General features: G+C 44.6%; 2 protein-coding genes and 1 long non-coding RNA gene across 4 annotated transcripts; 1 reads left to right on the top strand and 2 right to left on the bottom strand.

The window, feature by feature from the left end:
- Positions 1–2,154: 2,154 nt before the first annotated feature.
- On the top strand, positions 2,155–49,059 carry Lcp2 (lymphocyte cytosolic protein 2). The gene is made up of 21 exons (NM_130421.2): positions 2,155–2,392; positions 6,495–6,557; positions 9,842–9,888; positions 22,937–23,002; positions 23,453–23,484; positions 24,467–24,504; positions 25,627–25,825; positions 28,099–28,196; positions 29,647–29,695; positions 29,798–29,881; positions 32,788–32,807; positions 32,930–32,949; positions 33,049–33,156; positions 34,566–34,596; positions 36,578–36,590; positions 37,246–37,375; positions 39,442–39,491; positions 43,007–43,101; positions 43,797–43,874; positions 45,311–45,466; positions 47,290–49,059. The coding sequence occupies exons 1-21, from the start codon at positions 2,315–2,317 to the stop codon at positions 47,410–47,412; spliced, it is 1,578 nt and encodes a 525-aa protein (NP_569105.1). The 5' UTR covers positions 2,155–2,314; the 3' UTR covers positions 47,413–49,059.
- LOC134480773 (uncharacterized) lies at positions 25,673–29,360 on the bottom strand. The gene is made up of 2 exons (XR_010055569.1): positions 28,039–29,360; positions 25,673–26,273 (listed from the first exon to the last, which is right to left on the bottom strand). It is a non-coding gene; the product is annotated as an uncharacterized LOC134480773 (long non-coding RNA).
- A 1,555-nt stretch (positions 49,060–50,614) lies between the features above and the next one.
- On the bottom strand, positions 50,615–58,322 carry C10h5orf58 (similar to human chromosome 5 open reading frame 58). 2 transcript variants are annotated; one of them, XM_017597836.3, is made up of 4 exons: positions 56,612–58,322; positions 55,891–55,970; positions 53,512–53,605; positions 50,615–50,903 (listed from the first exon to the last, which is right to left on the bottom strand). In XM_017597836.3, the coding sequence occupies exons 2-4, from the start codon at positions 55,930–55,932 to the stop codon at positions 50,755–50,757; spliced, it is 285 nt and encodes a 94-aa protein (XP_017453325.1). In that variant the 5' UTR covers positions 55,933–55,970; positions 56,612–58,322; the 3' UTR covers positions 50,615–50,754. The 2 variants fall into 2 exon arrangements, with proteins under 2 accessions (XP_017453325.1, XP_017453324.1); XM_017597835.3 differs by having other exon boundaries at positions 53,512–53,608.
- Positions 58,323–71,401: the final 13,079 nt, after the last annotated feature.

Genomic DNA, 71,401 nt, shown 5'->3' on the forward strand with positions numbered 1-71,401 from the left:
TGCTCTCTTCCATGGTGTAAAGGTCTCAGCACACTGGAGGGGCTTCATGTGCCCTTGCACCTCTACTACATTGATTGTCATTGTCCTGGTCCCTGGCTACCATGGCTACATTGTTACTTATTACTATGGATTGCTCATCTTGGTCTCTTCTTTATTGAATGCTTTCCCCCCCAAAGGGGTATAATTTCAACAATACCTTTACTTTATCTTCTACCTTTCTGTTGTTTTTCAACCCTAAAGTTTTTAACCCTAAGTTTGGTGAATAATATTAAAAACAGGACATCCCCCAACACACACACACACACACACACACACACACACACACACACACACACAATTGCTTTTGCTTTAAAGGATGATCTGCAATGTTTCTCTTCACAGAATTTATTTTGACTTTGATTGATTGGTTAATTGGTTGATTGACGATTGATTGATTGGGGTCCAGAATTTTCACCTCTCCACTCCACTCTCCAAGGTCAGACATAAAGCCCAGTTCATTCTATTATGTCTTTTTTACTCTACTTGAAAGTGACTTCTCTCTCTTTTCTAATGGCTGCCATGCTGTCAAGTCGAAAGATGAAGGAATGTCTCTCCCTCAGAAGGGAGCTTTGGAGCAGCAGGACATTGGTCCACTGAGCATCATGTGACCTACCCAGGCACCTCCTGCGGATCACCATTGTGGAGGACATTCAGGGACTGGGACTGTCACTACATCTGCATCTCATTTAAGCTCACAATCAGTAGCTGAGACAGCTACTAGAGGCAGCAGGGCTTCCTGTAGTACATAGAAGAAGAGCATATATGACTAAAGCTACCCTGGACAACCCTTCAGGACAGCACCTCAGCTACCAATGGTGTATTATTCAAACATTGGAACAGAGAGCTATGCACACATGTACATTCCCATATGTGCAGTCATGTATGTACACATACATAAATGGAACACCGGCTAACCTGCATTTACGGGTCGCCTTATTGCACCAAAGTATGCTTTTAACCTCAGGTTGCACTCACTGCCAAGGATTGTTTCAGTCTGTGAGAAGTGTATAGAGTCTGAGGCTGGAGGAGGAAGCAACTGATCTCCATCTCCTATCTCCAGACAATATACTCTTTGTCTAGACATATGGTAGAATCAGTAGCAAATGCCATATATGGAAAAAACAATGGAAGACAGACTATAAGGCAAGGAAGCAGTGTATAGAAGGTGCGTCATCAATAGCAATGATTGTTTAAACTTTTAATGCTTACACTTGCCTAGCAAATGCACCAAAGTTTTATGTGTATAACCCTTCTGTTTCCTTTCCTTGCAGATATGGAAACCATCTACTTAGACTGTCATTCCATGCTCAAGACTACAGTGCACAATCATTCACATCAGAAATGGAGCTGGTCCCTGCCCTGTAGCAGCCTTCACCGTGACTCCTTGCTGCTAAGAACCCAGGCATCATAACACAAAGAAGCAACTGGAGGCCACTCAGCTTTCAATAAGAACAAACTGGTGGGGAAGGAGGTCAGAAAACATTGAAAGAACCATCTTCCTTCTCTTATAGTTCACTAATAGATGAAATTATAGATAGTTTTAGGAAACTGTCAAAAAGAGATTCTTATCTGCAAAGACTCAGCCAAGCATAAATATGGTGTCCAGCTTTGGGTGTCTGTAATTCTAATGGGAAAAAAACATACTTGAGTTTAAGTCCCCTTTGCTGTTCATCCTGCTTGGCTAGGGTGTCTGGGCCAGTGGAGAGTTACCATCTCAATCTCTCTCTCTCTCTCTCTCTCTCTCTCTCTCTCTCTCTCTCTCTCTCTCTCTCTGTGTGTGTGTGTGTGTGTGTGTGTGTATGTATCTATTTCTGTCTCGCTGTGTCTCTGTGTGTGTGTCTATCTCTGTTTCTGTCTCTGTCTCTCTGTGTCTCTGTCTCTATCTCTGTGTGTGTCTATCTCTGTCTGTTTCTGTCTCTCTGTCTCTGTCTCTGTCTCTCTGTCTCTCTCTCCTCTCTGTTTCTCTGTCTCTCTGCATTGTGAGTCCCCAGAACTGTCCTTCCTTGTTTACTTATTTAGAAGGCAGCAGAGGAAGTGGTAAAGGAAACTAGCTGAGTCGTTTTCTGAGAAGAGACCATATTTGTTCACAGGGGAAGCCGCTGCTTTTGGGGATCTGGCTACAGCAGAAAAGACTCCTGCTCAACAACGGTGTTCCTGACGGTAGCTGGAAATCAGAAGAACCAAGGACACCACTGAACTCTGGATCTGGGCTTTTTCTCTGTTCATGGCTGCAGCACCTCTCCCCAGTTTGTGAGCCTCTCCCTGAATAGCAGCCATGGCCTTGAAGAATGTCCCCTTTCGCTCAGAGGTCTTAGCCTGGAACCCAGACAACCTTGCTGATTATTTCAGGAAGGTGAGTCTTTCCCTCTTGTGCTTCTGGTTGGGCTGGTATGCCTTCAGTTGGGTGGGCAGAGACTGGAGGTGGAATCTGGATAGAATGTGGAAGGCGTACGGGATAGTTGTGGATACTAGGAGACAGACAGACATTGCTTTCTTGGTAATGTGTCCTGAAGAGAAAGATGAAGGAGGGGGCCCTCAGCTGCACAAGTCCCTTGTACATACCACCTGTGCATCCAGTGCTTTACAGACTGTGTCTTGCCAGACACAACCCACTGTCATGGGAGTTCAGTGTTATCTTATTAACAATCTACATTGACAATGTTGTGTCATAACGACATTATTATTTTGCTCAGCTGAAAAGTCAACTCAGGGAGTTTAAGTGGTTCAAAGCTCTTAGGTCCTCTGCAATCAGGTCGGATTGGAGTCATGCCTATCCAGCTTTAAAGCACATGCTCTGGATTGCAGAAGCATACTGTGGTAAAGACTACTCACTAGAAAGGGAGATGGGGAGTCCTGGGGTAGGAAAATGAACAGGCAAGTCAGGAGGGAAGGACAGAGAGCTGGATGAACACTAGTGTTTTTGACATCTAAGGTTCATGACCCTGGAAGAGGGCTAGAGTCTCTTTATTGGCCAGAGTCTCACTAGAGCTTTATGAGAATCCTGGAAAGCCGTTCAGAAAGCAGACATGAGCCCTAAGATAGTTAGGGACACAGAAGACAAGTTCAGCAGACTTAGAAGTCAGGCTGGACCAGAGTTCTATTGTCCTGATTTCCAGGATAGAAGGAGTCCTTGTTAACTGTTAATGGGGACCACATATCTGCATAGGCATATCCCAAGCCATTAAACTCCTCTTGGGCACCCATGCCAAAGAGGTAAGAGATCTTATGAAAGACATGAGCTTCTATTGTTCATATCCCTGTATGCTGTCTTCATATTCCACTAATATTCCAGGCAGTGATGAAGATGATGTTCTAAAGCTAAGATCACAGACGTCATCTACTTTGACTCCTATTTTTCTAAAGAATAGAGACCCAAGAGGATAGAATAGGCCCCTTGGGGCATATAGTCAAATCTGTAATCTTTACAGCGGTTCCTTCCCAACCTACAGTAGAAAATGTGAGCATTTTGTACTGGGTGTGGCATGGCAAGAACACTGTGCACAGATCCTGCTATTTGCCACCTTTTGTGAATCTCATTTTGGTTACTTTTCCCTCCAATAAGCTCATCACAAACTTTCCACACTGTGGGTGGAGATGTGATTAGGCAATTGACTTTTGAGGTATGTTTTTGAAATACTTTTCTCAACTAGGAACCAAGTAAGGTAGGGCAGAAAGGCACAGTTTGCTGTGGCTCAGTGGAGACCTGAATTAGCTCAGTAGAGCAGAGAGAATGGGGATTGAAAATTAAGGCAGGGAAGTCTGTGGAAGAATCAGGAAACACAAAGGGCCCCATATTCAAGTGTAACTAGGGGATTATGTAATTCCACAGTGCCACAGATACTGTGTGGGTCAAGTTCCCTTCTTCACAGGGCGGGCCTGTGGTAGAAAGCCACATCCTAGGGATAGGCTTTGTCTTCTGGAGGGAAAGAAACAAGGAAGCCAGGGGTAGGGCAATTGGCAATTCTAGAAGGACCATTTGCCTACCAGAGACACAGAGACCCTTCAGACATCCAGCTCATCAGTCCCTAGAGAAAGCACTCTGTGCAATGACCACAGAGTCACTTAAAGATGCTCTTTGGAGATGAGTTGTACATGTAAATGGTTGACCAGCAAGTGTGATTTCTACAGAAGGAGTAGGGTTGGGTCATTGTGACTTCTAGCCAGCTTTGGAGTCAGACATGTTTTGGATTAAATGTACTCTTTCCAGCTAGCTTAGGGACTTCTTTTTGTTGCCTCTCCTTTGTGTACCTGAACTTTCTAATCAGTGAAAGAGAGGCATGAACAGTAACTAACCAGATGAGATGGAGGTGGAAAGGAAATGTGTGGGAGGCATTGAGTTCTATGTTCTATTGTCCTGCTTTTATAACCACCCCCTGCTGGGGAAGCTCAGACAGCCTAGGGAGACTTTGTGTCACATTGCCTCCGATATGTGTGTCTTGCCCTGCATTTGGGATAGAAACCATGAGGATTAAGGCCATAGTCTACTCATTCTTAACTCCTCCAATTGGTTTGGTCCTGGTAGGAGAGCATTCCTGGGCCATTTAGATAGTCACTGGCTTATAAAGTCGTGTGTTCCAACCCTGTTGGGTTTCTACCTCACCATGTGACCTTAAGCCAGACCATTCTCTCTGAGCCTCAGTCACCATCACCTACAAAGCTGAGTAACCACTTGATCAGTGCCTATCAATCCTGAGTGCTAATCAAAATTATTGAGGTACTTGTTAAAAATACAAATTTTAGATCCCAAAACTCAGTTCTTATTGGACTACATCAAATTTCCAGGTTCAAGGCTAGAACTCTAGCTTTGGTTTAGAGTCAAAACCAGCACTCTACAGAACCAGCAATTCATCTGAGAGTGATCACAGCAAAATGAACTAAAGGAAGCTGGTAGTTCCAAGAGCCTGCTATACACCTGGCATGTGGGTCAAGGAGATGGCAGGGTATTGCAGATGCTATCTGCTCTGGACATTGACCTAGAAATCAGCTTCCTTAGTGCAATGCTCAGTCTGCCCTTCCAAACTAGGAGGTGACAACAATCGTATTTTAAAATTATTATTATTGAGACAGGTCCTTGGAGTATAGCCCAGCTGGTCGGTCTTGGACTGACAATGGTTTCATCCTTCAGTCTCAATCTCCTGGGTGCTAAGATTATAGGCGGGTGCCACCACACCCATCTGTTTACTTTTTGTTTTTTTTTTTTGTCATAAGATACTGATTTTAAAATTTCCTCCAAAGAAGGTCGAAATGTTTTTGAGAAGAATCTAAGGTCCCCAGAAAAAAAAAAATATTTCACCTTAAATATCCCAGATCTCAATCTTGGAGGTATTTTAGATGTGAATTTTTGTCAATGTGAGGTCAGTGCGTGCCACAGTCATAGGTTAGCTTTGAAAACTAACTGAGACCTAAAAACACTTACTTCTGTTAATTTCATCACTGTGTTCTGAGAGTCTGACTTCAACAATTTACCCTACATTAAAAAAATAAGTAAATGGGGGTTGGGGATTTAGCTCAGCGGTAGAGTTCAGTCCCCAGCTCTGAAAAAAAATAAAGAAAAAAAAAATAAGTAAATGAATGACCACTGTGAGGTGCACAGTATCTGGATGGTGTATTCTGCTGGCTCCTGATTACACACTGTGTGCACTTGAGTAAGTGACATTGTTACTTGAAGACTACTCTTCATTGAAACATTAAAGCCATGCTCTGAAGCTGGGTTGTCACCTATGTCACCTTCCACTCATGCAACACTCTCTCTTTCTCATCCTTCACCCACAAAGCTTGGGGATGAAGTGCTATACAGCTGGTTTTGGGCCTGCCACACCCAGGGCTAACTAGTAGCTGCACACACAGAGCACCCAGGGTAGGGTAGCTACTGACCTCATTGCTGAGCTGGCAGCCTGGGAAATAACCTGAACATTCAGTGGTTAAAAATTATGGGAGTGATTCAGTACACAGATATTGAAAACAAGTTTGTCATGGTACCAGACAGTGCTTATGTTGTTGTTTTGGGTCATTTAAGAGAAAAAAATCACCATAACAAGACTGAATGTGAGTTAATTCCTTCATCATGCTCAGAAATAGTCTAGGTTATTTAAATGGCTGAAAGAGTTACCAAGATTATCTTTGGGGGCAGAAGACAGGAGCTGGCATTTCGTTTCTTTTGTCAGTTCCTTTCTGCTCTCTTGACTATTATGTGGCCATCCTTCTTGAGCTTTAAAGACAATGTCTTTTCAGAGGTACTGGTCCCAAGGACTAGAAAGCACAATTTCTCTATTTTAGAGAGTCCAAGGGGGTCGTAAAAGCATGGCTAATGTGGGAACCAGGTCCCTCTGTTAGACAAAGGATAGGAAGGGGCTGGCTATCCACAAGTACCACAAATCATTAGGTTCAGGGGAAGCAAGTTGTGGGGAGGCATGAGAGCCTGTGGCACTGATGGCACCTTGCTCTTCTCTGTGCAGCTGAACTACAGAGACTGTGAGAAGGCTGTGAAGAAATACCACATTGATGGCGCTCGGTTTTTGGTAAGTTCTCTCCAGTCTTACACATTGAAACCAAGAATATGCTGTGCTTTGTCTAACGGCTGCAGGGTCAACTGGTCTACCTAGTCCCTATTGTTCACGTCTGTGGCCAATGCCCCACAAAGCCCTTTGTTTTGATTAAAGAGTTGGTAAGTCTTTCACCAACTCTCAGTGTCCTGTTTAGGAACCTTGTCAGCTCTCACATAGACAGCAAGATATACCCCAAAGACATACTGAGTTTAACCACTCACCCCAATACATACAGAGTTGCACTTTGAAATTCCATTTAACTGCCATGCACATTCTGAGAAGCCCAAAGTAGGTTCCAGGAGATACCATGAAGAACTGAAGATTTTTAGTCCTTGTTGCTAATTCTGCATATACTTCCATTGAATGGACTAAAGGCTGACCAACCCTCTTCATCTCCATTTTCCCCTAACTACAGAATGTGCACACTGACTGTGAAACATGCATATGATGGCGCTATCCCAACTCTAATCCCACAAACTTTAACTATAGGCCTATGGTTCAGGTCCATATTGAGTCCCTGCCACTAAAGGGAAAGTGGTCCAGTTCTGATGAAGGCAGAGAAACTTGGCTACCAGGGAGGTGGCTTTCAAATTGTATGTCAATATGTCATAGCAAAAATCTTGCTATGAGACTTAAAGCTAGTTGAAAGGGACCAAGAAGTCACATGCTACCGCTTGCTACACAGCACAACCATTCATGTCTTACATACATCGCTGCTTTATACCTGCTTTGGTTGCTTTAGTGATGGTAAGCTCCTCCTACCACCTGCAATCTTCCTCCCTTTTCTGTCAACTTCTGAAGTCAGAGACGAGTTCTTTTTCCATCCAAATCATGTCAGAAGCTTGGGACAGAGACAACATTAATATAAGACTTTTGCCTTCATGAAATGTTTTTAGCAGAATGATAACTTCATAAAGGCTTTTAACCATCTCATTTACAATCGAGGAAATATATGCAGAGGTGTGAGAATTTTTTGGCCTACATCACAAATCTAACTTGTTTAACTCAAGGCATGCCTTTAGCTTAGTCTTATGGTGTGTAGGGTTCTAGCAATGGTATTTGTTCTTACTGACCTCTGAATGAACGGAATCTCTTGAGTTTTATTGTTGCTATTCTTGTAACAACACTTACCCTGTATATTTCATTCTGATGCTTTAGCACTGAGAAGAGGAGAGACATACTTTGAGTAAAGAGGAAGGGCAATATCTTTGAAGAGGGTTGTTTTGTGGTTGCCCTGCTGCCTTGGCTAATCTTGATTAAGCATTTGTCCCCTGTCCATAATTCCTCTTTGCTTTCACCTCTGATGACTGAACAAGTGTGAAGGGTCACAGTTAGGGGGAATAATAATGGCACTTCTCACCTCTGTGACTTCCCCCGCAATACCCTATGTGAGTGTCAGGCCTGAACTGACTGATAAGATAATTGTTTCCTTCCTTGAGAGATAGTATCTGTCTCCTCTGTTCCAATCTCTGGGACCTGTAAGCCCTTCAGAGAAACCAGCACAACCCAACTTACCCTGTGAACAGCATGGAGTGAAAAGGGGGCAGGAGGAGCCAAAGAACAGGGAGGAGAGCCCAGTGCTTGCCCCAGATGCTGGGGTATTCTGAAATGCACAGTTCAGCATGGATGCTGTGACTAAACTTTGGAAGTCTTGATTCAAGCTCTTGTTATTCATCTCATACCTGAGCTAGCTCTGAAATATCCAGGACCATTCTATTATTGAAGCAACAGTGCTTGCAACCCACATACTCTTCCTCTTCCCTCTCCCTCTCCTCTTTCCTTCCTTTCTTCCTTCTTCAGTGTGAGCTAGTAGAGTCACCTAATCTGTTGTGATGCCACTTCTGTTTAACACTGAGAAAAGAGTATTTTTTTCTGGTGATAAATGCAAAGATGGACTTTGGGAAGGTATAAGGAAAGAAGGGGTGTAATAAAATGAACAAGTCTCATGGATGAGAGACTTCTGGATGAAGTCCTGAACTTAGGTTCCATTCAACCTATGGAGAGCCTGGAGGTCCTGAGTTAATCATTCCGAGTTGACCTCTCCGCTTCTACATACTGCATGTATGTGAGAGGGTGAGGGTAGAGAGTAAAAAGGTAGAGAAAAAAAGGACAGTTCTGTCATATACTGTGTTTACATTCTATTTGGAAAAGCATATAATAGTCCAATAGCAGCCGGACATAGTAGTAGATGCCTGTAATCCCAGCAATTGGAGGCATCTGCAAGGAAACGATGAAAAATAACCACTCTTCTGGAGGCCTCACCCAGTAAACTGTAGGTTACATCTTACTGGCCACAGTGAGTCATATGACTTCACCATCAACAAGGAAACCTCGGGAGTTAAATGTTTTGCACAAACACATTTTCTGCCCTGAACCAAATTGAGGTTCTGATGGTAAAGACAACAGAAAAGAACAGACACTGTGAGGCAAGCAGCCCTGTCTGGGGACGGGGACCTCGTCAAACCCCAGTAAAGATGAACCCAGGATTTCTGGAGGGTTTTGCAAGGAGAGGAGGAAGTGACATCACACAGCAAAGCTCTCAATGCCCATTTCAGTATCTCTCATCTTCCTTCTCAGTTGCTTTCCATGTTCTAGAAGCTTTTCTTTCCCAATATCCTCCTCTTCTGTCCAGCCATGACCATGTACACCTCCTCTGTCTCTTTCTCAACTCTCCCAAATTGTATCCTCCTCTCATTTGCTTCCAGAGTGTCCCTCTGGAAAACCTTCAACTCATTGTGCCACACTCTGAAAACAGTCTTGACCTCCCACCTTCTAGGTTTATGTTTGCTCCCTTCATCTTTCCTCTATAACTCAGGCATCCTGACAGGAGTCTTGTCAGAAAATGTACCACAGGTTAATAAGGGATGGGCCTGATGCTCCCACAAGAGCCTTGCCAAGACACCTCAGCTTGATCTCCTTTATTGACACTAGACCCTAACTGTTCCCTTCTCATACATGACTGAGTGGGGATCTGAACCACAGGGGAAAGTAAAGGGAGTATGTTTCCTAATTTTGCCCATGAAAAAAAATCTGTTTAGTTTTACAGATTTTCCTCATGTTTGTTTGTTAAAATCCTCCCTGTTTATAATTCAGGAAATTTCAGGTAAAATTTCAATTATTTCAAGTTCCTTTTGAAGAAGCAAACCCATGGGTGTTGCCCTGACCATGGCTCTCTGTCGCTCGGTCCCTTCTAATCCACCTGATCAGGGACCTGCCTGTGTATTTTAACCTGCCTGCTTTGTGTGTCTTCTTTTCAGAACCTGACAGAAAACGACATTCAGAAGTTTCCTAAACTGAGGATGCCGTGAGTATACCCTACTGGTGGGCAGCAGGATGGGGGCAGATTGAGATAAGGACCTGTTCAGTGGAAAGTGAGTCAGGCGTGTATCAGTGTGATTTTTAACAGTAAAACCATTAGGGAGTTTGAGGACAATGGTGGAGTCTGAGAAAGAGGAGTCACATAGAAGAAGGAAGTAACAGATCCAGGGCTGCTAGCGGTTGGATGCTTTCTTTACCCAATACAAACTTCAACACTAGATTGTGTGTTTCACTTCCTGTCTTTTTGATGGGGTAGCTTGGGCCTATGAACACAGTACCAAAGTCAAGAAAGCCTACAGTTTCATTGTGGCATCTTTTAGAAGATTTGTTTTATTTTAAAATTATGTGTTTGCCAGTGTATTTACGTGTGGGTATGTGCATGAGAGTAAAGGTGTGTGGGTAGACCAGAAGGATGGCTCAGATCTCCTGGAGCTGGAGTTACAGACAGTTGCAAGACAGCTGATGTGGGCCCTGGGAATAGAACTAAGGCTCTCTGTAAAAGCAGTCATCTCTCTAGCTCCTCTCAGAATCTTTATTGACTCGTTTAAGATTTCAGGACCTCTGGATCCTGGTTAGTAAATGAATGTGGACCCATAAGTAATGGGAATGGAGATCATTTTATCTGTCAATATTGACTTCTTACACTAGCTGCTGGTGGTGTGGTGTTAAGAAGAATGTTAAGGAAAAGGAGCCATAATCGATTAGTAATGTCTACCCTGGGTACTGAAATGAGATGTAGTAATATGCATATCATGACATGTAATTTTCATTGTCCTCACGAAGACCTCAGGTGCTCAAGTATTGAGGCCAGGCAGTGATGAAAGTGTATAGGGTAGGACAGGTTGCCAACATAAATCCCTTTTGAGTTCTTTGTTTTTTGTTATCCTTGAATACAGTGTCTCATGAGAATTTCTTTTTTTGCATAAGGACAGGAAATTCTTGTTTTAAAGATAACCAACACAGAGGTTGATTGCTGGTAAAATGGTGGGAATTAGTGTTGGATACAGCAAATCACGTATCATATGATCCATCCTGAGAATGCAACAGCCAATCAGTTTTGGCCATTGTGGACCCAATGACGGTTAATAGTCAGATTGATCAAAAATAGCTGGACACCTCTTGATTTTTAAATATTGACTCAAATGTTTCTAAACATTATGAAAATCAATATAAAGCTGGCCATGAATTGGACCTACCCTTGGTGCTATGGGTTTGAAACATCTACTTTGGGCATTCTCTAGAGTCCCTTCTCTTGTTCTAAGGGCCTCAGAGTACATAATGATAAAAATAAAGCACTCCCAAGAAAATAGGAAGATTTCTTGACTAGGTAGGAAGTCCAGTGGAGTTCTAACAAGAACCGATATAGTTAGCCTGGCTACTGGGTCTCCTTTGTCCAGAAGAGGGAAGGAATGAAAGCCTTAAGAATTCACCCTTGAAGCTGCCAATCTTTGTTAGATCCTCTAAAATTTTTTGTAAGTGCATGTGGTTGATTCAATTTAGGTTAAATCTAAGACCCAGTTCTACCAGGCCACAAGGTATATTTCCGTAACTATGGGTACATGGTGCTAGTCCCTCTTTATTTGTGGTTTTGCTTCCCATGGTTACCATTACCCATGATCCATTGCCTCTGAAAATACAGTAGAATAAAATATGGAGAGGGGGAGAGGGGGAGGGAGGGGGGAGAGGGAGAGAGTGAGGGGAGAGAGAGAGAGAGAGAGAGAGAGAGAGAGAGAGAGATCATTCACATAGCTTTTATTTTACAGTATGTAACATTTGCTCTATTTTGTTAATGGTTGTTATTAATCTCCTACTGTGTCCAGTTTGGAAACTGGCTTTTATCATAAGTGTTCCTGTATAGGCAGAATCATCATTTTATATCAGGCTTATACAATCTACATCTTCAGGCATATCTGCGGGGGACTTCCTGTGCTCAAAGGGTGGTGACTTTATATAAGGAATACATACGCATTTCCATGACTCCATAGAGTGACACTTTAAACACAACCAGGTTTTCGTTAAAAGTCGGGCACACGGGAATCAGAATTGTTGGCCACTGACTTAGTCCCCAGAAACTTTAGGCTTCGATCATCCTATGTTTTGAAGTCATCAAAGGTTTCGCAGATTTTTTTTTTCTCTCAAAACAAATGGGAAGTATAATGCATGGTCCATATTCTATTCTGACAGGGCTCAGGCAAATCTGATGCCTATACCTCAAGTGGGATTCGTCCTTATCCTTAGCAACTTAACAGACCATTTTCACCACAGAAACCCAGCAGCAACTCCTTTGCTTACCCCCAGTCTCCAGTCTTCAGCCTGGGGCAAAGAGAGCACTCACCTGGGTCTGTTGGATCCTCAAGTTGAGGAGGCAGAGCTCACTCCAGGAGATGAGAGTCCATGAGAGTCCATTAACCATGTACCTGAGAGGAGAAAGCAAAATAGAAAAATTGGGAAAATTCCGGGATCCTTATCTAGTAGGATGCCAGTCAGTCTATGCATAGTAGGAAATCTGGATCTGACCTAAAAACCTATCCAATCAGAAAGGTAATAGGAACCAGAGGGTTGAAAATGGTGCCCGTTTCTACCAGCCACGTACCAGGATGCCCAGATTCAGTCACCAAGGAGAGTGTACAGAAAGACCTTGCTTCCAAAATGAAGAACTGTCAGGCCTAATCTAAATCCTGTTCTGGTTCAGTTAAGTGAATCTTAAAAACAAGGCAGAGGGGATGCAAACTGTTTCCAAGCAACTTAACTACATCCTCAAATAAAAAGTATCCACGGGGTTGGGGATTTGGCTCAGCGGTAGAGCGCTTGCCTAGCAAGCACAAGGCCCTGGGTTCAGTCCCTAGCTCCGAAAAAAAGAAAAGAAAAAAAAAAGTATCCACAATTAAACAAAAGCAGTGTGTACCATCTAATCAGTATCACACAAGGAAATACAGGTAAATATGACGGTGGAGGGAAATAAACATAGCTGTCCCAGATAGTTGGAACTATTGGAAAGAGTACTGTGGTTGGGCTCCATGGGTTCAAAGTCAAGCTGGGGTACAGGAAACACAAACTGATCTGCACAGAACTTCAAGAGATGAACGTATTTGAGATGATGGGTAAACTGCTGTAGTTTCACCCGAAACTAGGTTTTGCAGAATCACATGTCAGTGTCCTAGTTACTTCTATGTTGCTGTCATCAGCATTATACAACCAACAGCAACTTGGGGAAACTGGCAGATCACAGTGCATCATCTAGGAAGCCAAGGAAGGAACTCAAAGCAGGAACCTGGATGAAGGAACTCAAAATAGAGACCTCTGAGGAACAAAAATAACTGCTTGCCAGCCAGCTCCTAGGCTCACATTCTGATATTTTTTCTATACATTCCTGTCCTCACACTGTCCTCACCCACAATGTCCTCCACACTGTCCTCAGTGTGGTGAATCTCTTTCACCAGCTAGCAATCAAGAAAATGTCCCACATTCTTGCCTACAGGCAATTTCCTGGAGACAGTTTCTCAAGTGAAGTTCCCTCTTCTCTGATATCTCTAGTTTGTGTAAAGTTGATAACGACTAACAAGATGAGTCACGGAACATGAACCCAGAGCAAGAGAAATTATCCAAAATCAAAGGGAGGAGAAAGACCATTACAAAGCCAAAGACCGTCAGGGAACTGGGGGATGACTTAGGGCTGGGGGAGGGCTCAGAGAGCTGTGGGAATGGCTGGGGAGCTAGGGGATGGCTCAGGGAGCTGGGGGATGGCTCCGAGCTGGAGTGCTTGCCTAGCAATGACAAAAACATTGCTCTCCAGTGCTGGAAGTGGGCAGAGCATCTGGCAACTGTGGGGCCACTTCAACCAGCTGAGTGTGCAGACCTAAGGTTCTTCAAAGACGTGCCTGCTGAGTAGAGGAGAAATATAAGTAAAATACACGAGGAAATAGTAGCCAAGAAATCCCAGAGTTGGATAAAAGTCCACAGATTCAAGAGGCATCACAAACCCTAGTCCCAAGAAACAGATGGACCACTGCTCTGTGGTGCATTACCATTGAATTTCCCCAAAACAACTGACTAGCTAGAGATAACCAGTGAGGAAAAAAATCACCAGAGTAGTCAGAGAAAACACATGGAACTCTGAGGCAGGACTATGAAGATGGGGGGTGGGAGGGATGGGGCTTCTGTCAGAAATAATGTCACCTAGACGATCGCCTTAAACACTGAAAGGAGGACGCCTCAAGACCAATGCCTGCCCAGTGACTAGTTCTTTCAGAGAGGAAGGCAGAAACCTTAACCAGCTGGCTTTGATTTCATGTTTACTATACTTACTGCTACTTGCGCAAATAACTGAAATGATATGTCTTAATAATTACTTGTCTGTGAGATTCCTGAGAAGGTTAGAGCCCTCAGAACATTTCTGCCTTTGCTCAAAGGACAAGAGGGATAGAAAGAGAGCTATGGGAGTGGAGATAGCTGTTGTGCTCGTGTCTGCTTGCAGTTACTCATCATTAGAACTGTGCCTGGTGTGCAGTAGGTGATCAGTAAATGGGTATTGGCCAACGGCTGCCAAGAGCAAGTAAAATAGAACTTTTCCAGACACATAAAATCTGAAAGAGCTCATCCCAAATGCTAACCCAGTCTATCGCCATTGTTGGAGAATGTCTCCCAGGAGAAATGAAATGGCACCTGTTGCTAATGTGGATCTTTGTGGAAGGATGCAAAGTGTCAGAAATGGTGTTTCTGTGCCTGTCAATATATATTTGGTCCTTTGAGGACATCTGAATTCCTATACAAATTACTACGCTGTGAATTCTTCATTTGTTTAGCAAGATGCCTACAATGTCTCAAGACTTGTCATGGTGGGACTATAAAGAAAAAGGGACAGTTCTATCGTATATTGTGTTTACATTCTATTTGGAAAAGCATATAATAGTCCAATAGCAGCCAGACATAGTAGTATATGCCTGTAATCCCAGCAATTGGAGGCAAGAGCAGAAGGGTTAGGAGTTCAAGGCCAGCCTCAACAACAAAATGAGTTAGAAATTAGCCTGGGCTATATGAAACCCTGTTGTCAAAAAGGGGAAAAAAGTGAAAACAGGGAAGGAAGATAAGGAGAAGTAATAGAAAGAGGGGATGTAGATCATTCTAGAAGGAAGCATATTGTAAAAGCACAGGGGATAGGATATTCATTAGTACTTCTGTGTCAGAGTCTAGGGCATGTGCAGCAGGTCAGAGGAAAACAAAGGCTGATATGACTAGTTGGTATGTTCAGTTCACAGGTAATAAAGGCCCTGGGAGTCTCTGTAAGTAAAAGGTAATGAAGGGAGTGTATCAGGAAGCACAGTGAGGAAGACTTACAGCTCAGATCTGTCCAGGGAAGTATGAAAGAGGACTTAGAGGAGAATCAGATGAGCGCATGGGACCAAGTTAGATGCGTACAACCTCATACTAGCAAGAGGCTGTAAGGACTCTGGGCACTCAGTCTCAGCTCCCTAAGCCTCTGTTTCTCTTCTGTAAACTAGGGATAATAATGCGATTAACCTTGAAGGGTCAGTGGGAAAATTAGAGGAAACACTGGGGAAATAAAACAAACTAAAAGCAAACAAATTCACTGACTAAGTATAAGCTTGTCTTTTATGTAAAACCTTTGTAGGGACACTTTCCTGTCTTTACTAGGTTGTTTTTTTTTCTACTAGAAAGAGAGGATTAAAGAAAAGCAAAGGCTTGAATCTATGGGGTGAGAGGGGTTGGTTCTAAAGCTGAATTTGCCTCCTCCCTCCTAAGGTGAAGTCACTTAGTCTGAGCCTCAGTTTTCCCATCTCTACAAGGAGAAAGTAGTTGTCAGGGAAGGAGGAAGATTAAAGTACCATAAATTCTTTGGCTCTGTCCTTATAATATAGATATTTAACAATTACTATTCCACCATCTTCTACAGAGATTGACTTGTCTTGAACATTGTCCTTAGGGCAAAGAGAGATTGCAAACAAGTACAAAAACAAAATAAGATCGCATGCCTCTGGGTAGTTCTGTGTCCTTCCCAATTACCTAAAGTACCAGAGTTAAATGGAGAGCCACAACTGGTCAGTGCATGGAGAGTGAGAGACTTTGGTGTGTTCAGTCCAAAATGGGATGTCTTCATCCAACCACTTCCCTGAGGGCTCGGGGAGCTTTTTGGAAGTAGTCATAGGTTCCCACCCCACTCCACCCTTAAAGCTATCTGCAGTTGACAGAAATGCAGAGAGCAGTTTTCTTCAATGGAATCTCTAGCATTGGCTTAAAGTCAAAACCAGTACGCTACAGAACCAGCAGTTCCTCTGAGAGTGACCACTGACTGTATAAACCACAGTTCAGGGCAGGGCCCATGCCTGGCGGTAGTAGGCCAACACAAAATGAACTCTGTAGTCTTTCGTAAAGAAAACAAACAAAGTTAAGTAGATTTTATGACAATGGTTGATTTTGTAATGAAATTTTCTTTCTGTAAATGCAGTCACTCTCTCAGGACATAGTTAAAACCAAGACACCCTTAGTATTTTAAGGATGAGGGCATCTTAGAGAAAATGGTGACAGTTCCCTTTACAGAGCCTAGGCTGAGCCTCACACTGAAGCCGAGAATGGTGAGGCAGGGCATCGGTATGGGTGGTGCAGGCAGTAGATAGGCGTGAGCTGACACCCGGTCATTAACAGTCACGTATCCAGCACGTACCGTGATTGTGATTAGATCCAGCAGGGGAGCAGCACAGAGCCAACCGTTCATGTGTCACTCCTGATAAGGGGCAGGCTTCCTATTAGTGAAGGCTGATTTCTGTCTCATCTGCAGAGTGCTTATCTTATCTCTATACCCAAGGGAGAGAAGGCATCGGGGAAGGAGCAGAGGGGGATCCTCGGAAGAGAACAACGTCCTTTACCTACAAGTAAATAATCAGTCCCCAGCAACACAGAAGGAATTGGTAATTTGAAACCCATCTCCAGCATGCATTTTCCCTCTACCATCCACTGGCTAATTCCAGTCCAAGTGCCCAGCCTCTCACCATCCTTCCCAATCAGGGGCACTCCCAATCAGCTGCCACATATTGTCATCTAACGGAAGTTTAGGAAACTCTACTTAAGGGCTCAGCCGCATGTGGACACTGACTCTCAGCTGCCAAGAGTTTCGAAAACACAGCTAATTACAAGTGCTTGCCACTCAAATGGCTGGGAGGCCCAAGTAAAACATAGGCAGGAAGCCCATCTAGAGAACCGAGCGGTCATGTTGCTCCCTGAGATTTTTCCATCTCCATGTGGTATTCTCCTGAGATCTAAGAGGCCATGAGAGGCCCTTCCTGAGTCATCAGACAGACATGTGACTCTTCTCTGGCTAAGGAAGGATTTGGAAAATCTGTCTCTTGGTTCAAAAAGGAAGCTATTTTAAGGTAGAGAACACTTGGTTTCCTTAGAGAAGGCTGAAATTGGAAGCAGAGGCCATGATGGTGCTGGAGTTTTGGGAGGAGGACTGAGACCAGGGTTGGAGAAGACACCCTGACAGTGACACTCCAGGCAGGTGCACAACTTTATCCTGCCCTGGGTCTTGAGGTATGGCATACTGGAGAGACCTCCAGGCAAGATATCAGCTTTCCCGGGGAGCATGTCATCCAAAATAGGGGTAGGAAGCATATTTACTGATCAAGCTATGACAGGAAATAGCCTTCCCTTCACACTCATTGGCTACTAGACAGATTCATTTGGGGCATCTGAGGCAGCAAAACTTGAATTTGTGTTAGACAAATTTTGTGTGTCTCTGTGTCTCTGTGTCTCTGTCTCTATGTCTCTGTCTCTGTCTCTGTTCCGCCCGCCTTTGCATTTCTTTCTTCTTGAATGATAACCACATTTAGCTCAAGGCCCACAAGTGAAATACAGTTGGTATTGATGCCAGAATGGACTATCAAGAAGAGAGCTGTAGGAGCAGATTCAGGTCAATGAGGTCCTGTAGTCTCTTTCACTCCACTCTCCAACCTTCGTACTTACAAACATCCTTCTCTTCTTTCCTTCTTTTCCTCTTCCTTTTTATGAATAGTACTCTCCATTGGAATCAAGAGTGACAGGTGTTGGTTGCGTTGCAAGATTTTCTGATCATTAGAACTGCCTCGGGCTTGGAGTTCCTCCCCACCCACTGTGGGATTCTGTGGGGAGGCCTGGGGACCTATGTGACAGGTGTGTAGTGATCCTGATGCATAGGAAGTCAAGTTGTCGGATTAAAACAAAGAAACAAACATCTTCAACATTTGCATGGAAAATGCTTTCCTGAAGACACATAGAGGTGCTGGCCTTGGGGTAGGACTTTATAGTAAGAATCTCAGGCCTGAAGTTTCTGTTGCTTGTGCATCAATGGGAGAGACAGACTATGACAATGAAGTCTGGTCACGAAGCAAGTTAGAGATGCTAGGCTGAGACCTAGGCCATTATGTGATGCCACCCTCCTGCAATGGCTTGACTTCCTTTGAGAGGCTCAGTCCCTTCCCCTGGCAATATCACCCCCAGATGAGAAAAAAAGAGAAGGAACTCCTGTGTGGATCCCCAGTCTACTCTTCCTCCTTTGGAGGTTGGGGAGAGAGGGCTAGGGCTTTGTGGGGAGAGTGAGGCTGTGTCACCTCTGCCATTCACTGTCATTTGATCCACTGGGGGTGGGGTACAACTTGATAGGTTTGCACAAAGCTAACAGACACTTTCCTGCCCTCTGGCTAGCAAAGCAATTCAACAATCTACCCACAGCGGGGGCTGGAGCTGAAGGTGGAGGTCCCAGCCCGTTTAGGAAGATCTTAGAAGCCCTTCTCAGCCATGGGAGGCCCAAGCTTTGCTACCTTTTGCAGACTGCACCTTCCTGCCCTTTCTCAGCTCTTTGCTGCTCTGCATGGGGCCTGTGGTTTAGCATTTCCTTCCTTTCCTGTTACAGCCCCAGCAGCCCCAGCCTGGCTGTTAGAGATACTGGTGAGAAGTGCCACAGCATAGAGTAGGAGACGTTCTAATGAGTCAACACATGTTGGAGCCAGTTAAAGTCAGTTAAGCTCTGTGGGGTGGGAACATTCAGTGCTGGCTCAGTTCCCCATTTCTTAGACCCATGCTCAAATGGTACCTACTTGTTGAGTGCTGGTAGTTTTAAACTGTTACCCCACTATCCTCCTCTGTGATCTCCTCTCACCATCACATGAACAGACATGGTACCCTCTTGCTTTGAACATTATTTGTGTAAGTATTCATTGTTAGCCGTGTGGTAGCAGGCACCTTTAATCTCACCCCTTGGGAGGCTGAAACAGGAAGATTTCAAATTTCAGGCCAGTCCAAACTATGCAGTGAGACCCAGTCTCAAATAAAAATTCATTATTCTCTCTCTCTCTCTCTCTCTCTCTCTCTCTCTCTCTCCCACTCTCTCTTCCCCATTCTCCCCCTCTCTCAAACACACACACACACTTGTTCTGGCTTTTTCTTGTGTGTGTGTGTGTGTGTGTGTGTGTGTGTGTGTGTGTGTGTGTGTGTTGTATGTATTGTGTAGAGACAAGAGGTCAACTTCGGGTTTCATTCTTCAAGAGGAATTCACCTTATTTTGTTAGAACAGGGTCTTTCATGATGATCGGGGGCCCCAGTTGGCTGTTATGTGCTCCTATGGATCTGTATGTCTCTACCTTCCCTGTGTTAGGGTTCCAAGTGCACAGTACCACACTGAGTTTTTATATGGTTGTGGGGAACAATCGTATGTAGGTCCCCATGCCTTATGCAGCAAGCACTTTACTGACTGAGCCGTTTCCTCAGCCCCCTCATCTGCTTCTCTCTACGGTCCAAGAGCAGAGCTTCCTCTGCTGTTCTGGGATGGACTTTTGAGTGCCTAGCAGAGTTCTTGGCACTTAGAAGAACTTCGGGGCGTGTATTTAAAGTAAGCAGGTGATAAGACAGGAATGGCTTCTATAGCTGCTGCCACCAATTTTGACAGGACAGACCTCCCTCTAACCATCATATAGGAGACCTGTAGCCTGCCTGCTATCTGCTCTAAAGAACCACTGCTAGGTCACGTGTGGCCCCAAGTATGTCACAAACATCCTCATGCTGTGTTTAGAAGGAACTAGAAAGCACCTCCTACACTTCCCACCCTCCCATCGTCCTACCTCACCCTACCCCCACCCCACCCCAGCTTTCAAGCACTTCTCCCTCTAAAGCAGTAGTTCTCAACCTTCCTAATGTTGGGACCCTTTAATACAGTTCCTCATGTTGTGGCAACCCCCCCCCCCAACCATAAATTATTTTTGTTGCTACTTCATAACTGTAATTTTGCTACTGTTATAAATTGTGATGTAAAAGTCTGGGTTTTCTAATGCTCTTAGGCAGCCTCTGTGAAGGGGTCATTCCACCTCTCAAAGGGAACTCAATCCTTGGGTTGAGAACCAATGCTCTAGATGGTGATTAAAATCTAAAATTCCAATAATGGCATTGCTATGGAGGGTTTACTATTGCCTTGCTTGTCTGTGCTCTTGAGTCTCTCAGCTACTTAAGTTCATCTGCTTTGGGACTTATATGATGTCAGAGGGTCCTGAGCGGTGAGTTAGGAGCAGAGGAAGGAATAGAAATGTTAGGGCTGTTATGGACTGCCCTTGCTAATCTAGCAAGTTTGCATTAGACTAACGTGCTTCCGTGAGCTGCCAACCAGCAGAAGGGACGCGGGTTGAATGTAACTCTCTCACAGCTCAGAAGAGGCTTTTCCCAGGAAGAGGGTAATGTAGAGAGAATTGTGCAGGGTCTGGTACCTTGAAAGGATACGGAGTTGAAAACTAGAGAGGATGGGCTGCTGTGTGTGCTGTGGAAACAGGTGACCCTCATCACTAATCTACAATATTAGATTTGGGCCTAATCGTCGATTGAGCCTCTCGTCTTCTACAAAACTAATTGGGATGAGCTCTGAAGCTCCTTTTACTCCTGGAGTCTGGAGTGGGGAGCTTCCTGTTCTAAAGTTTTGAGAGTTGCTAGAGGCTGCTTGAGGTACAGCCCAGGAGCTAAGGCTGTCCCTGTGCTGGGTTTTGGGGAACTTGTTGGCTCTGTATGGATACACCTGAGCAAATGGTATATAGTTAGTTATTTTGACTGGACTTGGAGCTCAGGGGTGGGGCGAGTCAAGCAGACTCTTCCTCTGCAAAATGTACCTTTATAGGGAATGCTTTTCTATAAAAAAAATTCACATGGTTATTAGTTATTCAACACAGTTACGAAATGCCATAGCAAGACAATGTAAAGGAAAGATTTGTTTTGGCTCACGGCTACAGGTTTCCTGTAGGCTTTTTGGCTTTAGCTGACTTCTGGCCTGTGGTGAGGCAAAGAATCAGTATGAAAGGATATGGAGAAGCATAGCCACTCACTCAATGCATGGTAGCTGGAGTGCAGAAAGAGACTGGAGAGATCGGGCACAAAAGCCTCCTCAGGTGCACCCCTCTAGGAACTAATGTTTTCCAATTCGGCCCTCACTCCTATAGTTCTACTTCCTCCCAATGGCCTATTCGGAATCTGAGCACATAAATGTGTCTGTGGCTATGCGGCATGAGACACAAACTACAACAGCCCCCAAGTGGCCTGAAGCATCCCCTTATCCTTCAGGGACCTCCACTCATGTGAAGCCATCTTTGACTTCGCTACCGAAAAGAATTTCAAGATGAGCCAGTGCGAAGCAGAGCTGGGTTTGTTAAAAAGGGAAAGAACATTTAGCATATATTTAAATACATGGTGTTACTAGAAAAAGATGCCCAGAGAGGGAGAAGAAGATACCCAGAGAACATGACATGGGCTTCTTCAAGGACAGTAGCTCTTAAATATCTTAGCCATCCCCATAAGTCCTGCTTGGTTGTTCTCAAGTTACAGCTTGAATGATTACTAAGAGCAGACAACCCTCTCCATCTGTCTCTTTTTGATAAGTGAAATTACAGGATGACTCCATATGATTATGACATTATAAAAATAAACCATGAGCCACAAGACTGTGCAAGGCCAAAGGCATGTAGAGTTTCTAGTGAGATTCGTAGACAACAGTAGGCTTTCGTCTGGGACAGAAGAAAGGCGGTGCATACATAGGTCTTAAGCATGATTTGCTGCTAATAGTCTTAATAGTCTCATTTAAATATTTCTTTATAAAATGTCTCTGAATGCCTTTGTAGCAAATGTTGTCAGTTGTTCTTGACTTCTTGACTTTAAGATGGTGAGAGTCTTTGAGCAGATCCTGGGTGAGACACTCCTTTACAATGCTTTGTTTAAAGCTCTCATGATCTGATAATCTCTGGAAATGCTTTCACAGACACATAGGAATTGTGATGTCCTAATTTCCCAGGTGTCTCTCAATCACATTAAATTGATTAGCAAAATTTACCTTTACATCATGTTACTAAGTAGATACAAAGAGGGACAGTGGTGTGTGTGTGTGTGTGTGTGTGTGTGTGTGTGTGTGTGTGTGTGTAACAGACTGAATATTGGAGGTTTCAATAAAAAATATACATGGGGGCTGGCCATTAAAGGCTAGGCTCACAACCAAAAATATAAGAAATACACATGGGCAGCTGAGCCTCTAGGTCTAGCAGATGGTTTGATCATGACTGTAAGCAAGATATCCACACAAGAATGATCAACCAAGGCTCAGGGGACCACCGTGGTTGTGACATGTGAGCTATAACTTGAGAACAATCACAGGACAGTGTGATACAGTTCCAGTGTGCAGATCCTAGGAGTCCAGACCTTCAGAGAAGTGAGGAGGCAGGTGTGAGCTGACCATGCTTTCAGGAGAACTCAGAGTCAGGCTTTGAAGGCTCAGTAAACATAAGTTAACACGTGACAGAAGGTTTCATGGGAGCAAGAGAGGTGACTGGTATTGGGTCAGGTCCTGAAAAAAAGAGATGGCAAGTTTTAGCTAGGTGGGAGCAAGGCGTGAGACTGGCTTGGGCAGGATGGACCTAAAAGAAGACTGGTCAAGTTGAGCCTATGAACATAGAGATGGTGTGGACTGGGGGGGTGAGGCCAGGAGGAGACTGCTTTTTCTCTTCACATGTGTCTTTATCTTGTAGGATTCTCAGTAAGTTGAGTCAAGATATCAACAAGAACGAAGAGAGAAGGAGCATTTTCACACGCAAGTGAGTGGGCAGCTCTGCCCTAGGCACCTCTATAGGGAAACTCAAGAATTCAAATCCCAATTCTTTAAAAGAATCTGCAACACTTGTTTTGCCTTGACTGTCTCCTTTCTGCTGTTCTCCTCTGTCCCAGGGGACATGAAGAGAATGCCCAAGGAGGGGAGGAAGTTTCCTCTCCCTGGTGAACATTTTGCCCCCAGGTCAAGGAAATCAAGGAGTACATTCCTTAGATCTTTAAACAGTCACAAGCTTCCTTCTGTGACACCATGGTGGCTTTAGTGGTCTCCAGAAGCTGGGGGGTGGGGGTGAGTGCAGCCAAACTCTGGCTGCGAAGCATCAAGAACACAGATCTTGGGTAATGAAACATAATTCCTATTGGTGCAGAGGGCTATGTTGGAGAAAGAAGATGCCCTTAGATTGACAGGCTACTGAGATGTTATTTGTTTTTTGCAGACCCCCGGTTCCACGATATCCTGAGGAAATAGGTAAGGGTACCCTGACTGAAAAACAAATGCTTTAGGAGGTGATTCGTGCTTTGGTTCTGGCCTCCTTGAGTGCTGTGCATGGGATGTGACTCATTAGCTCATAATCCAGGTCTTTGGCGTGGAAGGGTTTGGGTTCCCGCCGAGAGGAGGAAGGATGACATTCTAGAGGTACACTGCAGAGACTCAGCTTTGAGCACCTCATCCGAGCCAGTGTCTGAGTGTTTTAGGCAGTCTCTCATTGTTCACTTGCACAAAACATCTAGATTTGGGTTCCTGGTCCCCTCTTAATCCTGTTGAATAAGACACCCCATGAATAAGGCCCCATGTCTTATTCTGGGAAGACAATCCTTGTTGACTTTTATATAAAGAGAAGAAAGATTAGGTGCCACTGCTGCTCTCTGGTAGAATGAACTCTTCAGACAGAAATGCTATGGTCAATAGTAAGTTGATGTTTTGGTATGTTTTCTGTTGCTTTAACACAGCTCCTAAAGCTGGGTACTTTATAAAGGAAAGAGGTTTATTAATTTCAGACGTCTAGAGGTCTAAGAACATGGTGCTCCCATCAGTTCAACGTCTGGCTAAGACTGCATAACAAATAACATTATGTAGGAAAATGTGAGAATAGGGAGGGGCATGTGTCCAAGTGACCAAAATACCAGGAGTGTGCCTATAACAGATTATCTACTTTCACAAGGCCCTTATGTGACACCTATTCCAGCATGGAAAGACCCAAGTCTCTTAAGAAAGATGGTAATCAATTCATGAGTTTCCTTTGATCTTATTTTCTCTTAACGATCCCATCACTCCTCAATACCATTACATTAGGATTTAACATGAGTTCTGGTGGGATAAATTGTACTCAACACAGCTGTTGATGGCTCCCATTCACGGAGAAGGAAGAATGAAGGCCTGTAATGATCACTGGGAGGGAGAACTGCTCTAACTTTGTTTGGTTCTGATGGTGGTGTTATCTCCTTCATAGAAATCCATGAAGAAGACGATGGTGGCTGGTCATCCTTTGTGAGTATGGCTTGGGCTAAATCACCCTTGTATATATGGCCAGAATGGCTGTACATTGGTCTTAATACTAGAAAAGGAGCAGTCTCCTTCCACCAACAAGGCATTGAAACATCCCATTTCAGGTCCCAGGAAAGGGCCAAAGTAAAATATGTCCAGCATTGGAAGCCCAAAGGTTTCTCTCTCTACTACTCAGCTCTGCTTCTGTGGCCTAGAAGCAGCCATGGGCAGCGAGCAAATGAGTGGGCTCCCTGATGAATACAGAAGTGGGCTGTAACTCACTGCCACACCATTTATCTTCACAACCATACCCAATCACAACAGCTATCCATTCCTTTCTACTATCCTTACTAGAAATCTATGCTACTGTAACTCTTCTCATGGAGTTAAGTCACCGCTGATAACGCATAGGGGAAAGCATTGCAGAATGGAGTGTTAACACCAGAGAGGTGCCCATGCCGATTTTACATGGGAAGGGTCATGGTGACAACACCTTTCAGAGTCCAATGGACTATGCATCTTCTTTCCTCAAACTACACATGGTCACCATGCACAAAGATAGACAGGGGCTAAAAAATTCTGTGATGGAAGAGAGAGCTGGAGGGATGTGCCTTGTGCAAAGTTCTTTGTCAGGTAAAGGCAGATCTGGGACCCAGGCTGTCCAACCCTCGGTCTAAGTGGTCTTTCTGGCAAGTGGCCACCTTTAGGTCTTTTAAAAACCATGCACTGAGTGTCCTGTGTCCTATTGGCATTCCAGTAAATGAAAGTACTTCATCTGAAAGAAAATGGTTTGCAAGTCTGTTTTTTATTTTAAATATGGGAAAGCAAAGGAATGCAACAGATTTATTTTGTAAAAAAGGAACAAGAGAACTAGTTTCTCCAGATGTGTTTGTGCTTCAGCAGCTGGATCCCTGCCAAAGCTCCTCTTAAGTCTTCCCATGCTCAGCCAGAGACTAGTCTTCAGTTCTGTCCCCAAAGCACGAGTTTCTAGTCTCTGGAGGCCATCACAGACAGATCTGCCGGGAGGATGCTGGGGTCCCGGGCAGAGATCTCATAGGTTCATGCTGTAAAATGTTGCCTTGTGACACCCGTATTAGCTGTGACGTCCCTCGACTGTGTTGACAGGAAGATGACTATGAAAGTCCCAATGACGACGATCCAGATGGGGAGGATGATGGTGACTATGAGTCCCCTAACGAGGAGGAAGAGACGCTAGTGGACGATGCTGCTGACTATGAGCCGCCACCCTCCAACGATGAGGAGGCTCTGCAGAACTCCATCCTGCCTGCCAAGCCTTTCCCCAACACCAACTCCATGTACATTGGTAAGGGTCTCGTCGCAGCCCGCTAGTCCTGCCAGCCCTGGGAGAAGCCGCCCATTGAGCTTCTCTGGGTGCTGATTCCTGTCAGCTTCTGAAAAACTGGTGGCTTGAGGCCAGAGACTCTGCCTCTCTGGCTGTTTCCTTATGAGTAATACAGGATAATACTAGAACAGAGGACAAAGGCTTGATGGGAAGAGGGTGGTTATGTGGCACCGCCATCCACAGAAGGTCATAAGAAATGTGAGGGCACTCAGAGGGATTGGTTCTGCCTTTACAATGAGACAGACTTTAGGATGTTCCTCATTTACCTGCCGTCCTGCACTCACATGTTCTTCCTCATTCATTCATTCATGAAGTCACGAATGCTTCTCCTCTCCTGTTATGAGCCAGACACCATGTGCTGGAATCTACCAGGAAGGAAGATGCACCTTTATCCGGTGGGAATTACTTTCTAGAAGAGGAGGTAACAGAAAATGAGCATAGGCACACTCGGTTTCCTCTGCATCCAGGGGTCAATGTGTCTCACCCTGGGAGCTGTGTTGTACTCTGCTTCAGACTGCGCCCCACCACCTGACTTTGTGTATTGAGGGATAGAACATGAAAGCTAACAGGCAGGGAGCTTCAGCCATCACTGAGGCTATTCCAGACAGAGCAGAAAAGGGAAACCAGGCTGGTGAGTATCTCTAGGTGCCTGTCACAGAGACATGGAGTGAGCATGACGGACCTCATCCTTGAGCACTCCTGGTGGAGTGGGTGAGGCGACACTAAGCTAATGCATGACACTAAGCTAATGCATCCTGTCACTCCATTAGGCCAGCATAATAAACGGGTTTGCTCCTTCAGGGTGTGGTATTTGAGCGACAGTCTTCGGCTGATATTAAATACTGAATGGCAAATGAGGAAGGTTTGGTTAAATGACGCCGAACAGGGTAGGGGAGGAACATTTGAAGCACATAAAACGGCAGTGCAGAGGCCCTGAGGTCCCAAGGAACATGGGCTATCCGAGGAGCTGAAAGGCAGCCTGTGGTATGGATACCAGACTTCCCCTTACCCCTTGCCCGAACCCCCTTCCTTCTGGAAGGGAAATGATATTCTTCATAGGGCTAACAAAGGGGTAGATCAAGTCCACAACAGCCTTTCCAGTCTGAAGTTCCAGACTCCTTCCTCAATCTTCCCCAAACCAACAGTTAGTCAGTCTGTTAGTTGGGGTTTCTGCAGCTTGGATAAGCCTCCAGGGCCAAAAGTACAGGATGCTAGAGGCACTTGCTACTCCTGCCTCGCTGTCCGGTGCTGGCCTTTCCCACCCAAAGGGGTAAGAAATCCCAAACTTGTCAAACTGGTTCTGGGAAGTTCTGTGGCAATCGGAATAATGTGTCTGTCTAGGGCGAGACCATGGGCTGTTTAATTTGGTAACAGAATTGAGAGCCAGCCCCTCCCTGTAAGGGAGGGGACAGACAAAGGACGAAATAGGAGAACATAGCAGCCCAGAGTACCTGTGAAGGGAAGGAAGCGACAGAGTGAGGAGCTCATGAGGGTGGCAGCGAACTTAATCCTGTGCAGTGTGAGCATATGTATGCAGGCATGCACACACGTGTCTCTGTGCATGCTTAAGTGTCAGCATACACTCATGTTTCACGGCATAGGTACATGCATGTGCATGTTGAATACACACACTTGTGCTCTATATTTGCAAATGTGCACATATATGCACAGGGATCATGTGTGCATGCACATGAACCCTTGCTCGTCCACACATGTAGAATTTGTATCTGAAAACACTGGGGTAATTCTCTAGAGGCTTCCTTTGGCTAGAGGTGTCTCAGATATTACCTGTTTGTGTGTAAGGTACTGTGGGAGTTATTCCAATGTATAAGAAGACTTAAACCAAATCTGCAGGATGAGGGACAGATCTGGGCCAAGGACTTCCTGCCTCCTGTAGGACCCAGGCTGGGTCTGACTATATGTCAAATTCATGCTGGTACCGGTGGAGATCTGGAGGAGGCTCCTGACACCTCAAGCTATAGTCAGGCACAACATGTTCTAGAAGAAGCCTAATTCAAACGTTTTAATTTTTTCTCTTTTCGTTTTTTTTCTTTCTTTCTTGGTTTTTGTTTGTTTGTTTTTGTTTTTCGAGACAAAGTTTCTCTGTGTAGCCCTGGCTGTCTTAGAACTAGCTCTGTAGGCCAGGCTAACCTTGAACTCAGAGATCCACCTACCTCTGCTTCCCCGGTGGTATTAAACGGCTCTCCTTTCTTTTTAATATTGTGTTTCCACAGACCGGCCTCCCACCGGCAAGGTCTCCCAGCAGCCTCCGGTGCCCCCGCAGAGACCAATGGCCGCCCTCCCTCCCCTGCCAACAGGCCGGAATCACTCGGTAAGCCTCTTCCCTTTCTTCCAGGCCGCTTTGTTTCCACTACAATTCGTTCTTCCGGTAGACAGAAAAGGAACTAAGCATCTTGACCTAATTCTAAGTTTGTAAGAGGCGGTTATGACAGGAAAAATGCACACCCTCACGTTCCGCTCAGTAGTTCAATTTTGTGATGACATAGAAGCAGTTTCTATGTATAGCATAATGTTTATTGGCAGTTTTTTTGCACCAAAAACAATATAAACTGCGTGTATAATGAGATACTCCCCTTCTCCAATATCATTGTGCTACTTCCGCTATTTAACTGTGGGAGAACCAAGTCTGGCCTGGCATCTTCCGGTGTTGCCTAGACTCTCGAGGTAGGCCTCCCCGTGCAAGCAGCGCTGCGCCACCTGCTGGCAAGGTCAAGAACTTCCAGGGATGAACGCCTTCAGACCACAAGATTTCCAACTCGGTGAAGCCCATGAGAGAAACAGTGGCACCGAGCCCCACTTTCCCTTTTCATTCAGCATTATAGTCCAGCTCCTATGGAGGTTACATGAAGCTCAGTCTAAAGGAGTCATCGATGTGCTCTTTCCGCAAGGGGCCAGGACAGAGCTAGGAGGGGAGATTGTGGTGGGAGGAAAGGCATTTTGCTTTTGAAATCAGACGGCTGGCACCTCCACCACTGGGAGGCAGGCTTTGCCTATCATGTCAACAGATACTGATGGGGCTACTACTTCACACCAGTGTCCTCTGTGCCGGGGGAAGAACACGGAACAGTACAGAATGTTCCGACTTTCATACCGTGTTGCTATCAACAAGCACACAGATGTAGAAATGACCTGGGTATGTGGTTTAGGAAGACAGGGGGCCGAGTAATATGACAGAGTGTACAGAGCTGACACCGAGCTGGCACAGGACGAGCCAGTCATAGGGAACGCAGAAGGAACATCCCAGGCAGAGGAAACATAGGCACAGAGATGTTCACGAGTAGGTATGAGCTTTGGGTTTTGTGAGAACTGTAAGGAGATCCTTATTCGGGGACCATGGAGCATTAGCGAGGAACATAGAAATGGCTTCAAATGGTGGGCAGGGCATCTACTGTGGGGCTTCATGGGGGTGGGGGGATGGGGGATAGGGGTAGGGGTGGTAGGGGTGGTGGTGGAGGTGGTGGTGGTGGTGGTGATGGTGGTGTCATATTTCACTTCTGATGTGACTAGAACCTTGGAGGGCTTGGTAGGGAAGTTTCTGCTTGGTTCTTTGCCATGCAAAAGGCTGAAGCATGAGAGAGTGAGGAAGTTCAGAGGGGCACGACCTCAGCAACTCAGCTGACAGCTAGCTGCGGGACAGACCTGGAGATGGAGAAAAGGGATCCAGATACCTTTGGAGAGGGAAAAGTGGGAAAATTTCCAAACATTTGGACTGGGTTATTATTATTTTTTTTAATTCCATGCTGCCACTGTCTCCGGCCCAGCCCAACCATGAAGAACCTAGCAGAAATCGGAACCATAAAACAGCAAAGCGTATGTACAGGGTGCTTTCTGCACCCCCCCCAGCCCACCCACCCAATTCCCAGCCGGATGCTTTCTTTCTTTTTTAACTGACCTCAGCTTTCTCCACTCCAGTGCCTGCTCCATCAATAGACAGAAGCACAAAACCTCCCCTGGACCGCTCATTGGCTCCTCCTCTTGACCGAGAGCCCTTACTGGGTTGGTATTGCTCATATTTTATGCACAATAATAATGGCTACGTTTATAGAGTGCTAAGCACACACATATTATACACACACATACACATACATACACACACACACGATCTTGTTTTACTACTGGCACAATACTGTAAATTCATGAGAAACATCCTCATTTTACAGAGGAAGAAACAGAGGCACAAAGCAATAACTTTCCAACATCCCTCAGTGAGCAAATGAGGAAGACAGAGACCCAAAACCAGATCAGCCTGGTGCCTGAACCCCTGCTTTTAGTCCCTGGGCTGTGCCTGCTCCACCAGGCCTGTAAGCTGTGTTCACTTTGACCAAGACAGGGCAGGATGGAACCCAGTATTCAAGGGAAAAAGGGGCTGAGAGGCAAGAGCACCAGAAGAGCTGTAGTCAGCTGTTTTGGTCGATACTTATCATTTTGCTGACCCAGGGGATGTTGCGTTTTTAGGCCACAGTCTCCTGGCAAGGAGGAAACATTTGCTAAAACATTTGGATATCAAAATTGCCTTTTGCAGTGGGTGTGTACAGTTGATAAAACACTATGAACTTTTTGCACAATTTACTCATGGTTCCAGCTCCCCTTACGTAGAGCTATTCTTTAATTCAACTTAGCTACAACTTATGGAGCAGCTAGGATGGAGCAGGTGCTTTACATCCTTGGGCCAAGTCAGTGAAGGGGTGTGTTCTCTCCACCTCTCAGACGACAGAAGGTTAGAGAGGCTAAATAGCATGCCCTGTTTTGTATAGGTGGGTTAAGACTTGAACCCATATCTTTCTGACTTTTGCACTGAGGTCGTTGGCTTTGAACTTGCTGTAGACAAGGTCTGTCTGGGCAAGAAGTACGTAAAGTGAGTAGATCTAGGCTCCATACTTTCTCCTCTTCAGTGGAACTCTGAACAAGGTCTTTGCCTTTTGGCCTCGGACTTCTCCTTGGTTTGCAAAATGATGTTGAGACACCTTGGATTGGAAGCTGCAGCTTGTTGTCGTTTCCCTGACTCCCGGTCTGACTCTGCCGAGGCATGAATTTGGGGTTCACTGTACACAGCGTATCAAGAGAAAGGCAGACAAGACCCGGATTTGAACCCTGCTCACTAAGCCAGGGCATCAAGAAAGTGGGATACAGATGTGAAGACTTCACAGTCATCTTTATACACAGCTCACTCCTTTAAAGAGTCACCTTTTGTTATTTCTATAGACATTTTAGAGATAATGCTTCCTGATGACACATGTTGGAGCTTTAAGTCACATCTTTGTCCATGAAGCTGCTGAGGGACTGACTCCTTCTACTGATGCTTAGCCCGTACATCAAGATCCTAACATGGCCAGAAAGTAATACACACTACAAGTTTGCCGCTTAGTTGGTTGATTTGTGTCTTATAAATCAAATACTTTCTGAAAAGGGAAAGTGTACCTCGGTCAAAGAATATTAATATTACTCTATAGATAAGATGTTTGATCTCAAACTCTGAATGTTTACTAAACTTCTTGTGTGCCACGGAATGCTCTTCCCTTGGCCTAGTGAGTTCTTCAAAGTACACAAACATCTTAGACCTTCTTGGGTCACCCATGAATTCAGCCCTTATGGGATGCTGGGAATATGTGATTCCAGGTGGATAGCATCAGTATGTACTTCAGGGTATGAAGTAGGAGAGAATGGGAAAGAAAGAGGAGCTAGCCAGCATTTGTCAGCACCCAGCCATCTTTTTTTTTAATGTTTTTTTTATTTATTCATTTATTATATATAAGTACACTGTAGCTGTCTTCAGATACACCAGAAGAGGGCATCAGATCTCTTTACAGATGGTTGTGAGCCACCATGTGGTTGCTGGGATTTGAACTCATGACCTCTGGAAGAGCAGTCGGGTGCTCTTAACCGCTGAGCCATCTCTCCAGCCCAGCACCCAGCCATCTTGTCCCTGACCTAACGTATAAGTTATCATCTGGCCCTTGACACTGACTTCACAGCCAAGGTACCTGAGATCCAACCTGGTCAGGTATTAATAAGGCCTGCTCCCAGATCTACAGGAACCTTATCAATAATGTTTTTAATCACATAGAAAAATAAAAGTACACTTAACCCATGGGATCTTAGATACCATAACCGTAAACTGTTTTGAGTAACTTGGCATTGAAGAGCCCTCAGGTATAAATACTTGGCTTCAATACCATCTGTCCTCAAAGAGATCAAAAAGTGAGCAAACAAAATTCATTGCCATTACTACCACCACCATGATAATCACAACCGCAACCACGACCATAACCATAACCACAATGACATTGACTGCTACCACCACGACCACCATCATGATGAACGCAACCACAACCATTGCCACCATCATTACCTTCACCACCACCACCACCACCACCACCACCATCACCACCACCCAACCACCTTCACCACTACTAAAGTGGTTTTGCCACAGCAGGACAATTTCCTAAAGCCCTTGTTCCCAAGATAATTCTTTTTTTTCATAAACCAAATGGAAATAATACCAGGTGTACCACAGTATTTGGAGGAAAATTATACCCTCATGACTCACTGGTTTACTTCAAAGTTCAGAATAGGCCAGACAACGGATGCTTAAGCCAATGAAAGAGACATAGAATTCCAAGAAGACATTCCCCCATTTGATGCTGAGCTATACTGAGTCACATGTGGAGGAGAAGCTCAGACCCCACAACCCCATTAGCCGTGCGTAGGGCAGTGTTGGCAAGCAGGTGGTATTTTAAGCCTATAAAGTCAGGTGTTCTGCAAAAGACCCTTTGGATCCGAAGCCCCAGCTTAAAGTCCGTCTTCTCCTGGAGATCCAGACATGGTTTTCATCAGAATCTGTTTTTCAACCCCCAACCTCATGCCTGTCCCACATTTAATGTTCTGCTCCCTCTCGTTTACAGGAAAGAAACCCTCTGATAAGGTAGGCTGCTTTTCTGGTTTGTTTATGGTTTTAGTTTTTGTTTGTTTTGATTTTTTTTTTTATCTCATTCTGACTCTTTGGAAAGAGCTCAATTCTCACGTGTCTTCTCTAATGTCTTGCAGCCCTCCGCTCCACTGGGAAGGTAAGCCCCTGTTGTACTGTATCAAGCTCCAGAGTTCTGCTGCAGATCTCTGCCCAATTAAAGTGGCTTTTTAAATAAATCCTTTCTCTTCCCACTCAGGGAGCATTTACCCAAGATACAGAAGCCTCCTTTGCCGCCAGCCATGGACAGACACGAAAGAAATGAAAGAATCGGACCCCTGACAGCAAGGAAGCCACCAGTTCCAAGGTGACTGTTCTATACTGCCTGAGTTGGGCCTTTGAACTCCATTACTTAGGTGGTCGGGGGCTGCTTTCCTTGCTGGTTTGATGAAAACTATTGAGGTCTGCCAAGAGAATAGGAATCTAGGTGAGGAGGGGGCGAGCTGAAGTACTTAGTGGAGAGTACAGTGTGGTTGCTGTGGGAGGCCTTGTCAGAAGCCGGTCTTGGTTTTTTGTTGGACTTCCCCTACCTTGGCAAACTGACGCCTGAACAGCTCACAGGAGCTATACCTGCCGCTTTGTTTTATAAGGGAGCAGAGAGGAAAGAGGGCAGGGGACGGGGAGGGCTTCGTCTAGGCCTGCAGTAGCCACTTCCGTACTGCTCAACCATTTTTACAACCACAGGAGGCAGAGCTCTGCTCTAGAAGCTTTACCTCTGCTATAAAATCATGTATGGTCTATTTACCAAATGGCACAAGTGTACTCGGGTTCTGGGCCAGCCCGGCCAGTTGGAGAGGGAACAGCGAGTTTCATTTTCTCCTCTGTCTATGAAGATTCATGACCATTGCCCTCACTTGGCTGTTGTAAGGATTCAGTAAAGACTTAAGGGCCACGATGTGCCAAGAAAATCCCGAGTCATTGACTTTCATAACATTTTAATGGATTATTTAACAAAATCAAAAACCATGAAAAACAATCACAATGGCCCAGATATCAAAATTTTCAATAAAACGAGGCAAGAACTGATGGCATGAGAAACGCCTGACATCAGCTACTCAACGTTCTTCCTCCCTCTTTTCCTCCCTCCCTCCCTTCCTTCCCCTCTTCCCTCCATCCTTGCCTTCCTCCCTCCCTCTCTCCTTTTCTCCCTCTGTCTCCCTCCCTCCCCTCTTTCCCTCTCTCCAAGGAAGTCCAGATGCCTCTTCAGCCCTTAGCTATTGTCAAAGCTGTTGGACTGGCCTGTCCATCTGTGCCAATGGCGCCCAGGCCCTATTGGAAAAGCCTGGAGCAGGGACCTTTGCCAACTGTTTTCTTATTACTTGAAGGGCTGGCCCTTGTGGTGGCTGGTTTAAAACCTCAGCTAAGAAGAATATTACTGAAAATGGTTTTATTTGCCTGGAAAAACATCTACTCAGTGAAATCTAATAGCTCCTAAAAGCTGACTAAACATATATATGTGTATAATTATGTAATTATTTGCTACAGCAGCTCTGTAGAACAAAGGTTTGCCTAGCTCAGCTTGTCACGATAACAGGGCATCCAGTGGCCACATTTCCCTTCTCTCCCGTACCCGGCGTTTCTGCTGGCATTCACAACTTCCCCTTTGGCCACGGCTCAGTAGGTTTTATTTCTTCTTATGCGATTTACTGAAATTATATTCTGGGACTGACTCTTTGAAACTCTTGATGCTCCCGTCTCTGCTCTAATTCATTTCAGGCATGGAAGGGGACCAGACAGAAGAGACAATGTAAGTGTGAAATGTCATTTAATAAATGCTTGGCACAGGGACAGCCAGGGTAGGCTCTGGGGAGGTGGGACTGCATCTGCCTTGCCCTCATGTGAACTCAGGTAATGAGAGCAAGCTCTTCAAAGAGTCTGTTAAGTGCCAGTTTCTGTATCTTGTTACTTAGAGTTATTCAGGCTGAATTGCCTAGCCCCTGGCCCTCTGGGAGGTCCCGGGATAGCTGGTTTCCTGCAGCCTTATCCCCAAGGGTAGTTAGCAAGGAGAGTGAGGAGCAGGAATAGAGGAAAGGGTCAGGAAGATGCTTTGGTTTCAATGGCCCTGGGTGACATCACTCTTTCTTAATGGGAGAAACTCACAGTGATGGTCGTAGCTCAGAGTGATAATGGGCTCAAACTCGCATGGGCAGTAAATTCACATACCCTGCATCTGAATGTAGGTCTGTCTGGGATTCTCTGTACTCTGTGATCTCTTACAATAGTTAAAATGTATTATTCTTAGTATTGTATCTCTCTATAGGGTGGGGCATTGCACACGCACCACAGCATGCATATGCAGGCCAAAGGACAATTCTGTGGAGTTGGGTTTCTCTTTCCACCCATCGGGCTCTGTGTGGCATGTGCATTTTACCCACTGCACCATCTTGCTGGCTCCAGGCTTTGCTTTTATTGATGGCCACCATAGATGCCTTCTTCTGATCAGATGCTCAGCCAACAATGGCTAGTGTTTCTGTTGCTCTATGTTAGATGATATATTTGTTGAACTATTATGGAGACAGACACCCCAACATTTCACAGGCATAACTGCACACCATCATGGAATGGTCTATGTGGGCTAATGGAAGAGAAGGAGCTCTACGGATCAGAGCCAAGGGTGACTTCTTAAAGGCAGTGAGAGCTGTGACAGTCCTTGAATGGTACAGAGAACATGGACTGGGTTGCTCCACTGTCCTTCCAGTCCCAGGAATGTCTTAGGAAGAGGCGAGGAGATGATTATGGGCAACAGGCTACAGAGACATAGGGACAGAATGAAAGAGGGAAACTGAGGCTGATATCACATCCCCGAGGCACCCAGTCTCTGATGGATTGATCCTCCTGAGAATCTAGGGTTGTGCCTTCCTGAGCTATAGGGGACACAAACTCGGTGCAGGAGAGCAGTGGCAGTCTGGGCGAACTCCTGCATGTTTATTTGTGTGACCCATTGCTAAGATGGGTGGTTCTGGCTTGCGTAGAAAGCTTTATTAATGCCAGGGGTGCAGTGACTAACTTTATCCTTAGAAAATGGTCTGAGGAAGGTACCACTTCATCCCCACTGGGCTGGTCTAACTAACCAGTTCAAGTTGGTTCTTAGATTTCTAGTCACTGCAGTATCCCTTTTGACCCTCATTTCTTTTGGGGGGAGGGAGGGATAGCCTCTCTCTTCTCTGTCTCACAGGCGACTCTGCAGTTAACATAGTAAGGGAAGAGACCTTGTAAACTTCACCAAGAATAAATGAGGAGCAAATACTGCAAAGAAGGGTTAGGAAGAGGGCTGGGGCTTTGGGCCAGGCAGGTTTGGGGGTGAATCCTTTCCTGCTGTCTGTGGTAAATGCTCAGAAGTACGAGTATCATTTCTATTGCAAAGGGGGTTCCATTCTTAGAGGAGAAAATCGACTGAAATGCCCATCTCTTAGAAACCTCATGAGAATAGTAAATGATGTTGTATCCGAGTCCTTTAGGAGCCTCAGAACCTCTGTCAAGTTCGGCATTTGAGGGGAACCCCAGATTGGAATGTCTTTGGATGACTGTGAACACTAGAAACCATTAACCACTTAGCACAGTCTAGCTGGGTTGTGAAGAGCGGGAAGCTCTAGAAAGTTCTCCACACCTTACCTATTATGGAAAGCTGCAACTGTTAAAGAAAGAGCCAGCCACATTTTTTGACTGGGGAGAGTCTTCTCAGAATTTGGATTGTGACGGTAATATATTTCATTGTTTTTCCCTTGCAGGATGAAGATGATGGTATGTGCACAGATCTTTCTCATTTTCCATTCTCATTTCTTAAAGCTCTCATGTCTCTCACTTTCCTGACCATCTGTTTAGATTGAATTAATGAGTATGGACTACTACATGTCAATTAACATAAACAGACACATACCAATTGCTACACCTCGTGGCCTTAGTAAAATGGGAACTTAAGTTTATGCATGATAATTCAGAATTCCTAACTGCACAGACAATTTCATATATGTCTTGATAGAAATTCTTCTCAGATTTATACCCTCTAACATTTGTGGATACAGAATCAGAAACTGCAAATGAACAACATGGCGTTTGGTTTTGGTATTCAAAAAAAAAAAACACAAAATAAAAATTGTAATAATTTCTAATATATAAGGTTTCCCACTAATGGTTTTCTGCCAAATAAGCAGTTCAAAAATGAAATGGAAAATTCGCTGTACAGAACAATAGCAATTTCAAGTGATTCCGAGGTGGCGAATTATCTAGAAAAACCATTAGATAGGTTATCGTTCTACCATTTGCTAATTAAGCCTGATCGTCTGGATTTTCGTCTCACCCTTCCTATCAGCTGGGTTTGGTTTAAGTTGGGAAGGTACTCTAAATGTCCCGGATATTAGTTCCGACTACTCATTTTTTTTTCCTTCTCCCCTCACAGTGCACCAGAGGCCTTTGCCACACCCATCACTACCTTCTATGAGCTCCAACACATTTCCTTCGAGATCTACCAAGCCCAGCCCCAAGAACACATTCCCATTGCCTCACATGCCGGGAGCCATCTCAGAAAGGTTGGTGACTGTGCCACTCAGCTCTAACTAAGCACAGCGCCTGGTGACCTGTTCTAGCTTCACGTAGGCTGCTGTGACAAGCACCCTGATGGGCAGAAATGCAGGGAAGGAAGGCTTTGTTTTACAATTTAAGGTTCTAATCCAGTGCTTCTCAACCTGTGGGTCTCGACCCCCTTAAGGGGTGGAGGGTCGACAAATCAGATATCCTGCATATCAGATATTTGCATTACAATTCAGTAGTGGAATTACACTTTTGAAATAGCGGTGAAATAATTTTATGACTGCGGGTCATCACAACATGAGGAACTGTATTAAAGGGTCGCATCATTGAGAAGGTTGAGAACTGCTGTTATAGTCCAACACAACAGAAAAGCCAAGGCGTGAGGGAAAAACAAGCAGCTAGTCACATCATTCCCACGGTCCAGAGGAGGGAGGAACGAGTGCATCCACACGGCCTGCTTGCTTTTGTTTGCACTGGCTGGCTTTCATTCATCTACAGTTCAGGTCCTGGCCCATGAAGTGGTACACCTACCGTGGGCCGAATCCTCCTACCCCAAGTAACTATCAAGACAATTCCCCACAGATCCACCCACAGGCCAATATGATCTAGATAATTCTTCAGTTGAGACTGTCTTCCCAGGAGACCCTAGGTTGTATCAAGCCAGCAGTTACAACCAGCCAGTGCAGCTTAGCACTATGGTCAAAGCCAGGCAGCTCGAGGGAGAAAGACACGAGCCACCGTGCAGAGCTGTCTAAGGGAACAAGCAAGATGAGATTGGAGGACAACCTGAGCAGCTGGCCCTTCTCTGAGTTTGTGGAGTTTAAGGGAAGTGGGAGCTGACTTGTCCCACAATGGTCCCAGAGAATGAACTCATGGAGGGTGTTTTCACTTGCTCATTTCAAACAAACCACATTTAGGAACAAAGTTAACTGAAGTTGGAGTCCTTCTTCCATCGTGGATGGGGAACAGAGGATGTGCCTTGTCCCTGACGGAGGCCAAGCACCCATGCTCAGGCGCTGTCCTCAGAAGGATTATTTTTATCTTTTTATCATCATCATCATCATCATCATCATCATCATCATCATCATCATCATCATCATCATGATGTATTTTTTGTCATTATTTCTCAGTCATAATAAGACCAGAAACAGACGCAAAGACCTGTCTAGCTGAACCCAAGAAAGACCCAGATCATCCCTACGCTATGCAGGAGAACCAATAGGCTACTTCATCTGCCCCCCAAGGCCCCAGGCCAGTTGCCCACCAACTGCTTTAGTAGTCAAAAGAAGCCATCTCCTCACCTTGCAGACAGAAAACAGAACCAACAGCATGACCTGCCCACCCCTGCCAACTCTCCGGGGAAATTCCTAAAGGCCTCCCTTTGCCCAGGGTCCCCATGCCTTCAGTTCTCTCCGTTCCCTTCTCCCTCTGGCTTTCTCTACTGCTGTGTCCAATGGTTTGCATTATCCTACACACAGCTCTAGCCCTGTCTTCCATTCCTGAAAACTGCCAAGAAGATTAGGTGTACAGAGCAGACTTGGACGATTTGGGCTAGGTTGGTTGGTGCTAGTGCTTGGCACAGAGGGAGAGGTAGTGTTCCAGGCTCACCGTAGGTTTCCCTTCTCAGCCTTGCAAACGTTGTTGCTCTGATGTGGCAGAGCCCGCCCGGCACTCTCTCCCCACATCCTGACTCCCTTTCTCTCTGCAGACCAGCACCTCCTGGGGATTCACTGTTCCCCCGCATGCCTGTCACAGTGTCCTCCTTCTTTGGCCATTTTATAGACCCTCAAACCCCAATTAAAAAGTAATTTTTACATTTAGTTTATAAGCTTTATGTTTACTGATTGCCTTTGGCTAGTGAGACGTATTAGAGTTAGTCATCTTGGGACACCAGTATATCAAATAATTTCCTCCTCAGCCGCCCTTCCATGACGCCAGCGGTGTGTGGAGGGCAGCAGTGACAATGCAAGAAGCATCTACAGCCTGGCTTCTTCAGCCCAGCTACCCGTGTGGGTCCCATCACCCTACCCCAATTTAAAGCTTGTTCTCTTCTCTGTTTCTACAGTAACATTGGCTTTCAGCAGAGTGCCTCCCTGCCATCATACTTCTCTCAAGGTTTGTACACTTGTGATCTCTGCCTAGTAACATGTCCATGGGGTTAGAGGGTAATGGGTCTCAAAGCCTTTCAGCAAAGGCTTTGTTTAAAGTGTATGCCTTCTTCATTTTAACACTTAATTCAATGTCTGCAGGTTACCAAGGGCTGTTGGAAACACACACACACACACACACACACACACCACCACCACCACCACCACCACCACCACCATCACCATCACCACCACCATCACCACCACCATCACCATCACCATCACCATCACCACCACCATCACCATCACTATCACCACCACCACCACCACCACCACCACCACCACCATCACCACCACCACCACCACCATCACCACCACCACCACCACCATCACCATCACCACCACCACCACCATCACCATCACCATCACCACCACCACCACCATCACCATCACCACCACCATCACCATCACCACCACCATCACCATCACCACCACCATCACCATCACCACCACCATCACCATCACCACCACCATCACCACCACCATCACCACCACCATCACCACCACCACCACCACCACCATCACCATCACCATCACCACCACCACCACCATCACCATCACCATCACCACCACCATCACCATCACCACCACCACCACCATCACCATCACCATCACCATCACCACCACCATCACCATCACCATCACCAAATGCCAGCTTTATCCCTGGTCTTCCTGCCGAGAGCTTGGTCCCTAGGCTTCGATAGAACTTGAAGCAATGCATAGCTTCCTTGTGGTTTCAGTGAGGAGTCTGCTCTCAGGTTGTGAACTGAGAAGCACACAAAAACCCAGCCTCAGAGATTCTAAATCAAGCCAAATATGACAGCTCATACTTGTGATCTTGGGCCATGGGAGGAGGATTAAGAGTTTATGTCCATCTTAAACTAGAGAGCAAATTTTCGGCCACTCTGGGCTACATGAGATCATGTCTCAGAAAAACAACAAAAGTTTCTGACACAAAGGTTTTCCATTTCCAATGTTGCTGCCACTGTGTGTCTGCCGTGAGTGTTCCCAACATTGAGCGTGCACACAGGTGCCTGGGAATGATGTTCAAACATGGATCTAATTCGGAAGGGCTAGGTGTCCCCTGAGACTTAGCATTTCCAGCAAGCTGATGCTATTGGTCCATGATGCTAGCAAAGGTCTGTGAGACGAGACTGCCCTGGGATGATTTTAAGGCAAGAGACCTGCACATGTAACTTAAAGTTCTAGCTGAATGAATGCATGTTAAAATAAGGAGATCTTTGTCGTGGCTGGAAACTGGCCTAGTACTGTCAGATTCTCTGACTTGTTTTCCAAGAAAAGTTAAAAATAGGGCCTTTAAAGCAAAATCGCAGGGTTGGGGATTTAGCTCAGTGGTAGAGCGCTTGCCTAGGAAGCGCAAGGCCCTGGGTTCGGTCCCCAGCTCCGGAAAAAAAGAACAAAAAAAAAAAAAAAGAGTTAAAGCAAAATCGCTCAGGACTTAAATATTGACTTAAAATGTTAACACTATGGTGAAAAACAGACACTTAAAAAAAAAGTCATGGTGCATGTTCGGCTGTAGAACTGTGTATCTGTACCATTATGAAATTTCTCTGACTGTAGACCACAGTTGAGGGCTCACAGAGACTGGCTCCGCAATCATGGAGTCTGCGTGGGTCTACGTTAGGTCCCCTGCATATTATGATTTTTAACTTGGGGTTTTTGTGGGACTCCTAATAGTGGGAGTGAGGATGTCTCTGACTCTATTTCCTGGTCTTGGGACTCTTTTCCTCAAACTGAGTTGCCTTGTCCAGCCTTGATATGACAGTTTGTGCCTAGTCTTACTGTGTCTTCTTAGGCTGAGTTCGGTTGATATCCTGGGGTGGCCTGCACTTTTCAGAAGGGAGACAGGAGGAGTGGATCTGGGGGAGACAGGAAGTGTGGTGAGAGACTTTGAGGAGTAGAGGGAGAGGAAATTGCAGTCGTGATGGTTTACATGAGAGGTGAATAAAGAAAAAAAGAAAAAATGTCATGGTCGACATGCAGAAGTAGATTTTAAATATAAAATGACTTTAGTACGTTTGATCAACAGCCTAGTAACACATCTAATTTACACAAGCATTCCTTCTGGTGGGGACATCATTCCCGGTGTGAGAGCCACTGCTGGCCCAGTGGCGGGTATTAAAGCTCAAGGTTGAGTTTTTTTTTTTGTCATGTGGGGGTGCAGTTGTCTACTCACCCCAACTTTTCTCAGTTCTTCAAGCTTGCTGTTTTAATAGCACATCCTTTCCTCAGTGGATCCTGGTGCAGAAGCACCTGGGGTGCTTTGATGCATGGGGATTCCAGGGACTCCTGGAGCAGTGCCTTAGGGGTTCATACTTAGGCAAGGTTTGGGAAACACAGGCCTTAAGTCTCAGCCCTGCCTCTCCTGCATGGAATCTGCTCAGACTCTAAGCTTCACATGCAAAAGAAGCTCTGCCCCTTTGGTCTCTTGGCCCTGGAGATTAAACATAGCAGACAGAGAATGCCTTATTTAAATCTAGGTAGAGTCATGCTAAGCAACATTCGTCGAATGAATGAATGAATGAATGAATGAATGAATGAATGAATGAGTGAGTGAATAACAGAAGAATGAGAGAACATTCTAGATAATAGGACCTTTCAGCTCTTTTCAGCTGGCCTAACACAGAAACCAACTTGGCACCCATAGTCAACACAGGCAAACATTTCCCAAGCTGAGGAACTTTCCTCTAGATTTTAAGTTAACTCTACACAAGAAGAGAGTCTTAGAATGAAGGAAGCATACATAGGCTCTGTGACAAGCTCCTGGCTGAGCAGATAAGTTTGTGGTGTCCGTTAAGCCAACAGTTCTAATCTTAGGACGCTGCAGAACCCAAACAAACAGAAAAACCACAGCAAACATTGGCTGTAAACCTAGCGGTATTCTTGAAGCACTTCCTTTCTTTCTGGGAACTGAGAACATAATTGCCTCTTTGCTGCTGCCAATGCAAGCTGTTGGGAAAGGATCCATGTGTGCTGGTGTGGCAGGCACCGACGAAGGGCCTGCTCTTTGCAGGTTCTTCCTGAGGCACAGAGTAAAACAATTGTGGCTGTTCTTAAAAGCAGGCCCGTGTGATGCTGCATGCATGTTCAGGGGCCCACATGATGTTGTTTGCATGTTTAGGGGATCACATGATGTTGTATACATGTTTAGGGGACCGCATGATGTCGTACACATGCTCAGGGGATCACATGATGTTGTATGCATGTTTAGGGAAACACATGATGTTGCTTGCATGTTTAGGGGATCACTGAAGCATTGGGATCTCTTCTCTCCAAGTTTCCGCAGCTTGGTACAGAACACTACCCAAGCAGCCCTTGTAGCTTTAGAGATGGAAATTATTTTTCCAACCTCTTTTTCTTGAGAAATGAATTACTCTATGGGAGCCTTCATGATGAATGTGTTATGAAACATGGAAACAATGGCTGATGGGAAATTAATCTTCAAAATACTTTGCTTCGAAGGTCCCAGCAGCAGGCCACCTGTCAGAAATGAAGTCAGAAACTTACCTTTACCAGTTCCAAACAGGCCTCAGCCTCCATCTCCTGGGGAAGAAGAGGTAATGCAGCTGTTTCTGCTTTGTTTGCCTTTTTCTCTAGCAAAGGGACTTTAAGAAGCTGTAGTTGGCTGTTCTGCTGTATTTGTGTTCTCGGTTAGAATTTCGTTGTTACCATTCAATTCAAAGAGCATCTGTGTCACTCAGCGGTCTAACCCTTGCCCGAGAGTGTGTGAGGCCCCATCCTGGATCCACTGCATTGCACACAATAAACCAAAGACTGAGGGGAGATGTAGACAAGAACTAATGTGTCCTTTAGTGTTCTCGTACAGCCTTCCAGGGGCATTAAGAAATGAAAAAGCATAATCCTATTTTTTCCATCTGTTTCTTGGTTTCTAGCCTTAAATATGGAATTCTCTTAGCCGCTCCATTAGGACAGAGTTTTCATTAAGTATGTTGCTATGATGTAATAAGCTGAAGAAGTTCCTCTGTCTCTGTCTTTCAGGAAGAAAGGTTCCATTAATAAGGGGGGCTCCTTCACAAATGCCTTTGCAGTCAGTGACATGATAAGAAAGCAGTCCACACAAAACACCTTCCCTGCAGCCCCTTCTAAGTGATTCTGGTCAAGAAAACAAATGTTTCAGACCTCAGAGAACTGAGGTGGTGATTTATGGGAATTATTAGTTGGTTTTTTTCCTTTTTGCTTTGTTTTTGTAACTACAGAACTTACAGTGCTTTTTAAAAATTTCTTTTTGTAGTCTCCATTAGACGAAGAATGGTATGTCTCTTATATTACCCGGCCAGAGGCAGAAGCTGCTCTGAGGAAGATAAACCAGGTACCTTTCTACCACGTATTGTCATGCAGGTATAAATGTTAGTGGGGAGAGGAACAGGTTATTGACACACACTGGGTCTCCAGTGTGAGCCAGCTACTGCTCCCGCTGCCAGGCGCTGTTCCTTTAAGACCAGTCCATGCGTCCATCCTACTTGCTAGCATCCATAGAACCCTTTCTCTGAGTGGCCGTCCATCACTTGTCTAGCAAAAATTCTAAATTAAGGTACTCGTGTATCCATTGGCACATATTAGGTAGTTTTATGAATGAATCAATGAATGAATGTGTCTCTTTGTGGAGGGGGTGGGAAATCAAATGAATCATGTAACATTTCAGAAATCTCACTAGTTCATCTTCCTCTTAACACCCTGTTATCGCCCAAGTTCATGAGAAAGATTCATGTTAAAGGCATATCTGCAAAGCCTTCTAGAAATTTCTAGCTAGTCTTTTGATATTATAAAGTCTTAAGCAGGTCCAGTACTGACCAATAACTCTAAGTCTCTTGACCAGAGATGGGAGGACAACAGTGTGAAAGATGTTTCACACTGTTGAGGCCACAACAACTATTTTCAGTCTCAGCAGCAGATTTGATCCCCTGGAGGAGTTGGTTTTTGTTTTTGTTTTGTTTTGTTTTTAATCTGGATTCCTGAGTCTTAGGGAGTACAGCGGGGGCTGAAGGAGTCTTCATACTCTCCAGGTGATTCTGAACTCAAGCCAAGCTTCTGATTCTCTGGTCCAGTGGGAAGTCCTTTTACCAGACATGTTCTGACCAGCTCAATTAACTCCGAATCAAAGGAACAAAGGAACGCTGTTATTGAATATTGATGGCTATTTAAAACCCGTTCTAATTAAATACATAGAGGAAGGAGTGATTTACATGGGTCTTACTAATTAGCTCTATTTTAATATTAGGTCTTTGTCATGCTGCATTATATTGCAATTATTCTTGTAGGAAAATTTAAAGTACAGAGCAAATCTCAGGCCCTGTAAGTACTGGGGAAAAGGTGACAAGAATGTAGAAAGCCCACGTTCACTTTTGTTCAGGTTGGAGTAGAGGAGTGTCCATCTCACAGGCAAATGGTGCGTTCCGTGTGGGAATGTGGAAAGGGGGGGCTAGCCAGTCAACAGAAATGAGTAGCTATATAGAAAGTGAGCCACCTTATTTCTTATGATCTTTTATCCACTCACTGATCTTTTGTTTTTACTACTGAAAAAAATATTTTATATTAATACACTTCAGAGATACTCAAACCTCAGATACAATCTCAGTTGTCCTTTTGAATAATCAAAGGAGCGAGGAACATCCCCAGCCATGAGGAGGACTCAGTGTCACCTGACACCATGACAGCTTTAGCAGGGCCCTAGAGGCTCGTCTCTTAGACGGTACAGAAGGACTGACTTTCATTGCTCCCACTAATAGCGAGCCCCTATTCTTTTAGGATGGCACCTTCCTGGTTAGAGACAGCTCTAAGAAGACAGTGAACAATCCATATGTCCTCATGGTGTTGTACAAAGACAAAGTTTACAACATCCAGATCCGTTACCAGGAGGAAAGTCAAGTCTATTTGTTGGGTACTGGGCTTCGGGGAAAAGAGGTAAGGCCTTACATCTTCATTCTTTGCCCAAATTCCATACCGTAGAGCAGGCTGAATCACGTGCTATTTAGCAGTTATGCTGTTAAACAACGTTAGTGAGGCCCTCCATTGAAGGAGGAAGGAAAAAGGAAAGCACTACGCATGACTAGCTCCACTATAGGAGTCTTTCTTGGATTTTCACTCTAAGTAATCCAACGTCATAGGTGTTCACCTGTTTGTGATGCTTAGGACTGAACCTAGGGCCTTGTGCTCGCCAGTCAGGTCCAAGCACTGAACTTATCTCTGACCCCAAAGTCTAACATTTAAAATAATAATAATAATAATAATAATAATAATGATGATGATGATGATGATGATGATGATGATGATGATGATGGTGATGATGATGATGATGATGATGATAAAAAATACATTTAGGAAGTGTCAGAGGCAGTATCTTCTGTTTTGACTTCTTGTGACCTAATTTTGGTATAAGATTTTGGTACTTCTATAAACAATATTTAAAATACCGTAAGATGGGCTGGAGAAATGGCTCAGAATTAAGAGAACTTACTACTCTTGCAGAAGATAGGGGTTCTATTCCCAGGATCTGCATTGGGTGGCTCACAACCTCCTTTAAGTCCAGTTTCAGGGGCTCTGACGCCTTCCTCTGGTGTCTGTGGGCATCTGCACTCACACGGTGAGTTCACAGACAAGCAGGCACAGACACATACATCAATAACAAACTTTTAATTTAAAATCCCATTGAGAAAGCTGAGCAGCCTAGATTAGTGGTTACTGGGATCCGCAGGGCATCTCTGGCTAACCTGAGCCTTTTGGCTCTGAGAGATGGCCGTATTGCCAAAGGAGCGTTCTTGTTTGGCCAGTTTTTTGATGTGAAGATAAAACTAGGCTGCCTTTGCAGAGGGAACTAACAAATGTAATGTCTTAGGACATTTTCTAAGGTTACCCTTAGGAACCCAGCTGAATGAAACATCTACAGAATGAGAACAGTTCACTGATGACTACAATCCGAATACTTCCCACCAGTGGCAATGCTGAGTGGAAGAAACATGATTTTGATCAAAAGTCTGGGTCACTTGCTCCCCATGGACAGGGCTGCATAATCTCTCCAGAGGCAGCGTCACCTTCCAGTATTTCTCTTGGTCTAGCATGAACATACCTGTTTCCTTGGCGGAAGGTACCTGGGCAGCTTGTCTTAGAACATCTAGGGGGATGAATGGGACCAGTCTCTTTGGCCTGGGAGGTCCAAAGACTTGGCTGCTGAGCACATTGTGAATTGGCTGCTCCACATTGAGAATGTGGAGGTGACAGGGAAGGGCAGTTACAGTGTGCTAAAGCTTCACCTCCAGGGATGACCTGTGTGACCACCTCCTAAGTTTGCATTGTTGTGCCATGGGGATTCAGAAACCCAAGAAATGAAACCCAGAGACCAATACTAAGCTGCCAGGTATCATGATGGAAATATTTGGGAGTAAATGAGCCACTATAGGGGTTAACATTTTTTATTAAAAAAATCTTTTGTATGCACCACGGCACATGTGTGGAAATAGGATACGGATAGAAGTTTTGTCCTTCCTCCATGTGGTCCTGGGGATTGACATGAAGTCATCAGGCCTTTAAGCAGAGTCACCTCTTTGGCTCAACATAACACTTCTCTTACTGACAGTTGGTTGGCTATTGAGAAGGAAATCTCTCAAATACCTGACAAATTTTACTCTTCCTACAACTTCCCCGAATTGACGCAGATTAAAAAAAACATAATTATGAAATGCATACTGTCCATTCCACTGATAACTTATCTACCCATTTGATTTTTCCAGGACTTCCTGTCTGTATCAGATATTATTGACTACTTCAGGAAAATGCCACTGTTACTCATTGATGGAAAAAACCGAGGGTCTAGATACCAGTGCACACTAACACATGCTGCAGGCTGTCTGTAGCAAGTTACCCAAGAAACGAGCCTTCCTGACTCTGTCATCGGTGTGGCAAGAGCTTGACCTGAGCAAACGGACACCAGGACTAAAACAGACTGTCAATATGGGCCCTGAGTTCTGCCCTGTCCTGTAAAGTATCTGAAAATTGTTGAATACCACATGATTTATTTATTTTCTTTGATGTTTATAAAGTGTAGAAGTGATCATGTTCACGTTTGAAGTCTAAGAGTGCATGGCAGACATGAGATTTTGAACATCCACCTCAAAATACAGTACTTTATACAGTAGAGAAACAATGTGGGACAAGCTGGAAAAGGACTGAAATGGATGGTTCTGGATATATAACGAAACTTTTGTCAGGCCAAGGCACAATCTGTTTTTTACACAACTTAAAATGATTAAAATTCATTTTTGGGGCAGCCATTACTTAAGAGACTCCAAAAACTCCATTGTTTCTTATTTGGTTTTACAGGGTGTGTTTTTCTGTGTTCTTTTCATAATGAGATTAGTGCATGTTGGGATAACTTCCTGGGATTAAAGTTGTCCTTTGCTTTACTCTTTTAGATCCTTAAGACAACTTTGTTTGGTCCGTGCTGTTATATTTTTGTTTTAAAGCAAATGTAAGCTACATTTCTGAATTTACAAGAAGAAAATAGTCTTAGATTCGGTGATGCAGCTCTGCTGTTGAATACACGGGGGTTTCTGTTGCTTTTCTATCACAGTCCTCCATGTCTATATCCACGGTGGGCTCCCTCCTCTCCCGCCTTGAAAAGCATTTCATAGTACTGAAGGTCTCCTGGGAAGATGAGCACTGCTTTGTACACACACACACACACACACACACACACGCACACGCACACGCACACGCACACGCACACGCACACGCACACACTTGGAGCCCACCTTCCTACTAGATGCTACTTGTATTAGCTGGTTTTCAGTTAGAAAGTTTGACTTGCTCCAATGGTCGCCTGTTCCCGTTTCTTTGGGCCTGCAACAGTTCATATAGGATATTGAAGTAAGAGTGTGAGGCCATCTATTCATCTCGTGATGGCTGGGAAACAAAAGGAAAGGACAAGAAGCAAATTTCCCTCAAGGTCTTCTACCTGCTGACCTAACTTCACCCCACTGGGCTTCACCTCCTAAGGCTCCGCCACTGCCCAATGCTACCCTGGTGGAGGGTCAAGACTCTTAACCTGTGGGCCTCTGGAGAATACCTGTCCAAACCCCTGCTCTGGTTCTCTGTCTCATTAACCCAACAAGTGTGTTGCAAAACTGTTGTCTTGTCCCTCTTAGATGGGTGTTTAAACCCTTCAAAGCACCTCAGATCTCCTTTAGTTTTTAAGTTACACTTAACAAAAGGCACTGGTGGACTTCTGGTGTGTGTTGGTTTAACTCGCCATGTTTTACTATGAAGTAGTATGATGGTGTGAACTGAAAGCGATGCCTGTTAAGCACAAACTGTACAGCAAGGTTTGCATTTTGCTTTGCCTGGGCCAGCAGCAGCTGGTATGAGATGTGAAAGTGTTGACTGGCTGGCCATGGGATCACAGGGTACGCATCAGTACTTCACATGTTTTATGTTGCAGGTGGTTTTCTTCTTTGGGGGGGCTATGAACACTCAATAAATTAAACAATATATTCAGTATTAAAGCAAAATAGAGTTTGTGTTGGGGGGGGACTCTGCCCAATGGCAGGCTAAAGTGCACGATCCGAGAATGTTTAAGGCCGGCCAGGCTGAGCTCTGATGGTCAATAGGTCACGTACAGTAAAGGAATTTTCAATTCACAGAATATCCCTTTACCACTGCAGGCCTTGTCAAGATATCATCAGTGCAGGGAGAATAATTTGCAGAACTGTTCAGGTTTCGCAACATGAACTACGGTACATACTGAACACTGGCATCCCGTGTTCTTCCCGTCTCGTTCCCGTGGGACGCCTGGCACCAGTGTGACTTTTATTGATGAAAGTTTGATTTCTGATCTACATAATTTCAAGTAGGAAAGGATATTCTATACCTTTATCTTTATGAGTTAAACAAATGTTTTTAAAGGGACCAGGTTAATACTGAGGACACACTAAGATAAGGAGGTCGAATGTGGAAACACTTAGTCAATGACAATAATGATGTTGTTCTACAAAACCTTGGCCTTACAAACCCGGAGTTCTCAATTTAGGGTCCAGCACTTGGAAATCAGAAAGCTGAAAGGCCTGTATTATGTTTCCTCAGCAGGATGTCCAATAGGGATTTACAACATCCGCATTATGTGACAAACTGAGCTGGGTCCTGGGGAGAGGGGAGCAGGATACAACAGGTTCTGTGATAGAATGAGCTCATCTTGTGCCTTGCTTTAGTGCACTCAGTATTTAAAGGTGATGAAAATTAAGGACACGGTAGATCTCAAAGCATCGTTTGGTAGTTACGATGGTTAAGATTGTCAACTCAACTGGGTTTTAGAGTCACTTAAGAGTGTGTCCGTGAGGATGTTTTTAGAGGTTTCACTGAGGATGAAACACACTCTCAATGTGGGTTGAGTGTGCAGAGGACAGCACTGCACAGTCATTTCCTGCTTCAAAATGGTGGATACCGCATGACCTCACAGTCCACCACTTTCCTTCCCCTGCCAAGATCAACTGCATTTCCTCCAAATATAAACCCAAACCAACCCTTCTTTTTAGTTGATTCTTATCAGGTTTTTCTCACAGCACCAACAAAAGCAGCAGGAGATGTCCTAAGACCAAATGTATTTGAATCTCTTAGGGCAAAGGGGGAAATGAGCCTTGTGGATAAGGTGTTCTCTTGCACTGCTATGGCTGCAACCCTCAGAGTCTGTTTTCATGACTAGCAACACGTGTGCCTTGAGTCCTTTCAACTCTATTCTTCTGCCACAGCCTTGCCTATCTGAGCCATGAGCCTTATGAAGCCAGCTGGGGCCGCTGCTCTGCTCTTTCTCACAGATTAACATATTACAAAAGTTGGACCATTCAGGGTCCCTCTCTGGAACAGAAAATCAGTCCTTTTTAGGGTCCCTCAAAGGCAAAGCTGTGTGATGCTGCTGTACCACTTTCTTTTACCAGCACATGGAGGAAGCCAGTGTATAGCACAGCAAACATATATAGACCAGTTCCGGACATCAGACTTCCAACATCATGGAGTCAATTTCCTTCTGAGACGGCAGTAAAACAAAAACAATAGCTTTCAAGATGATATGCTTACTTATAATTTACTACTGCTTAAAATTATATTCTAAACTTGGTTCTTCCAGAGTTTGAATTCAACAAAACCAGAAATGAGAGAGAGAGAGAGAGAGAGAGAGAGAGAGAGAGAGAGAGAGAGAGAGAGTGAGTTCAATCAGATAAACTGATGGAAGCAAGGGCTCCATCTGGAATCTCAGGGTCCTCAAATAGGTGACTTGTTTCTGCCTCTTTGGGGTCCTTCATCTTCTTCGGCTGACCAAAATGAAGATTGAGGTCACAGAGCAGGATCTGGGAGAGTTCTGAGTAAGGGAGAAGACAGTGTCCAGTGTCAGAAGGAGCTAGGTCCTAATTTCTAATGACTTTTGTCAGGCATTCACTGATCATTCACTCCTACCTAGGTGACCCATTTTTGAATTAACCACAAGTATCATGTGGAAACAGACTAGAAAGGTTCTTTGCCCATCCACTCAGCCTTCCTCCTACACTACAACACTGTGTAAATATAACTTTTGCTTTTTAAGATTTATTTATTTAATGCATGTGAATACACTGTTGCTGCACTTAGACTCACCAGAAGAGGGCACTGGATCTCATTACAGATATTGTGAGCCACCATGTGGTTGCTGGGAATTGAACTCAGGACTTTGGAAGAGCAATCAGTGCTCCTAACCACTGAGCCATCTCTCCAGCGGATATCTTAAACCTACCTAACTCACACATACATATGATGCAAAGAACCGAGGCCATCCACAAGACATTACAAAGACAGGCGTTGGTCTTCGACCCTTCTTCGGTCTCATTTTCTTTCACTTGATGTGTGTCTGTGGTGGCCCTCTCACCCCTTGGTGGTGTGCCTATTAATTTTTGTTAGTGACAAAAACCTGCCATATCTAGAAAAGGGAATTTCAATTGAGGAACTGCCTATGTCAGACTGGTCTGGACATGAGTCTGTGGGGGCATTTTCTTCAACGATAGGTGGGTGTAGGTGGTGCCATCCCTGGCAGTGCCTGGTGTGTGAGAAAGCAAACCAAGAGAAGCAAACCAATAAGCCAGGCTTCCCTGTGGTCTTTGCTTGAGGTCCTGCCCCGACTTCCCTTCATGCTGGACTATAAGATGTAGGGTGGAACTTGGGGAGGTGTAGCTTTCCTCCCCAAGCTGCTCTGGCTATGGTGTTTAAGCAATAGAACACAAACTAAGACAGGGTGGGCGTGAGTATGTCAGTGTTTCCCTCTGTCTAGCAAAAGGCATGGCTTGTTTCCCCCTTTCAGTTTCTGCTATTTGCTCCTGACAAAAGACTTCTCTCTCTTACTGACTCCCCACCCTTCCAAAAATTAACTTAGAGAGAAAAGCTTTACTATTTAAAAGCTTAAATTTCACTTATCTAGGTGCTTTTCACAGCTGAGTTTTATAGGTGGACCATCTTGCGGATTTTTTTTTTTTAGATTTGCTTCTAACTAGTTTTACTCTTTTTTTTTTTTTAATTAGGAAGCGGATACTTCAAAAGCCTACTAGTTAGTAAATTGCCTTTCTCTTTATTCAGGACTTGGTTATTCCCTTACTGCAACCCCCCTTTTCTGGGGTAGGTTTTTATTCTGCAATGCCAGAGATTGAACTCAGGGCCTCGAGCATGCTGGGCAAGCCCCTTAGCATTGCTACATGCCTCTCACATTTTTATTTATAAGAGACCGAGGGCTGCTGGGGATATCTGGGTAACATCTCATTCTAAAAAGATATCACAGGCAGAAAGTATCTGTGTATGTCCACCTCCGGAGCAATGCTTATGAGCAGCCGTACACGTGACACAGCAGAGAGATAGAGAGAAGCCGGCCCGATGAAGTCTTTGTAACTCTGAGTTCATTTCAAGGCTGTCTCCAGTTTGGATTGTCTGCCCTCGTGGTGTACATCACGTGACATGTTTGTTATTTGCAGGTCTCAGAGGCGACACAGAGAGTATCTATAATTATCTGAGAGTTACAAAAACAACTTTACACTCAATACTGTTTTCATGGCTAGTGATGGATGTAATATAGTGATAGTTTATAGATGAAGAAAGTAGGGGTGTGTATTTCAGCTAGTCCCTCGGGAGAAACCAGGTAAAATGAACTGGGTTAACTGACGAGAGTTCTCCAGCAAGCTGGCTCAGGGAGAGCTTATCTCCAGAAATACTGAACCACTGAGATTTTACATGGCTAAGAGAAAACAAGAGAATATATTTATGACTGACTAAATGTCAGGACCTATATGTATATTAGTACACTACAGATATATTTAAAGTAAAAAGCACTTTGCTTACAGAGTCAAACTTTTAACCTGGCATACCCTCAGCAAGCTCCGTGAGGACTCATGGGTGAGGACACTGACTTTTGCAGAATGAGATACAGGCACATAACTGTGCTGAGGGAAAGGGTGGGAGGTACATTCAGAAAGGTTAGATAAGGTAAGAAGCTTGCTGGTGTCAGAAATCAGGCCTAGCACCTTCAAACATATAGTTCAGACTATATTGTACATCTTTCTTAATGGGACACTTAGGGAGAATACCACAGTTGAAGTACAAATTGGCTCTAGCATGTCTTCTATGACAGCACCGTGCGGACATGCTTAGCCTATGATGGTGGTATGCAGACATGCTTAGCCTATGATGGTTGTATGCAGACATGCTTAGCCTGTCTATGACAGCAGTGTGCAGACATGCTTAGCCCGTCTATGACAGCAGTGTGCAGACATGCTTAGCCTGTCTATGACAGCACTGTGCACACATGCTTAGACTATGATGGTGGTATGCAGACATGCTTAGCCCGTCTATGACAGCAGTGTGTGGACATGCTTAGCCTATGATGGTGGTGTGCACACATGCTTAGCCCGTCTATGACAGCAGTATGCAGAAATGCTGACTGACCCCATCCGTACCTTTCATCTTCTTCACCTCCAAATAAATTGTATTAATGTTCTTAATCATGGCTTCCACTTTTTGCTTGTGGTCATGATGGTTATTCTTAAATGTCTGCTTATAAAAGAGAAACAGAAGCGAGGTACAGAGTCAGAGCTATTTACAGGGGGAGGGGGGTTGGTGAGATGGCTCAGCAGCCAAGCACACTTATAGCTCCTTCAACCTAAATTCAGTTCCCAGCACTCACACTGGGCATCGGTCCCCCATGACTGCCCATAATTCCAGCTCCAGGGGAACCAACGTCCTTTTCTGGCCTCTTCAGACACCCATGCAACACATAGCACAAATGCACATACTTATGTGTATTTTAATGTTTTTAAAAATTTAGGTAATTTATAAAAGAAAAAATTGTTATCTCAGAACTAAAGATATTTTCTTTTCTTATACCCAGGAAAACATCAACCTGTTTTGTTTTTCCACAATTACAAGTGGAATTCTTGGGGTTTTTCTTAAACCAAGCCACATCCATAAGAATTAATTGCTAGAGCCTTTTCCCTTTTGTCCCTATGCCTCTTGCTTGTCAGGCTAGGGGGAAGTTTGGAGCAAAAACTACTATTGAACCAAGAGAAGTGACTAGCACTTGCAGAAGAAAAAACTTTTACATAGCCAAATATTCATAAATGTATATAATTTCATATACATAAATGTTCTTTTATACATTTCCACTCAAACCAGTTGGGTCCAGCTTACATACATTCTCACAATTACATTCTTACACACACACATGCATAGGTTCTCACAATTACATACTTACTTACACAGACATCCATATTTACAAATGCATATGGAGCAAAAGATCAAGCATGGTGCAGAAAGAACTCACTCATTCTGGATGAAAGATGAGCTCCAATCATTATTATATATAGAGAGAAATAGCTTCTACCCTTTTGATGCTAAGTGGATTAAACCCAAGTTTGTAAGAGAAAAGCCTTTTAATAAGACTAAGCCTGCCTTGCTATTGAGAAATAGCCTGTTCTGTCCCATGGTAAGGAGAAACCTGCCTGCTCCTTCTGCTCTCTCCAGCTTCTTCTTTTTTCCCCTTTTCCTCCACATTCTGCACATTGCTCTCTTATGTTACCTATAGCCTCTAAGCTATTCCACTCTGCATTTCTTCTCAGCCCAGATCTTTTTAGTTCAGTTCTCCTTCACTCAGTCCTGACTCTTCAGCTCAGTTCCCTCCAGCTCAGTCCTGTCCAGCTCTGTCCTTCTGTGTCTGTCCTTCTGTCTTTCTTCTCTTTGTCCTCAGCACTTAAACATCTCTCAGAAGACATGATCACATGTCACAAAGTTCATCACAAGTTCATATGAAAAATCAAATCATAAAATGAAATAGAAGTGTACACCAGAGAATGTTTACATGCATATCCACTAGGAGTAATTATCTGGCTAAACATCCATCACCGGTCACAGCTCCACAGGTTCACTGAAGGTTTAAAACCATAACTAAGTTATTAGTGCAGTTTTCTATAGATAAACCCAGTCAATCTTTTATCATCTGTCCTAGCACCTATAATAAATCGTTAGTTCCCTTTTTATGACCTTTGGTTAATTGTCTTACCACCTCTTGGAATGGGCTCTGAGTAGGAGAGAGTCTGGTTACTAAGAGCAATTAACTGGTGACACCTGGGAGACTGGCAGAGTTCTCACTGCAGTTTTGACTATCAGAAAGAAACTTAATAGCATTCCCACTAAAAAAGAGCTTAATAATCACTGATATAACTTTAGGAATACTTATAGGATCATCATTAAGACTTAAGAAGTCTTCTATTTGTCTGTATAGCATCAGTATGAGACATCTTCGGAGATCTACAGAGATCTGCTCCAAAGGGGTGGACTATTACTTAATGATTGTTATATATGTTTAATAATAACAACAGGAAAAGCATTTTAATAGCAGGAATCTTTCCTAAAACGAATCCCTTACAGCCTTTCTTAATAACGGCGAACCAGTCACAGATTATATAATAATCCGAGGCTGGCCATCTCAGGATGATCACCTGCTAGTTATTAGCTTGTCCTGTTATGGCTCCCGGCAAGCACACACTAAAAACTAAAATGTGGAGGGAGGATAAAGGAAGCACCTGGATAAACCACCACGTCGTACATTAAATATCTCTAACCAAGACCGTCTCCAGAGAGATGGCTCACAAGATATTAAGTAGCTTTTTAGTCAAACTCCTCAAAATGACTTGAAAAATAAGCCACAATTAGCCCAGACTGTTCCTGGGCAGTTATAGGTCAGGATTGTTTGTGCAGGATAAGGAGATCAAATGAACCATTACAAAGCTCTTGTCTTTGTATTTTCCTGAATTACAGTCATTTATCCTATTTTCCCTCACCTCCTTCACGGCAGATGAATAATTCTTTTCTTCTCCAGACATTAAGGAGTGATACACACTTTGGATCAACCTCTAAGATCCTGAATATTAAAACAAGAACGTCAATAACAATCTCACTTGCACACGCCAAATCCAGGATTCGTTCGTATTTGGGGGGGGGGGTGTAGTAAGAAACATAGTTTTAAATAATAAATATAAAATCAAATAAATAATAATAAAACACAAAAACGGAACTAAATAAATCGGAATGTCCTGAGCTCCACCCACTGGGTAGGTGAGTGACAGTGTCAGAGCATTTAGGATGCTGGAGTCCCACAAGGCAGGCCACACCTCAGCCTTATTGTTATTCAAATGGAAACTAACGGGGCACTGAAGATTCACACCCAGAAGACTAGGCCATGTCAGAAGTGAACATGATACATACTGAGGGCATGACATCACTAATGCACTTGCCTACAGGGTTCTGCCAGGGCCCTCAACCTCAATAGAGGGTTTCGAGAGAAGATTCTGAGGACCTCTACTCTCTGGGGATCACCAAGTTCCCAGTGCACAACGCCGGCACAGCGGCTGAGGCTGGGCCAAAGGCAGCCTGGAAATTTCCACTGCTGGGCAGTTTCTGAAAGTTTGCACAGGCCTTGTCCACCCTCTGGGTGCCCCTCCTCCACCCACTCCGCTGCCCGGAAGTTAGCTTGGTTACTGAACAGCTTCGAATAATCCTCACCTTTCCAACTCACCACCGCAAATAAAAGCGTTGTCAACGGACCTGGTGAGGATAAAACTTTCAACAGTCAGCCAACTCAACCATAAGTGAGGAGAGAGGGCGGGAAATCCAGGCTATACTTCCTGATTGGCCAGTGTCTCTGATTACCCGATTGGCCACCGTCTATCCCCCAGCATTCTGATTGGATGATTTCTACAGCCATAGCATTCTGGGAATTGTAGTCTTAAATAAGAGACTCAATGGAAAATTGTGGATTCTAGGCTGCCAGTGACTCCTTCTGAGGGTACCAATAAGGCCTTGACATTTTTACTTCCTAGGTGCCAGCTTTATAACCCTTACCTGTTATTTAATTTCCACAGTGCAGTGCAGTGGAGTTAAGGGCTGATTCGAGATTGACCATTTTGGTTTGAAGCCTAAACTAGATAAACCGTGTAACTCTTCTGAGACCAAATCCCCATCCCCATCTTAAGGAGCTATAACAATATCTTGGAAAAGTATTTTGAAGGCTAAGTGAGATAATTCATCAGAGCGGTTTGACAGATATTAACTGTCCTGTAACAGTTTGCTGGTATCCGTCTTATAAATTTTTCAGATGAGTAGGATACAGATGAGCCGACAGATTCAGTGGTTTCTTGCCAAGTGGAGAAGCTGGGATTGAAGCCATCTGTGCTTGATTCCAAGAGGAATCCCTGCCACTACATGCTTAGAAATTGCCCCAAGTGTTTGACATGGTGCTTTGAGTTATTATCTCAGACCTGCTGAGATCTTAGGTCTCCAGCATGACGTACAAGGGCATTCTGATATCCCCAAGCCTCTCCTGCAGTACAGGTGAGCCTTATCGAACCTAGTGCCTTCCTGGCGGCAACCCACAACACAGCCTGATGGTCACTTTGTGTTTTGTTTATCTTCAGTTTAACAATGTCAAATTTGTCTGATGCTTGGTTAAATAGATGAGAAAGACATAGAAGAACTGAGAGTCAGTCCTGACGCTAGCTAGCTAGCTGTGCGTCTCTACAAGAGTTATCTTTTCTTCTTCTTCGCCTTCATTTCCTCATTGGGTTTCCTTGGGAGAGGCATGGGCTAAGTTTCAGTCATTGTTAACATAAGACAGCCTATTGTAACCTATATTATTACGGTACCTGGTATGCTAGTATTACTATCACATCTTAAGCCTCACCCCTTTTAAATTTACTTTTAAAAGCACATCACCAGTATAAGTAGAATAAAATGTGACCAGAAGGCAACAGAAGGACCCACGGGCAATGAAAATGGCGTGATATTTTATGTTATGTGAGCTTGCCTCGTGATGCCATGTCAGAACCCAGTCTTTTTTAAATGAGTTCTTATTGGTCAGGAAAGTGTCGCGGGCTGTTTAGAACAAGCTGAGACTTTCATCTGAATGGAATCAGAAAGACAGAAGGAAGTCCAAGAAGAGTAACTCACCATGAGTGCATGCATGTTGATGCCAATGGGCCCTACAGCAGTGTCCTTCATATCGCTAGTGGGATGTGTCCACGAGTTTGGGGGATCCAGGATTAGAAGCTCCCTGACACTCCTTCCTTTTCTAAGGCTTCTTAATCCTCAGTGCGCCAGTTGTAAATTTTCAAGTTTCTAGAGACAGCCTCCCTGAATCAGCTCTCCCTGGTGCTGTGGCATTGGTTTCCTGCGCCGATATTCCCCTTGCTTAATATTTCTAACGCAAGCACTTGATGTCTTATTTCTTTCAGGTGCAAGGAGTTATGAAAATATAAGTAGGCACTAGACAATTGACAAAGGGTGTTCTGTGAACTCACTTTGTGTCGTGTGTTATGTTAGGAGCTTTACTCTTCTGACAGCTCTGAAGGAGCTATTATTCCAGTTACATAGAAAAAAACTGCTTACTCTCACAGAGCTAAAGTCCTGCCCTGCTCCAGGCTCCACAGCCAGGAATGACAGAACTGCAGAGTTTGTTGTATCTGTGATTTGATCCTTCTGTTGTTTCCTCTGCATCCTTCTGGCTGTCTTCAAGGCCAGGATACCAGCCACTGAGCTGGATTTTTTAAAAGATCATTAGCCAAAATAGCCAACAAAGGGGAGCTAGAACCTGTAGAGACCATCTGCAGTAGGCAGGCATGGCCTCCAGTTGAGGGATGGGGCCACCCACCTCTCTCAAAAATTTTAACCCCTAATTGTTCCTCTCTAAAGGAAATGCAGAGACAAAAACTGGAGCAGAGACTGAAGAAAAGGCCATCCAGAGACCACCCCACATAGGGATCCTTTTTACCTGTAGACACCAAACCTCCACAATATTGCTGATGCCAAGAAGTGCTTGCTGACAGAAGCCTGATAATGGCTGTCTCCTGAGAGGCTCTACCAGCACCTGACCAATAAAGATGTAGACACTCATAGCCAACCTTCAGACTGAGTCCAGGGACCCCAATAGAAGAATTGGGGAGCTGAAGGTGATTGCAACCCCCTAGGAAGAACAATAATATCAACTAACCTGACCAGCCAAAGCTCCCAGGGACTAAACCACCAATCAAAGAGTACACGTGGAGGGACCCATGACTCCAGCTACATATGTAGCAGAGGATGCTCTTGTCTGGCATCAGTGGGAGAGGAGGCCCTTGGTCCTGTGGAGGTTTGATGCCCCAGGTAACAGGGATGCTAGAGTGGTGAGGCAGGAGAGGGTGGGGGAGCACCCTCTCAGAGGAAGAGGGGAGAAAGAGAGGGGGAATGGGAAACCGGGAAGGGGGAACATTTGAAATGTAAATAAATAAAATAACCAATTAAAAACTTATCAGCAGAAAAAAAGTCCCGGGGTTGGGAATTTAGCTCAGTGGTAGAGCACTTGCCTAGCAACACAAGGCCCTGGGTTCGGTCCCCAGCTCTGAAAAAAAGAAAAAAAAATCCCTCTCAGATTCCTGTGTTAGTGTGCACCCAGCACCTCAGAATGTGATTCTATATGGAGAGCATTTTAAGATGTGATTGTGCCTTATAACAGAAGTGTTAAGATTTGACCCCAAACTAAGCCACTACCCAAAGACTGACCCTGGGCTCCAACTGCATAGGTAGCAATGAATAGCCTAGTAAGGGCACCAGTGGAAGGGGAAGCCCTTGGTCCTGCCAAGGCTAGACCCCCGTAAACGGGATTCTTGGGGGGAGGGTGGTAATGGAAGGAGATGGGGAGGGGAACACCCATATAGAAGGGGAGGGGGGTCAGGGGGATGTTGGCCTGGAGACAGGGAAAGGGAATGACATTTGAAATGTAAATAAGAAATACCCAATTTAATAAAGATGGGAGAAAAAAAAGATTTGACCCCAAGCACATCTGAACACTACCTTATATGGAGAGAGGCTCTAACATGTAGAAAGAACCAGGAATGTTCCCACACAGACTAACAGTCATGTGAGGACAAAGCAGGGGAGGCCATCTGCAATCCAAGAAGCCTCAGAAGGAACCAGAGCTTTGCACCCCTTGCCCTTGGCCTTCCTGCCTGCAGAACTACGAGGAGAAGCTATTTCTGTTGCTCAAGACGCTGTGCGAGTGGTGTCTCATTAGGATTGCCTGGCACAGCGATAGACCATCTCAGGACAGTAAATGAACCCACTCTGCCTCCCAGGACTTTTAGTTTTAATTGACCACTGAACTTAAATACACACGTAAGACTGTAGACACAGGCGCATAAATGTGGCATGCCCAGCACAGAGCGAGTGACTGACATTCATTTTCTGAGCTAAGGCTTACAAAAGCAAGCCTAGTTCAACATCAAAACAGCAGGAAGAGTGCAGTTTCCGAACAGAACTGACTTACGAGCAAAGCTTACCACCTGCGTGGGTCCCCTTTTCCCTCCTCTCCTTTATTTTGAAGTGGAAACTTCACCTCAGACTTGTGTGGCTGGTATGGTGGAAATTCCCTGTACGTAATAGCAGGGGAGAGGGGGTTGTTTAAGGAGAACGATTGTTTCTGTAGGTGTGCAGAGGTAGCATTATAAGTGGGGAATTTGGAAAGTCAAGCGGTGGTGAGGGCTGAGACGGGGTAGGGTGTGGGGTCCTGGGCACACTGCATCTATTTCAGAATCCATCTGGTGTCTTCAGCAACTGTCATTGCCTCGCTTCCAGTGCTTAGAATTCACCAAGTGACTGCCTGACAGCAACTGTGGGTAAAGGCTCTTACTTTCACTCACTTTCCATCACAGCAGCCAAGGTCACCCAATTGCTTCCTGGGTCATCTGTGTAACTGGCCATGGGAAAGCCCTGGTCATCTGGGCATACAGAAAACTTTCCTGATCTTTCTGTCTCTGGTCATGCCTTTCAGGTAACAATACCAGTGTGCATTCCAGGCTGCTACCTCCCAAATTCATAGGGACAGTCAAAGGACAACGACCTTTGATAACCTCCAAAAACAGCCTACCTACAAACCAGCTCTGAATGCCTCTTATAGATAGATCAGCCTGCAACAGGACATCGTTTGTGATTCACAAAGAATTGGCTTCATTTCTATATGAAGGTCTGACTATAGCAAGCGGCTACCTTAGGGGACAATGACAACCCATGGCAGTGTGTTCCCTCCTTGAGTAGCTAGCTTACTCTGGCTCTGTGGAATTTAACCTAAAAAGCATGATCTTCTACTTACAGCTTGGGACTCCTACAATTGAGACCTTTAAAAAAAAAATCTCTTCTCCGTATTAACTCTGTGGTAGCACTCAGAACCCAAAGCAGGTTGCAGCTGTTTATTCTCATGCTAATCAAGTGAAATTGATTAAAAAGCTGGTAAGTTCCCCACACAGAAGAAAGCTGCCCCAGAACAAGGTGATGAAGCCTTTTAAGGAACTGACTGTGAGTGGCTCAGTTAGTTTCATTGCAAAACCTTGACACAAAGCCTTAGTTTCCAGGAAAACAAATTGAGTAAATTATCTTTCACTGGATCTCAGAGCTGCCAGCTCTCCCCTCTGCCTGTTGGTTATCAATTAAAAGTGCCAGTCACTGTTTCTAGGGACGGACAGTCTCGGGAGTCTAAGTCCCTTCTGAACATGGCTATGTATTGCCCCTATGGGCATGAATTTGGGAGGTAGCAGCCTGGAATGCACACTGGCATTGTTACCTGAAAGGCATGACCAGAGACAGAAAGATCAGGAAAGTTTTTCTTGTATGTCCAGATGACCAGGGCTTTCCCATGACCAATTACATAGATGACACGAGAAGCAATTGGGTGACCTTGGCTGCTGTGATGGAAAGTGAAGGTAAGAGTCTTTGCCCACCGCTGCTGTCAGGCATTCACTTGTTCTTTCTCCTGAGGGAAACACCTTGTAAAATGCAGAATGGTGTTCGTAATGCGAATCTACCTTGCTCCTCACTTAACCTCCAAGCAAGAAACTACAGTCGTGTCCCACATCTCTGTCCCTCTGAGACAGGGAGCTCCTCAGATAAGGCTGCCAGGTAAAAGATAGGATATTCAGCTAAATTGGAATTTTATAGGAACAATAGACAGCTTACAGTAAGTGTCTTATTAGACTGAAATTTTACGACGCGTGTGAGATTCAAATTTAACTAGGACTCCTGCATTTCTGCTTGCTAAATCTGGCATATGTCTAACTCAGACACTTCAACTGGGGACACAGCAGTGTGGAACCTTGTAGTCAGTGGGTACAGAAGCCAAGAGAAAGATGAAGCCTTCCTACTCGGTGTTCAAAATATTAATATGCATACACTTACTGTGACAGAATTCGGCTCTTCTCTTCCTCCAGTGTCCCTGTGAGGCAAGCAAGGGGCTAGCTGTCTGAGGAAGCTGGCGCTATCCAACAAGGCACTATGTTTCCCAGTTGCTTGCCTGTTTGAAAATTCTTTGTGCTTGGCTTCTTAGCTAGTCCTCTATTTAGCAAGGCATTTCCACGACACAAGTTGTGTTTATTTCCAGAAATCCACCAATCAGAGGGCACCTGTCTCTGTCCCCAAATCAAATATGTTTCTAATTCTATTGTGTCAGCCATCCATCCCATAACAATACTTCCTCTGTTTATTAAAGGCATAGATCCTGATCTGATGTCGCCTCCCTCTGGGCATCGTGCTCCCCTGCTGCCTTGCATCCTCATCAGCTGTCCACGGAGTGAGGAATGAGCATCTTTATGAAGGGATTTATTAGGCGAATGAAGTCAATTACACTAGACTATAAGCGTGCCCATCTTTTGTTATGAAAAATGTGTATGTGTATAAAAGCAGATTTGGGAGAACCTCCAAGAGCATCTTGGTAAGGATTGCTACCAGTTATCATTAAGGTTGTAAGGCCGACTTCTTGTATTTATTTGGTTGTGATTTAACCCTTAGCGCCTTCTCTCTGTTTTGAATTCTTCTGATCATCCCTCAACACGGTAGGTAAATCAGCCACATTCAAGCAGAGCTCCTCAAACCTCACACTGTACCATAGCTACTCGACAGGTGTGTAAAAAGGCAGATTCGGGGTCTCGCCTTGAAGACTGACTTGGTAAGGAGGGGCCCTCTGCATCCCATGTCCAATCTCCCCCATCTCTACTGTAACCTAGGCAGTCTACACAGACTGTCACATACCTGGCTTACAGCTCTACTGGTTATCCTCTGCAAGCCTCAAATGCATAACCACAACGTCACTTACTACACTCAGGAACATTTTTTTTCTCTTTAGATATTGATATAATCCTAGATCTAAATAAGATCCACTTCAGTAGAGAGGGAAGTGTTTGGGTGGAACGCCTACCTCAGTTTGGATGGTGACAGACCCACACTGTCTGCTTTGATCACTGAGGTGGGAAGGCGAAACGAGAGCACACTTTCCAGATCTTGTCAATTTAGCTCACTCCTTCTGTTTCTGCGCCTTTTTTTTTTTTTTTACTGCTGTTCTCTAGTTTTAATTACCACCACCATCAAAAGTCTAGAGCGTTTTTTAATACACTTCTATCTCAGCTGTTATGCAATGTAGGACTCTCCTACCCACGGTCCTTGCAGGAACGTCCTTGCTGGTATCCCTTTCCACAGGACAGTGGGATAAGCTGTTGGAGTGTAGATTAGATCATGTCCTTTCCCATTTTGAGCACCCCCTCCCCGCAGTGGTTGGAGACAGCACTGGGAACAAACCCTCACCCTGAGCCTTTATTCCTTCTCTCCTTGAATCCTGACGTGTGCTGCCATCAATTGTGAGACAGTTGTTTCCTTCCAAGCCTCACAGATGGACTCCTTATTGAGCTACGGGGAGCATGCCAGACACCTTCTCAGAACACCCCATTCTCCACCGCAGCCCCCTTCATTGCTTCTGTGCGATATTTATTCGTATTTGGGGAATGTTTCCATCTCTGTATCTGTGTGTTTGTTACTGGGTTTTGAGCTTGTAACTCTTCTATCACAGGAGATCGCTGCCTCACTAGCATCCTCTACCCTCTGCTTAGCCCAGTTCCTACACACAGGTGGTGGTGCTCAATGTCTTAATTTAGCAACTGACAAGCAGACTAGCCCTGGCCAAAGCAGTACCCTAAAAAGTCAGAAAAGTTAATGAGTGTTAACCCTGGTACTCTCAGGACACTAAGCCAGGCTTTGGCAGTAGAAGCTATGCATTGGTATCTTCTGAGACCGCTAAGGGAAGGGGTGACTGGGCAGAAAGAATGACTTAACGACATCTACACACAGCAACCCCAAACTAAGGGCGGAGCCGTCATTCCACCAAAGTGCTCGCTGAGCAGTAGAAGGCAGACTCAGTGCTGTTAGTCTAAAAGCTACCCCAGGCCCGAAAGCTTCAGACAACCGTCGTGTAGGAAGGATCTTGGGACTGTCTCAGCTGTGGCTCATGATTTGAATAAAAATCAGATGACTTAGGATCTGTCGAAAATGAAGGATGTTTTAATACTTTGTGTGTAAAAACACTGGTATTTTTGCTTCTGTTTTATTAAACAGATTTTATTATTTTTCAGAATCTTGTCAGGGTAATCGTTTTATGGGTAGATGAAATATTTAGCCCTGCACTGCAGGACTTCTTTCTCAACAATTACCTCGTGGCACTTCCGCTGTAATTAGGTTTTTGCCTAGGAATTTTCCCTGGGTCTGGGTAATAAATGAAATATGACCAGAATTTAAATTTGTCAATTACAAGCAGGCACCATGGGTAAACACACAACAGAGCCATGAATTCCAAACCGCAGGCTGTTGCTGGGGGCAGATGCTCTGAAAATTAAAATGGAAATAAAACTACTGACTGGCAAGCAAACCGCAGCCCCCAAAGAAAGCAGATCTCCCCCAACGCGCCTGCACGATCCTTCCAAACTGTGAGCTCTCGATTACAAATTCTTCTAGATTGAAAAATGACAACTCAAGGAGGGAGCAGTGGATTTGCCTCAGAATAACCTGGGTGGGCTGTGGTTGCCTTTCTGTAAACACATTTCTTGAAGCCAGATCGGGTAGTTTGGGAATGGCGTAGGCAGAGTGCCACAATATCCTGCAATCTGCCCAGTGGCAGGATCTCTGAGCTGTTCTGGGAGATTTGGGGATAGGACCTAAGATCTCCCAACAGCTTTCTCTGACTAGACTTCAATTATCACTCCTGTGGGGCCCTCTGCCGACCATCTCTTACACAGGGAGATGTCTTAGGATTGGTACTGTTAGACTGACAAATTATACTTCATTAAGACAGACACACACATACACTCTCACACACAGAGAGAGACACACACACATACATATACTCACACACACACTCATACACAGAGAGATACACAAACATACATACACTCACACACTCGACACACACAGACACACATTCACACGTTTATACTCTCTCTCTCTCTCTCTCTCTCTCACACACACACACACACACACACACACACACACACACCCCGAAACAACCAGTCTTCCCTGTGTCTCTCTTGACTGTCAATCACTATGTTATATTTTATGCACCTAGCATTGAGTCCAAATGGACAGTTCTTCAGCTCTCTGGGAGGCCATGATGTAGAGGAGACAGGCTGTAGTACCCAGACCATGCTAACACAGCCCTGTGATGCTAAGGACATGATGAGTAGTCCATCCTTAGGAGGGTTCACTGTTGTGTAAACTTTGTGGAGTGCAGTTACTTATACAAACCAAGATGATGGTACCTCATATTAGGTGTTACAATTTTATGGGACCATGGTTCTGTAAGTTATCCTTGGCTGACTGAAGCATCCATAAGAAGCCCATGATATATATATGAAGTGACCATTTAAATAGACATTGTCCATGGCTGTGGAAGGAGACATATCTAGAGGATGTGATATGGACATGATGGCTTCTGGAGTGGCTTCTTTGAGGAAGGGACACCTGAACTGGGGTGAGAAGAAAAGAACTCTTCAGGCAGAGGGAGCACTGTGGTCAAAAGCACTGCATCAAGGGGCAGCCTACAGACTGGAGAGACAAACCATGCCAGCGACTACTGTATAGGACAAAAGGAGGCAGGGCCATCAGGAATCACTCGATCTATCTATCCATCTATGTATGTATGTATGTATGTATGTATGTATGTATCTATCTATCTATCTATCATCTATTAATCATCTATCTATCATCTCTCTCATCTTGAGAGAAATCTAAGGGGTCTTATGTAAGAGGGCATGGTAATGGTGGTAGTTAATGTGATCAAACTTGTGGTCTGAAAAGGCAACCTGGCTTCCTAATAGAGAATATGATGAGAATATATAGGATACAGAGTACTGTTGGAAGGGTATCTCGTAAAGTTCAAGCAAAACATGACAGCGGTCTGACTAAACGGGTGGTGGAGGTGGTAGAAATGACAGCAGTCTGTCTAAACAGGTGGTGGAGGCGGTAGAAACAAGACGGATATCAGGTGTAGGGGGTAGAATCATCGAGAACCTGGTGGCAGGTGATTCTGATCGGAAAATGGAGGTCTCAGGCATGACCTTCAATTTCTCCTATTCCATTAGTAGAGCCTCAGAAATGATTTATATCCACTTTACACCTGAGGACACAGGTACAGAGAAACCTAGGGCTGGGCCCAGGCTCACTCCACCAGGCAGAAGCTGGGTTTATGTGCCTTTAACTCTTCTGAGATTGCCAAGAAATTTCCCCGAGATCTCATTTCCCTGCATCCTCTCAGCACTATTAAGACCCCCAACACTCGCTGCGTTAATCTGCCATTCTTTCTCTCTCACTAGGCTGAGCTGGTTGTGGCTGAAATCAGGTCCTTACTTTCTATTTTGCCCAGAGACTCAACCCCTTTGTCCTTGTGGGGAGAGGTATATTACGAGACTCACCGGGGACCCTTGAACCTTAGATAATATCAAACTCTTAAATATATTCTGAACTTTCTTATATGTACTCCATGTCCTGTGTTGCTTGGGTCCCAGAATCCTGGCCAGGGGAAGTAAGGGATTGAAGAAAGGACAGACAGACACATAGACATGTGTTTATTAGGTCAGTATGGGAAAGGGGAATTAGCATGACCAGTCCCATGTCAAAGTACACATCCACTCCATGCTTTACTTACTCAGGGCTTCTTCTGCTCCCTGTGTATGTGATAAAGTTTACTCTATAAATTAGGCACAGCGAGAGACTAACAAACTCAATAACAAAATAAGACAATTACAATATGTTTGCACTGGCCTGCTTTCTGTTGCAGTGATAAAGCACCATGATCAAAGCAACTTGGGAACAATAGAGCTCATTTGACTTGTTCTTCCCCACTATGGTTCTTTGCTGAGGGATGTCAGGGAAGAATGCAAGTAGAAACCCACTGGGTGGAACTGAAGCAGAGATCATGGAGGAGTTTATTGGCTAGCTTCTCTCCATGTGTCTTAGTTAGAGTTCCCATTACTATGAAGAGACACCATGACCAAGGCAACTCTTATAAAGGACGACGTTGAATTGGGACTGGATCACAAGTTCTGAGGTTCAGGCTATTATCATCATGTCAGGAAGCATAGCAGTGTCCAGGCAGGCAGACATGATGCTGGAGGAGCTGAGTTCTACATCTTGGTCTGAAGGCAAACAGGAGAAGGCTGGCATCCTCAGACAGCTAGGGGGGAGCTCTCTGTGATGGTTTATATTTGCTTGGCCCTGGGAGTGGTACTGTTGGGAGGTGTGGCCTTATTGGAGTAGATGTGGCCTTGTGGGTGTGGGCTTTGATACCCTTGTCCTAGTTGCCTGGAAGTGAGTATTCTGCTAGCAGCCTTCAGATGAAGATATAGAACTCTCAGCTCCTCCTGCACCATGCCTGCCTGCACACTGCCATGCTCCCACCTTGGTCTGAACCCCTGAACCTGTAAGCCAGCCCCAGACTTGCACTGGTCATGGTGTCTGTTCACAGCAGTAAAACCCTGACTAAGATACTCTCCAAGCCCATGCCCACAGTGATACACTCTTCAACAAGGCCACACCTACTGCAACAAAGGCCCCGCCTCCTGATAGTGCCACTCCCTGGGCCAATCACATTCAAACCGCCACACCATGGCTTGGTCATCTTGCTCTTTTATCCAACCAAGGACACTGGGCTGAGCCCTCTAATATTAATTAAAGGAATTGGGACAAATTTTCAGTTGAGGCTCCCTACTTTGGTGATTCTCATTTGCGGCAAGGTAATATTAAAAGCAGCCATTACAATGTAAAATGAAAATTGTTGACTACCCACAAACTACTTTATGTCTGGAATTTCCTACTCAATGTTTTAATAATATATATCCTTCATACTTTTAAGGCAGTAGTAACATGTTTGATGACAAGTAGCCGAAACCATAAAAAGAAACATTGGTGATAAGGAGGGACCCCTAAATTTAAGTTCTGCACCTGACCCAGATTGATTCAAGGTCAGTGAGAAATGTGCCCCAGTTTCTACATAAGGACACCAGTTTAGAGGGCAAAGTGTATTTGAAACATTTTCAGTGGCCCAGTCCTTGTTTCAAGACCACATTTGGGGGATTTGAAATGCAATGCTCGGAAAGGATTATTAAGAAGAACCCAGAGGTTTCTAACCTCCGCAGTGTGATGTGGTTCTGGGTGTAAGTCCCAGCTCCACGTTGTGCATTTGAATGGTAATTACTGGCTTGAAGACTTTGCCTTCTGCCTGTACAAAATGAGGGCCTTTTAAGAATGTATTCAGCCTGTATTCATGGCTGTTGTTAGGATCACAGTGAGCTTTCTCTGCTAACATATATTAAATCCCCTATTTTCTATTTCTTTTCTTTCCTCTTTTTAAGGATAAGAAATTGCATGGTTAGCCAAGAAAGGGGTCAGAGTGGAAATCTCTCTTCTGTTGGCCTGAAGTTTCTGTCATTCACAGACTTCTTTCCCCATGGTTTATTCTGGAATGAAGAAAGAGGAAGCTGGCCCTCTGGAGGTCCCCAACATGTTGACAGATGTCCCCTAAGGCAGCTTTCAACAGAGAACTATTCTGTATTATAATTATTATTCTTTGTGATTTACAGTGTGTCTATAAGCCTCTGGGCACAATCATGGAGCAGGGCTGGAATTAATAAATCTGATCTGTTTCCTTCTTAATTCATGGCGCTGACAAAATTAAAAAATGAGTCAGATGGGAAGACTTAGCAGACGAAGCGTCCCAAGTTGGGTTCCTAGGCAGGTGCAGAGATGTGTGTCGTACGGAGCACGGCCAGGCCAGGGCGACAGCTACAGCAAGACAAATGGTCTAATAGGTCAAGGAAGCTTGAGGACTTCCCAGAAAGCCATGAACTTTCTCAGTCCAAATCCGTTTTATTTAAGGATTCTAGAGCTCTGGGATCACACACAAAAGTGTTAAAAGTGTAGGCTACATGGCCAACTGCTATAATCCTGAGCAAGGGGCTGCAGCTCACGGATCTGGCTGTGTGTTAAGCTGTATTCACACCCAAGTCTGAACCAAAACCTATGACTTTAGTCTTAACTGTACAATGGTTGTAAATGCAATATATTATAGTTGCTTAAATATTTATCGTGAAACTATGAGTTCATCAAAGTGAATGAATACCCACTATAGAAAAAGGACCTTAGGGGCTGGGGATTTAGCTCAGTGGTAGAGCGCTTACCTAGGAAGCACAAGGCCCTGGGTTCGGTCCCCAGCTCCGAAAAAAAGAACCAAAAAAAAAAAAAAAAAGGACCTTAATAAATGCACGTGGAGGTTTTTGTCATAGAGTACTTTCCCTTTGATTTCCTCTCTGCCTTTATTTCCCAGTCACATGATATTTACTGCTGAAACAGCCTATCAGAGAAAAATATTGTTTCCCAAGCCACCGAATTCACTGTTAGGATCTGAAACTTGCCTTATAGGCCCAGGTGTTAGCAGGCTTGGTTGTCAGCAGTTTTGGCAGAGAACCTTAAGAGGTGACGATAGCCAAGGATGTTTAGATCATTGCTGGATGGGTGTTGTGCCCCTGAAAGGGATCTTCAGATCCTGGTCCTTCCCAGATGCCGAGAAGGGAGCAGCTCCCTCGGTCTCGCCCACAGTTACAAATGGTCCTGCTACACAGGCCCGGAACAATAAGACCGAAGGACTGTGTGCCGAATGTTCTGAAACCGTGAACCCGATAAGCATCTCTTTCTTTTAAACCATTCCCTTCAGGGGCGGCGTCATGAAAGAACGCAATAGCAGCAGCAGAAATACACTCAGGCACTGTGCCCTCTCTTCGATCCCATTTCCCAACGAAGCCATGAGAGCCTTCACAGCACACCTAGACATATTTCCCCTGATGTACTTTGCCCACTTTTTGGTCTTGGGAGATGGCTCCATGTACTTCTGAGTCAAGAAATGATGAAGGGGAATGGTCCTCAGTGGGCAAGCACAGCAGGATCCAAACTCACCCCTCAGCGAGACATCAGCTCTCATGTCACTGACTGGTCTTTGGGGTGTTCCTATCAGATGCTGGCACCTATGGGTTGTGAAGCCCCAAGAGCCACTTCTCCACCAATGCCAGTCCAAGTCCTGACCCGAGTCACAGACACCTTCTCCACGTTGCTAGGCATATGCACTCAACTCTGTGTATTATTCTTAAGGTTACATTTTTTTTTTATTAAAAGAACCGAAACCTTTCCCCAGAAATAAGTGACATTTGTGGAGATGGGTCTGTTTAGCTTATTTGAAACATTATACGGGGCATCCGTGTTATCAAAATTTCACATGGGCATTGCATTAACATGCATAATTATGTCCTAGTTAAGAACGAACAAAAAAAGAAATCTTAAATATTTTCAATTCGCAATCATGTTTGCTGATAGGGAAATGAAGTATAAAAGAACAATGAATAAAATATGCTGATATTCAGAAATGGAATAAAAATATTGCTTTAATTTAAAAAAAAGGCGAAAAAAGTCCCCGATCATTACGTGTGCCCCCAAAGAAACATAACTTTCACCTTCCCTCTCTAAAGAAACTGCTGGGATTGTATGCACAGCCTTCTGGCCTCCCCACTCCCTTATTGCATAGCCTTTGAGAAGGGATTGGTCCTTCAAATGTCCTTAAAGTTTAAGAGGACAAGAAAAGTCCTGTTTTCCCTTCAGGAGAGAACACAACCATAATCTCTGTTATGTAAACTCTTTCAAAGAAGCAGTCTGTTCGAAGCTGTTGCTAAGTCATTTGTTGCTATAGCAATGCTTGGCCCTAGGGGCAACACACAACCTGCCAGGCTCCAACCTCCAAACATTGGCCGCCATTATCTCCCTCAGACCCTAGGGGAGGGCCCACTTTGCCAAAGCTATTCATTTAAATTAGCAGCCCCCACCCCAGCCATTCGAGTTTCTTGTCCTTGCTATTGGGTCCTATGGGGGCTTTAATGAAGGTTGGGCAATATATTTAGGTCCTGAGGCCTGGGGTCA

The sequence above is a fragment of the Rattus norvegicus genome, chromosome 10, assembly GCF_036323735.1.
Source record: "Rattus norvegicus strain BN/NHsdMcwi chromosome 10, GRCr8, whole genome shotgun sequence".
NCBI lineage: Eukaryota > Metazoa > Chordata > Mammalia > Rodentia > Muridae > Rattus > Rattus norvegicus.

Bases quoted from the DNA above. Each gene is read 5' to 3' on its own strand.
- C10h5orf58 (XM_017597835.3), bottom strand. From the start codon at position 55,932: ATGTCTGGAGAAGAAAAGAATTATTCATCTGCCGTGAAGGAG. The intron at 53,609-55,890 runs GTGAGGGAAAAT...CTCTTTTATAAG, and splicing joins ATTCATCTGCCGTGAAGGAG to CAGACATTTAAGAATAACCA. The intron at 50,904-53,511 runs GTACGGATGGGG...TCCCTTACTCAG, and splicing joins GGAGGTGAAGAAGATGAAAG to AACTCTCCCAGATCCTGCTC.
- Lcp2 (NM_130421.2), top strand. From the start codon at position 2,315: ATGGCCTTGAAGAATGTCCCCTTTCGCTCAGAGGTCTTAGCCTGGAAC. The intron at 9,889-22,936 runs GTGAGTATACCC...TTTATCTTGTAG, and splicing joins TTTCCTAAACTGAGGATGCC to GATTCTCAGTAAGTTGAGTC. The intron at 33,157-34,565 runs GTGACTGTTCTA...AATTCATTTCAG, and splicing joins AGGAAGCCACCAGTTCCAAG to GCATGGAAGGGGACCAGACA.